Consider the following 72,089-nt stretch of genomic DNA (forward strand, 5'->3'; position numbering starts at 1 on the left):
TAAAATCATACAGAAAGGACTATCACTTCCTGCATATAAATGATGTAATTATTCACGTGTGGAAATGTTTTGGTTTGGTTTGTAGCACATTAAAAAAATTTAATTAATTACTGAGATCTTAGTAACCTATCAAATCAAGTATTTTATAATAATACTAGTTATTAGAGACGGAATCAAGAAATATATATTGAGAGGAGGCTGAATAAGAAAATGTTATGTAATTTAATTTTTGAAGGAAGCTAATAGTATTAATTATTTCTTGAAGAAATTAGAATTTTTAAAGGATAAAAAAAAATCATATATAAGGGTATACTCCTCACCCCTTTGTTCATATATCCCTTCGTCCTTGATATTTATTAGCACTAACTTAATAATATAATTATGAGAGAGTTTTTGTTGTTCAAATCGTAGGCCTGAGTTAGGAACCAGATCTCCTGTCTCCTGGGGTGTAGGAAATTCCTGCCCCCAGAGTCACTGCGGGGTGGGCCCGGTTACTGTTAAAGGATTTAGGGTTATATGGGGACCCACTCTGCAGTGACTCTGGGGGCAAGAATTTCCTGCCCCCAGGGGGCAAACGATTCGGTTCCCTGAGTTATCATCATTAATGTTGTCACTGATTATGTTGTTAGATATCCGTATAAAAATTGCATATTTTATTTTTGTCATTAGATATTCATTGCTAGATTAAGCATGCATATAAAAAAAAAGAAAAAAAAAATATATTTATCAAACACGTCCTAACGTAAATACGGACCACAAAACAAAACATAACAAATATGCTCACCAGTCACCCCGAGTATATATGGGCATCACACAGGACCACAAACATAACGCAACAGACAATCCAGACCACCTCAGCAGCAAAATGTCCTGAAAAAAGATATAACGACAATGAAGTTATGAAGCACAATATCCATAAAATGTAGCTCATAAATCATTCCTTTTCTGATGCAGACTTCACTGTGGCGTTTTACCAAAACAAACAACAAGTATGAAGAGGAGAAAAGGGCAACCAACTGAATTACTTTTTTGTTTTTGGATCTTCTCTGTGTTTCTTTCTATCCTTTTGCCTACTTGAATGAAGGATGTGGATTTTGAGTCACTGTAGCTAGAGTGTTAGACAAGTGAAATCTTGCAGTCACTCAAAGGAGAAACCAAGATATAATAATAATAATAATAATAATAATAATAATAATAATGAATTGTTATTATGATGGAGAAAAGTATGGAAAAACAAACTGGACTAGAGATTTGAAACTCAGTTTTGTATTCATTATTAAGAGTAAAGGTATCGACAAAGTTATTTTGACTTCCCGCAACACATTAGTCATATTTTTTATTTTTTCACTATTAGTTTTATATTGCGTAAAATCAAATAGCTCTACCAATGTTTTTACCCAATATTAACCAAACCAACTTGTGTAATAATTTAAATTGGACATACCAGGTTAAAGCTAATCTACTTGTGTACGTGCAGGGACAGAACTAAAAGTTCGTGATAAGGAGTGTTAAAATTAAAATAAACAATATGTTGTTAGTAAAAATTGAATATGAAGCTCTTCACAACTACAAAGTAAGCTCGCGCTATTGATCATTTATGTAGCATGATGGTTGAATTCAAAGTTACGGCTATTTGTCTCAACAGAATATATTAGGATGTAGATAGGTAACTCCTCTTTAAAATGATATAAATTAATGTGATTAATTTTTAGTTATTTAATTACCGTTATATATCAAAGAAGTCAAAATTTACAATATCGTCTAATTTGTATTTTTTTTTATATAATATTGAATAATACCTACAATGAAGGTTCAGCGGTCTTAATAAGTTCCTTGAGATTTTATATATCCTGGAGACGCCAATAAAATCCTAAAACGAAAACCCATGTTTAATGCAGTGATTGTTAGAAGCTTTGATGTATTAAACTCCTCTCATACCAAAGAAAAGTGAATTGATCATTTCACCTAAGGTAACTGGATATTTCTGTTTAGATCCGGACCATCCAATCAGAATTCGTACGAATATTATATGGACATCGTATATTCCATTTCAAATTGAATTGGTCTGAATTCTAATTGAACGGTATGATCTAAACAAAAATATTTTGTCACGTCAGAGGTTATGACTCAAGAAAAAGGGACGGAGTCACAGAGATAGGGTTGTAAATGAGCCGAGTTCGAGCGAGTTACCCTAATTCGTGCTTAGCTCATTTAGTAAATGAGCGAGTCAACTCGAGTTGGGATATCAATAACGAGTTGTAAAACCAACTCGAGTTGGCTCACAACTCATTTATAACTCGTTTGACTAGTTAATTTTCATAGTTATAGTTATATACTAGTAAGAGTTTATCTAAGCACAAATAATTTGAATGATTTAATAAGAATTTATCTAAACACAAATAATTCAAACATAAATAATAAGACAACTAACAAAAAAAAAAAAATTCAAACAACAACTTATGAGTAATTTAGAAGGGCATGGGATTTATTGTGATGAATTTTGTGTAACTCGAGCTGTTAATGAGCGAGTTGGGGTATGCTCAAACTAAACTCATTTATTAAACGAGTCAGCCAACTCGAGTTTTGAGTGAAATTTTTAAATTTTTTGAGTGAAAAGCCAACTCGAGTTGAAACTGACTCGAGTTGTAAATGAGCAAGTTAAAATAAGCAGTTAGCGAGCGAGTTACGAGTTTGAGCAATTTTGTACATCCCTACATGGAGTGCAATAAATTTGGAAAAATAAAATTTAAAACAATGCTTATATACTCCAATTGTAAATTTGTAATTTGTGCCTTAACCGACGCACACATGATTCGACACACAAAAGATGCCGCAGCAGAACGAGTATAATTTCTCCGGATTTACCAGTTACAAATTACAACTTTACTAGCCTAGGAGAAGTAGGATGTGCAAATGATTTTTTGGAATGAAAGGGAAAGGAACAGTGTTCGTGATGGCTGCTACATAATCTTGCTTAGTTAAAACAAATCTTAAAAAGTGTCACCTTGGATGTAGGCTGGTTGTGTGCTCAGATCATAGGCCCCAGAGACTTTTAAACTAAATTAAATTCTGGAGTGCTTGCTTTCATTTTCTTGACAAACTTGTGAGGAGTGTTCTAAATAACTAGCTATAGTACACCTATAGCGGTTTTGAATTTAAAAAACTAAGTTACAGAGTAAAATTGCGCTAATCGAGCTACAGCTGCTATAGCGGTAATAGCGGTCCGCTATGTTACATGGACTTATTATTATTATTTTACAATTTAAATGAGCTTTAAAGTCCAAATCAAAATTAAAGTACATGTTTTTTTTTTAATTTAAAAAGCTATATCAATAAATTTGAACATTGTGCGTTGGGCTATATCAATTAAGTTATTTGTATCATTCATTTTGTATTGAGCTCTCCAGAAATTAAAACAAAATCTAGTCCCTGAGATAATATTAGAACTTCTTAATCAATTTAGTATTTTTTATGGGGTTTTAGATAATGTTTATTATTAGTAGAAATATAAAATATAATTTTTGAAAAGAAAAAAACGTTATGTATGATAGCTTTTGCTATAACTATGTTATTCGCTAAAGTTTTTTTTGGTCTCCGCGCTATGCCGCTATAAACGTTATTTAAAATTTTGCTTGTGAGACAAGCTGTCAAGAATGTTTTACCATCCACTAAAAAAAACAGGAATGTTTTATCATATTCATATATAATTTATGAAAAGGATAAATTTTATATATAGTTTTGCAACTATAGCTGTGCTCTAACTATTTTTTTTTATTTGCTTTATCAGCTGATTCAATTTTTTTTTTATTTTTTTTGGGTTGAAAGTCAGTATTCGATTGCATTAATTTAAATAAAGAAAAGTTACAAGTTAGTTGTTACATGATATTAGACAATAAGTATTTTTGAAAATATTTAGTTGTAAACAAATAAATACACACAATATGTGTAATTTGTGGACACAAATTGATCATCCTTGCTTGATTGTAATAATATGAGCCTATTGATTATTTCCACTGTGCACAAATTTGTCGTGTTCCTTCTAGCAGACAACACTATATCGAACACTTCTTTGTGTATGACCAAGAAGGTACTGAATCAAACCGGACCGGAACAGTCACCGCTCAGAGAAGTGTGCTTTTGAAAAGGTACTGAATGAAACTGGGTTAAAAATTGAATTAACCAAACTATGACAGTCACTTCTTAGAGGGAGAGCCGCCAGGGTTGGAGCCAAAAGAGTTTATTAGAGCAAAAGGGGGAGAGAAGAAGAGGCGGGACACAAGCAAACAACCAACACAACAACAACAGATATATAATATAAGTAACTATATGTGCAACTCGTTCCAAATACTATTCCATTGCCAAAGAGCAGAAGAAAAGCACAGTAGAAGAGAAGAAAAAATAAACTGCTTATCTTGGAGAAGAAAAAAACCCCAAAATGGTAAGAGAGACAAGATGGTGTCGAAGTAAAGAGCGGTAGCCAGATCCACACAAAGAATAGTGATCAAATCCAGAAAGAAAAGCAACGACTGGAGTAGGAGAGTTAGAGTCGAAAAAAAGATTCCTCACTTCTTTCTCTCATTCAAAATCGTGCATGAGACTTTCATCTCGCACGACTCCTAAGTGGTAAAAGAAGAACTGAAGATAGAAGCACCTGCTGGGACATATTGAAAGAGTGGAGTGCAGAGGAAGAGGTGAGGAGGTGGGGAGGCTAAATCGCCATGGACGATTGACCTTATCCTAAGCGGGTTGACAATTAGAGAAGAAAACCCTCAAGAATGGTAAGAGATACGAGACGGTGCCAAAGTGTTGATTCGGACACAGTGTCTTCGCTACGTGCCTTGTCTCTGTCTCATCTCTGGGCCTTTGGCTTAGTCACCATAGGTCATCCACAAAGAGAGGCCAGGTCTGTAAGCCGGCCCCCTTTCAAAGCCATTCCTTCTGGGATAAAAAGACGAAAGTTTAATCTAAATACTAATTTTTCAGTGGATAGACTAGATGGATTCTCTTTGATTCTTTCAGCAGCTCTAGGAATAGAGTTAGAGAGATAGAAAACCTGGGCCTTACTAATGCAAATATCATAGGAAAGTAGAGCGAGGATAGGTGATATCAGTGACTAGGGAGTACGAGCTCCTTTTGAGCAGCGGGAAAGAAAACCTTCCATTCCCTGTATGGATAGCTAACTTGATTGAGAAAAGCGTTGTCAAATATATGAGAACGGTGATCAAATCCACTAAATAGAAGCACCTGCTCGGAAAAATTGAAAGAGTGAAACAAAAAAAAAAGATGAGGTGGGGGAGGCTCAATCGCCATGGGTGATTGGCCTTACCAATCTGGAATTCAAATATTTTCTCAAATGATCATTAAAGTAATATTATTAAAATCAGATCGGACTAGATAGTTGGATTGAAAAAAAATGGAGATAGGAACCAAATCTGATTAGGATCAGATAAAAGGGAAAATACTAATATACTATGCGTAGCAAAGAGGGTTTGTACAACGGCTCAATATTTGAATTTTCAAAATCCTAATGGTCAATCTGAACCGTTCAACATGATCTCCATATGAATATGTACTTGAAAACTAAATTTTATATTTTTTAGAATTTTGTTTACTATTTTTTTAGATAGGTAGAAAATCACTTGATCTGAAAATTATATACCATTCAGATCAAGTAACTTTCTACCTATCCAAAAAATAGTAAAATAATTCTAAAAAATGTAAAAATTTGGTTTACAAGTACATATTCATATGGAGATCATGTTGAACGGTTCGGATCGACCGTTAGGATTTTGAAAACTCAAATATTGAGCCGTTGTACGAAGGTCCTCCATGCTACGCGTAGCACCGTAGCCAACTCCCACATAAAAGATCGAATATGCATAAAAACCTGAGAAATGCAAAAAAACCCGATCATTTTTTTTTTACTCTTTTCAGATTTTGGAGAATTATATCCCTGATTTTTTTATCGTTACATGTTGTTGAAAATAAAAGGTATATATTGAAATTGACAGCTCATTAACAGAAAAATAATAGAAAAACTATCATGCATTATTATTTTTTATATAATTTCGTTATCTGAGAACATGTCATAAAATCATTAAATTCTTTCACGGAAAAAATATTCTTATTCTACATATGAATTACAAAATCTAATGAGAGAATAATTTGGTAGGATAACAAATGATTCTCTAATTAAAAAAAATGTACTACAATCTCTAACATATTCTTATAACTTTGATAATTTTCATTAAAAATGATTTATAATATATAGTTTTTTAGTATGTTCCATATACAATCTTTTATATTTATTAAATGAGAAGGGTTCAAATGCTTTCAATTTTGTGCCTGTACATGCCTTCATTTTTAAAAACTCAAAATTTAAGAATTAAAAGTCAATATAAAACCGTTGGATATGATCTACATCAATTTAGCTATTCACATGTAAAAAATTATGACATTTCAATTTTGTTTTGGTTCTTATCAAGAGCTTGTAAAAAACATACTAATATATATAATTTCTAGATATTGATTTTTCAACTTATTGATTCACATAAAAACAAAATTGAAATGTGATACATAGAGAAAATAACATAGATCACATCCAGCGGTTTTATTTTGACTCTTAAGTCTAAAATTTTGAGTTATTAAAGTTTTAAAAAATAGATGTATAATGGAGGCACAAAAAATAGAGGCATTTGAACACTCCTCTTATTAAATATAATATTGCTAATACTCTAACAGCTATACCACTTGACTCAGGGGTTCGGCTGATGAACCAATTGAGGGTAGTTCAAAAAATGAGGAGTTCGGGCCAATTGATCCTCATTTATTTATAATATTTTTATAGTTGTGCACAATTATATATATATATATATATATATATATATATATATATAGAGGTTGGCTAAGATCAAATTGGTAGTTCCTGAGCTTTGGTGCTACCAATTCGTTTTTTTAAATTTTAAAGTTCAAAACGTCGATCCGAACTGTTCAAGTTGTTCTCCATATTAAATTGTGCTTGGAGACCAAATTTTATATTTTTCTGAATTTTTTTACTATTTATTAAGCCACTTTGAAAACAGCTGATCCAACGGTGGCTTCTGATTTTACTGTTTTGTTAAGCCACCGTTGGATCAGCGATTTTCAAAGTGGCTTAATAAATAGTAAAAAAATTCAGAAAAATGTAAAATTTGGTCTCCAAGCACAATTTAATATGGAGAACAACTTGAACGGTTCGGATCGACGTTTTGAACTTTAAAAATTGAAAAACGAATTGGTAGCACCAAAGCTTGGGAACTACCACTTTGATCTTAGCCAACCTCTATATATATATATATATTTAGAGTAAAATATCATTGATACTACAAAATTGATATCCATTTGTAGTATGAAAATTTTATATAATTGATTTTCATTCGATCAATATAAATTGGAAGTCTGACTATGTCACTGAAACAAATAATATGATATTTTGTGCGGTCGATCGTAGTTATCGATGTTGTATTTTATGATAAACTATTTCAAATCTTACAAACATATTTATTTTCTCATCTAAATTTAAATTAATTTACATGGAATTCTTATCGAATGAGATTTTTAATTAAGTTCATCATAATTTTGTGGTCGTTTGAACAGTTGGTTGCTGTACAAACGACTACATAGGAAAAAAACGTAGTATCTTGGAATGTTTTCTCGTAGAATTTGTACAGTGACATTGTTGCGTCTTGTTTTGCTTTTTCGCACAGAAAATGAGTGAAGATCCGTAAGGCTCTTTTTTTAAAAAAAAAATCCCGTCAGTCACAAACTTATCGCTAAAGAGACAGGAAAAATTATGTAGGAAGATACACCAGCTTCTTGTGTAAGTATGAACTTCAAACAATTAAAGAGGTTTCATAACCTATATTTGCAGAGTGAGACTATGGTAATATGCATATTATGCATCAACTATTCAACCCGTCCTATTGATCTATATTTTTATTTTAAAATTCAAACAATCAATCTGAACCATTAAATATAATTTTCATATAAATGTACTTGTAGAGTGCAGACCAATTTTACATTTTTTACAATCTTTTTGCTATTTTAATCAGTACAAATCAGTGTTTTTGGATGTTTTTGGATAGTCTAGAATTTTCAAATCAAGTGATATTCTACTTATCTAAAAAATAGTTTTTTTTTTTTTGAAAAATATAAAATTTGATCTGTAAGTACAGTTTTATAGGAAGATCATGTCGAACAGTTCAGATCGACTGTTTGAATCTTGAAATAGAAATACGAGTCCATAGTGCGGGTCACAAGTAATATGAATATTACCATAGCATCATTCTTATTTGCAATATTTAATTTTGAAAATGATGTTTTTTTTTGTTTGTTTACAGAAGATCATCGTCTATGGCAATCACATTATTTAAAAGCGATTCAATCATGCAACTTTGTAAAAAAATAATTGGGGCCAAATTCTGGGCAGGGGATTTACGACAAACGGATATGTGTATGTGAATGTTGCCTTACATAAATTAATTGTTTTACAGAAAGAAAAGTTTCAAAATAGACACTGAGCGTAGCATTTTATAAATGGAATGTATTTCGATGCATTGTGCAGTCTAGAAAGATTATCCCTTGAAATTTAATCCAAATTTTCAAGATGCATTTTTTGTTGGGGGATAATTGACAATGATGTTGCATTTTTTTTTGTTGAGGGATAATTTTCAAAATGCAATGATGGGTCCGAATAAAATAAATTGGCAATAATAATGGACAAAATAAACTTCATAATTAAGAAAAAGTCTTTGAAAATATTTTAAACATCTTTTGTGACCTTTAATTTATGATTTTAATCTTTCAAGGGGTGCATTTTTATGCACTTAACAAAAGCAGTGATCTACAGGAGTCTTGTCTTCAATTCAAACTTATGATAGTTTTTGAAGTGCCAATTTTGATATATTATAGATAATTTATCATTTAACTAAACTTTTTAACATTCTCCATTTTGTTGTTGCACTCAATTCATCATACCAAAATACTTAATATCTCTATTTTTTTAAAAGTAAAAACTAGAGCTCAAATCACCTAACTATTTAACTCTTGTTATCACAATAAAGATTTTTTTCATATCGGTTTCGAAACCATGACCTCCCATATCAGAGATTGTATTTTTGCCACTACACCAAAAATTGATTCTTAAATACCTAATACCCCAATTTTTTTTAGTAAAGGTTGAAGATTAAGTCACCAAACTATTTAATACATTTGTAATTACAACAAAAGATTAATTTCATTCAGATTTTGAACTCATGACCTCTCATATCAAAAATCATGTATCTTTGTCACTAGATCAAAAACTAATTCGTAGGTACTTAAATATTCCTGTTAAAGTCCCAATCCCCTCCCAACAAAAAATGAAAAAGATAAAATTCCATAACAAATATTTTGATGGCATGCAGATTTGCCAATTCAGAAGTAATTTCCATGTGCACAGTGCATCCCTAGCCTTCTAAATTTATATGTTGACCTCCTTTCCATTTTAAGCTCTTATCAGTCTATCAACTTCAGTCCTTTTCTTCCACAAAGATATCACTAAGATATGATCCTTTCCTTCTGTCACCATAACTCTATTACATCATTTCTCTCTAGGACCCCCTTCATGGTCCACCTCGCATCATTAACCTACACTCAGTGTCCTATAGAATTAACACAACGAAAGAAAAATAAACATATAAATAAATTCTAACACAACTTTTAGAGTCGCCCTATTTTTAAAATTACATGCACCAGTTGGGCTAAGATTGTTAAAAGCTAAATAGAGCAAAAAAACATTTACTAGGGTCTGGCACAAAAAAAAAATGATCCAAGAACAAATTTGATCCAGATCTCTCTTAGAAGACTTGAGAGTAGGTTCGATCCCAATTGGACCTACTTTGGTTCGACGGGTTCAAACACTATCTGATTTGCTTTAAGATTTGTACACTCCACTTCAAAGTTCGTGCATTTCTACTTCAATTTCTGTGCACACATATTTAAGACGGATTGAACAATCATGAAGCTCATTGGACCCAAAAATGAATCCGATGGACATCGGACCTACTCCGTTCTCCTCTTAGAGGTATTAACTGTTTGCAACCTACTGGTCACTGGTACTTTGTCTTATTTATTTATTTATTTTTGAGAGATAAGCCTGTAGGCTATAGTAAAGCTAGTCTTTTTAAACAACCAATAAAATATCAAAAAAAAAAAAAAAAGAATGAGAGGAGCTAGAGAATTAGAAAGTTGGATGGAGGTATAGCACGGATCTCGATGCACGCTTGACAGTGGCAAGCATATATGGTGAGGAGGTCAGCAACTTTTCTTGTACCGGGATTACTTCACTGTTTATTAAGCCATTTAATACTTTATAGCAATTTAGCAACATTTTTATGCTTCATGATGCATAATATTTTTCAACTAGCAACAACCTGAGAATTCAGACTGAAGAAATTCAGCTGAAAACTAGCAAAGGAAAGAGAAAAAAATACAAGTCGATAAAGTATATATCACAAATGAAGTCTACATGAGCAGTGAGCTCAACTGTTACCTTGTGGATGCTGCATTAGCAGATCTTTTATTGCCTTTTGGATCTCAGTGATATCAGCACAGGCTTCTGAATCTGAATTGTACAAAACTTGATGCACCAAACTGTCAAAATTGTTGGCTGAAAGCTACTCAGTCCCTATGCGCGTGAGACAACACATGTTTATTGATTGACAAGCTTGTAAAAATGAACCTGTCTTTTTTTCTTTTCTTTTTTTGAAAACTTAGCTGAGGCTGTAATAAAAATAAAGGACAGAAATTCATTTATATAGAACAACAATTCTTATTCTGGTTTCCTCAAAACAGCAACTCGGTGATGAATGAGGATTCTAAATTATCGAAGTTAAAATACAAACGGCCAAAAACTGTTGCCTCTTTCATAGTTCACAATCCAAATACAAACAAAACTAACAATATCAGTAGAACTCCAAAACACGAAGACCTCCTTTGTCTTAATTCTAGCTTTAATTTTATAAAATGGTCCTCTTCACTTAAATCCAGCTTTGATTTCATAAAAAGGCCATTAGTCTACCTACAAGCGAACTTTCTTTTTCTTCAATTTTTCTTTTGCCGTTCCCATTCCATCATGGGGAACATCTTTTTCATTGACTTCATTTTCAAGTACTTTTATTGCTTCTTCACGGGGAAGCAAGCCCCACTCAATCATCCTAAATAGAAGGCACGATAATTTTTGGTGTTTTAAAAATGTATTACAGAAATATTAACATTCCACCTGGTTTTTAACCATTAGAAATATTCAGTTAAATAATTTCTTTGATACCGGCAATAAAAATAATGCTGGAGAAAATTGTTTTGGTACCAGTTGGGTTACTTGCTGGTTTTAATGCTGACCAGTGTACTTGTGACCAAATCTGAGAACTGTTTTCAAGTAAAAAGGGGAAAACTCACCACTGTCTAGCGAGTTCATTGTCAGGCAGTTGCTGGTAAAGCGACTCCAAGAATACCCTAAGTGGGTCCCTCTGCATTCAAACAATATATACTTCAGGTATATCAATCTCCAAATACTAAAACTGAAGTACAATTGTACCTTGACGCTAGTCAAATTAGTGGAAAATATAAAGTTTCTTTTTGTCAGTAATTTGACAGAATTTACATTTTTTTAGTAAAGGTTGGAGGTCAAGCCACCGAACTATTTAATATTTGATGGAATTTAATATTTACTGAAACCAGAATTTGTTAAAAAACATTGTGGATATGGTACCAGTTTTTCGACTTAAATTAAGCTCCAGTTAAATTACCATTTATTCAGTCCAGTTCTAACCCCATAGAACCCAAACACTTACTTTTGCATCAATCATTACTCAATCTATGATCTAGCTACCCTCAGTTGTGCAATCAAAGCAAGACAAAAAAAAAAATCAATCTCAAGCAGGAAAACAAACTGTAGTAACGTGGTACTGATTTACAGCATCAAAATCTCAACACAGGTTATACTTGATCAACTGACATACTTCATTAGGAGTTTCATGGATTCGTCCAGGTAAGTAATCACATGTTCTTCCATCATTGTTTGATTTGTCCTGCTTTTTTCTCTTCTTCTCTCTCTTTGATTCTCCTATAGTATCCATGGAAAGCAATTCCAATTAATTAAATTGCCAAAAAAGTAAAAGGAGGAGGGGGGATGTTAATTGTCTCATGCAAAAAAATAAGGTTTTTGCTATAGAACTTCAGTTGTTTCATAATTTATCAGCAAGTTCAATTTATGCCTAGAGATTAAAAAAGAAGAAGAAGAAGATAAGAACAAAACAAAGGCACCTACCTCTCCAATGGGTTGAAGGCTGAAGCTTATAAAAGCAACAATTATACCCAACATAAAGACAGGAGGAGAAAAATAAAATGAACAAATCTAGAGAGAAATGGAATATAATTACGTGATCCTTCGGTTGTTCTCTCTCCTGTAAAGACTCCAACTGTCGGTCTCTCTTCCTCTTTTGCTTTTTTCTGAAATAAGACCTCAAATTTTCATCAAAGTTAATTATCGGACTACTGCAAGTGTGCCATATACCAATTAACATTCATTGTCAATACCACAAAATCCCATTTTATTTTCTATTACGTATATATTTATGTTTGTTTAAACCATAAACCGTCCCATAATGACAAATAAGATGGCAAAAGCAGTTAGTAGTACAAACGGAAAAGGTAGTTTCTTTATTTATTTTCTTTGTAAACCACAAAAGAGGTGAAGTAAGTCAGTAACACCTTATCGGGTTTATCCTCCTCTGACCTGAGCTGTTCTAGCTCCTCCCGTTCGCTGCTTTCTCCTGCTTTCCTCTTCTTCCCCATTGATTAATCGATAGGAAGGGAGTGAAAATGTTTTTCGAACTCTCTAAAAGAAATAAAACTTAGGCTCATGTGGACCAATCTGATCTGGGCCATAACTATAACTTCTAATCTACTTTGAACGGTCCAGATCTGCTTGCACAAAGAGAAACAGGCTTTATGGAAAAAAAAACATCACGGCCCATATTTAATTGATATATGGGGGGGCCTTTCTAAAACCCCCTTTGAGGGAAGTAACAAAAAGAACATCCGCAAAAAAAGGAACCCTCTCTTTTCCAATGGCGGATCCATCTCCGGCTCCGCAACAGCCTCTGTCCGCTTCAACTCCTCCCCCCGTGCACCCTCCGTTACAAACCCTGCAACAACTTCCGACACAAACGGAGTTACAAAAGCCGTCAGTCGGTCCTTCATTAATCAAAGCCGAGAAGCCTGGTCCCACCGCCGCCACGCCGGAGCTCTCCACCACAGACATGCCGGAGTTCCCCGCCACCGCCTCCACCGTCTCTTACACCATCATCATACCAAGCTGCTCAGGTGAGTAATGTTTTTCTTTCATGTTTCAATCAAGGATAAGAGAAGTAATTGATTGAATTTGCATATAAATAAAAAGTTGTTTTCGTAGTCTTGAGATTTTTTTTTTTTTTTTGCATCGCTTGTAATTTTAATAGCGTGGTTCTCATGGGATGAAATTCATGACACTGAGAGGAGGCTTCTGCCAGAATTCTTTGATGGGAAGTCGACTTCCCGCAACCTTACTTCCTACAAGTACCTCAGAGATGCTATAATCTCGAGGTTCAGAAGTCAACCTACACGTAAGCTCACTTACACCGAGGCCAGGCGGGGACTGGTGGGAGATGTAGGGTCTGTCAGAAAGGTGTTTGATTTCTTGGAGGAGTGGGGGTTGATTAATTATACTCCCCCGCCGAAAAAGGGAAAGGAGGAACCTGAGGCGAGAGGTGGGGAAAGGAAGAATGGAAGTTATGGTAAGAGAACATGCACAAGCTGTGGCGCTCTATGTAGCCTTCAGTGCTTCACCACTGCCAAGGTATCTACTTGCCTCCTACTGTAAGCTATTATTATTTTTAAATCTCCAATTAAGCATTGGGTAAAATAATCCATGATTAAGGTTTCAAATATGAAAATTTTACTGGTTATTGTGCACGGCCATTGTAGATGCCAGTGAAATAACAGTACCTAGCGGATACTTTTTTTAAACCTGTTTTTTTTTTTAATCTAGATTCTGATATGTTGTTTGATGCACTAATAATTTTTTTTTTTTTGTAAAGGCAAATATGACTCTTTGTGCAAAGTGCTTTGTGAAAAGCAACTACCAAAGGCCTGGGCTTAGCTCGGCAGACTTCAAACGGGTGGATTTGCTTGAAGACCCAAGACCGGACTGGACGGATAAGGAAACCCTGCACTTGCTTGAGGCCATATTGCATTCTGGCGAAGACTGGAAAAAAGTAGCTGAATATGTGGCGAGTCGCCCAGCAAAAGACTGCATTGCCAGGTTTCTTATCTTATCTCATCTTATGTAAACTTACACAAACTATGTTTTTGCTGAAAATTAAGAACAATTTTTGTTTAAAAAAAAGGGTAGCTTAAAATAGCTACATGTTTCATTAAATTGTGAAACAAAGACTACTACAAACTTGTTCTGTATCAACCCAAATATGCTAGCTAAAACCCACGACAAACCCAATGGGATAATGGTCTCAGCCTTACCTATCATGTACATTATAATGTGCAAAGTTACAAATTGGAAACTGCTTAGCCTATACTTTTTTGTGCCTAAAAAAGTCATCATAGACTCCCCATATTAACAAAATTTCCTCAGCCCACCAGTGTGACCAGCAACACACATAGCTGGTACCAAAGAAAATTTAGAACTTGAATGTTCACTTTTCAGGTTTGTGAAATTATCTTTTGGGGAGCAGTTCATTGGGCCCAAAGAAGGGGACAACGGTTCTCCAGAGCATGATGGAGATGAGGCTGGTGAAAGTGAGAGCGTGAAGAGGCGGCGTCTGAGTCCATTGGTTGATGCTAGTAATCCTATCATGGCACAGGTACTTCTTTGATCTGTTTGAGATGAAGTATCTATTTTATAATTGAAGTACTTGTGATCAAGATTTTCAATATTGGTGGATCAAGGCAATTAAAATGTTTTTTCAGGTTGCTTTCTTATCTGCAATTGTGGGGCCACATGTCGCTGAGAACGCAGCTCAAGCAGCCATCTCTGCACTATCCAATTTGGATGCAAATGAGGCAACAGATGTAACTGAGCCTTCTGTTACAGAAACAAAAGAAGGTAGGAGTTATTGTGTTACTAAATGAGTCTTTTGCATATAGTATGTTATTCTCATTTTGAGAGATTTGCGATATATTACATAACAAGGTACATTCCATTAATATGTTACAAGTTACAAACAACAACAACAACCACCAAGCCTTTAGTCCCAAACTAGTTGGGGTAGGCTAGAAAACAAGGTACAATCCATTAAATATTAAAACATTTGTCCTGTTGTTTAGCTTTTTTATCCGTGGCCCTGGATTGAACTGAAATCAACTTAAGCTGGCTCAGATGTTGGTATCAAGTTAATTTAAGTAAAAGAATTTGTATTAGTACGGTATATTATCTTGTTTTGCCGCTTGGGTTATATTCGCAAATAAATTAGAAAATATTGGGTGTCTAATTCTAATACAGGAAATGATTGTTGTTATTGAATTTTTCTATTTAATTTTCAAATGATTGTTGTTATTGAATTGCTGTCTAAGAAGGCCTCCTTGTGCATACCCTCTAGAAAACAATAAAACAATTTTTTAGTTGTTTTTCTTTAATTCCATGTACTTTAGAGGTGTAGTTGACCCCTTAAAAAGGAAATACTTGTGCACCGTGAGTAGAGATAACTAAATTAGACAATATGCTTTCCCAAAGTTATCTGAAGGAAAAAGTAGAAATTAGGAATACAAGTATGTCTTGAATGTGCATGTAGTAAAAATGTAATGATATATTAAACATATTAGATAATTTCTTTATTTTCAAAATGAATACAAGTAGATATCAGATGCAGTGTTATGGCACAGATTATGAGATTATGTTTAGGGTAAAGGTAAGACAGATAAAGGAGGATTAGGGGTGAATAGCTTTCAAATTTTGATTGACAATTCTCCTTGCAACAATCAGTATTTGCCCTTTTATAGAACTACTAGAATTTCCTAAGGAAATCATAAACATGGAATAGAAGAAACAATAAACTTGTTGCAAAACAAATCTTAAAATAATATAAAATCTTAAAAAAAAACTTGAGACAAAAGAGACATGGCCTGCATATAATAAAAAAAAATTGGGCCTTGAAATATGTTGGACCTACGTGGGTAGGTGAAGAATGAAAATTGAAGTAAAATAGTAGAGAGAGAGAGAGATCTGATCTCTTTGAACAATGAGACTTGATTTAGTTGTTTCTTAGTGATTTAGGCAGGATGTTGAAGTATAACGACCAAGTACTCTGGCATTATGGGGGTGATTGCTCCTAATTAATATCCATCTTTCTTTTTTTTTGGTAGTATTCTAACTAGGTTTTATTTATTTTTAGATTCAGCAGTAAATGATCCCATTGCAACAGCACAGTTGGAGATTGAGAAGGAACAGCAAGATCTGGAGCAATCTGTATCTGATATTATAGAAGTGCAGGTATACTGTCCGTTTGCAGTCTCTGACTCCACATACAAATTGGATCTGGCATGTACCTGTACATTTAGTAAAAAAAATACTTGAATATGGCTTTGTGTGTGTGTTTATAATCTAACTGGACTTCAACTTCTACAGATGAAGGAAATGCAAGAAAAGATTGTACGGTTCGAGGAGATGGAGTCGATAATGGAGAGGGAAAGGTTGCAAGTACAGTACTTGAAAGATTTGCTATTGGCCGACCAGCTAGCAGTTGCACAGCATCAGCACAGAGGGGCTATGATGGCTCGAGACAATGTGAATACTTGGGAGAAATTGAGATCCATCAATGAGGTCATTGATAGAGGCACCACAATTCTTCTGTAGTAATTTATGTACTTCAATATGTTGTTAAGCCTGTTTTTAAATGTTTCATTAGCTTTGTTTAGGTATTAGTGTGAGCCCTGCACATATATGTGTTTTCATTTATGTTATCAGATCTTGCTATTACTGTGACTTTTGATTAAATTGTTTACCATTGATCTAGGTATAGTTGGTATGGCATAAGAGAGGTTAACCTAGATTCCTTACTGTGTTTCAGTTCTTTCCTATGGTTATAAACTTGCATCTCATAGGCCTCCTAGTTGTAACTCGATTTACAAAACATATAAAGACGGTGCTTGCAATTTGTTGCGTTAAATGATGAATTAAATATCATAAGCTGCATCTATTAAGGTTTTTTTTTTTAAAAAAAAAAAATCAAACTAAATTGGGCTCTTGCAATTTTCCGGGGTGCCAGGTTTTTTATCTTGTCTTTCGTACAAGATGACTAAAATATAAGAAGTCCCTTTGATTTTTCTCGATGTTATTTTATTTATTTTATATAATGTTGTTTTTGTAACAATAAGAAATGTAAATAATAATTAAATTTCTTATCACAAATTTTCAATGGTTCTCAAAAAATGAATGTTTTATATATTTCAGATAAATGAAGTATAGACTATCACATGAAAGCAGTGCATCCGTTGCGTGGAAGTTTTGTCTTTTGTAAACACAATTAACGTTACACAATTAGAAATAAAAACTGAAGGTCAAGGCTATTTTAGTCCATTCGTACAAAAAAAATTAAGTTCAAGGTTATTTTCGTCTATTTGTACAAACATTTTGATGGTTTTAAATTTTCAAATGAAACTGAACAGAAATTTGATTGGACCGCTCGGTTTGATGACCGTCTCAGAAAATATGTAATGGTAATATCAAGATTAAAATTATAGACATTATTGGCACAATCTTTTTGAAGGTTGTAGACTTGTATAGTGATGTTTATAATGTTTTCAGAGGTGGACGGATGTAGTTATTATTCTGCTAATGCGTGTGAAGGTAGACCTGCTATTTGTAAAGATAGTATCGACCAATTGTAGATCATCAAAACTGCGTGAAATAATGAAATTATACTATTTTTATAGATAATTTCATATTAGAGCTCCGAACTTTGTCATAAATTACAAATTGGCCGATTAACATTTTTATTTTATTTTTGCAAACATCTAAGCTTTTAATTAATTTGTATCAAATTGCTACATTAAAAAATATTAACATTTTTTTAAGATGGGAACAACTTTTACTGCGGTTGATAACCTTTTACCGAAATTTTTATTAATAGGAAATATAATAAATAAATATCCAAATTGAAGAACGCTTTTGGATTTTTTCGAGATATAGGGAAAACGTGATGATTGATCACGGCCTCTGGTCGTTATGATCTATCACAGACAGGATTAGCGATGCTAATCACCGTACTTATTAATTAACTAAAAAAAAAAAAAAAAAAAAATCCTGCCCGTGATTGATAATCACGGACAGAAATTGCCTATGCATTTGCCTATAGTTTGCTTGGCCGTGATTGATAGTCACGGACATAATTTTTTTTTTTTTTTTTTTTTTAAGTTAATATGTGTGATTAGTATCGCTAATTCTGGCCGTGATAAACCATAACGGCCAGAGGCCGTGATTAATCATCGCGTTTTCCCTATATCTCGAAAAAATCCAAAAGCGTTCTTCAATTTGGATATTTATTTATTATATTTCCTATTAATAAAAATTTCGGTAACCTTTTATCTAGACCAACAACTTATTTACTGACATCAGGCTAATTGTTCCTTATGTGTACCTTCATTGAAAAAAAGAAAAATCTTGATGTGGCATACTTTCAAGTGAATAAGCAATAATAACCTCACTCAAGGGCTGGTTCTTTTTTGAACAATATTTATCACCTCTCTTTCCATTTTTGCTCGTGAACAAATCAACAATGTGACTTTTATTAGCCTTTCCCAATAAATGACAAAGAAAATAGAATCCCCAGTCCGGTCCCACTTCCTTTTCAGGCGACCACTTGACCTGCGGATATTGATCCGACTCTTTCCAGTTGACCACTTAAACTGCACGAAGAAGTTACAACATTGTAAAATTGTTAAGAGGTCCCTTCCAGTATTAGAAATTGAAAGGAAGTGTTTTTATTATTATAAAATCATTCAAGCAGCGGACGGTAGCAGTAGTCAACATAGCAACATCTTGTCGATATTGTGGAGGAATACATGAGACAGGAGAGTGTATGAATGCAGTAAAAGCTGAGGAAGGAACCGAGCAAGTGAATGCCATCAACAACAGCTTTCAATCTCAACCATCCTACAATACATACCCAAACAACCGAAACCATTCAAATCTCTCATATGCCAACAATCCAAGACCTGCCGCACCTCAACAGAACTACCAACCACAATCCAATTACCTACCAAGGTACAATAATTCACAACCGAACTACCAACCAAGGCTGTACAACCAATTGCAGAGACCTAATCTCATAGAATTGATGGAAAGGTTCCTAGAGAAGCAAGATAAAGTGAATACCGACATCACGCAAAGGATTTGGAGAATCACATCTCCAAAATAGCAAGAGAACTATAGAGTATCACACGCGGAAAAGACAAATTTCAGGGCCAACTGAAAGAAAACCCAAAAAAGGCTTGTAAGTGTATCACACACACGCTAAGGAGCAGCACAGCTTACGAAGGAACTCGAATGCCAAATCTTACTCCCGATAAGACGCATGCATAACCACTGCATTCTGACGAATATAAGCAACACCAATCAGAGCCGCCCATAATTGGAGCATCGATAGACCCAATTGAGGAGCAGAATGACACCGTAGGTGGAGACGAACAACCAACCGAACCTGAATACATTGCACTACCAGCCTACAAGCCACCTATGTCATTCCCTTATAGGCAAGTCAAGCATAAGATGAAGAAACAGTTTGCAAGATTCTTGGAGACACTCAAGCTGATGCAAATCATCATCCTCTTCACTGAAGCAATTGCGAGCATACCCTCATATGTCAAATTCCTGAAGGAGATCCTTGTAAACCGCATCAAACTCCAATAGTGTTCAACAGTTCCCCTCAACATGGAGTGTAGTGCGCTCGTCCAAAGCAAATTACCTTCCAAGTTATAAGATTCGAAAAGTTTCCCAATTCTATGCACAATTGGCACGACAAATTTCAAGAAAGCATTGTGTGATTTAGGATCAAGCGTGAGTCTAATACCAAAGGCGGTCTACGAAAAATTGGGATGTGGAGAACTCTCACCAATTCGAATCTCTTTGCAACTTGCAGACCGATCAATCTGATACCTTGAAGGAGTGTTGCTAGATGTCTTGATCAAAGTTGGAGAACTTTGGATTCCCGGAGATTTTGTTATGATCGACCTAGAAGAAGATGAGCACATACATGTCATCCCTAGGAGATCATTCCTCACCACATGTGGAGCTATGATTGATGTCAAGAATGAAAAAATCTCATTGAATGTCAGAGAAGACAAAGTGGTCTATAACATGAGCAAATCTTTGAATTACTCTTCTAACATTAATCTTGTGTAAATCATAGAAGCCATGAAGGAACCCCAACCAGATAAAGAACAACCATCTCAACCAAATGAAGAACCACCACCTCAACCAAGTGAGACACAATCACTACAAATAGAAGAGCCCATGACAAAAGATGACAAGCAACTCAAGATTGAAATATGAAAATTCTTCAAAGAACAAGAAAATGCAAAAAATAGAAAGAAACCAACAATTCTCGACTACCTCGTGGCCAGAGTGAAAGAGAAGAAAGAATGCAAATTCATGGAATCCCAAGCCGCCCTTTCACGAGATGTCTGGTCAACCTGGCTGCCTATACTTTAAAGGAATGAAGAAACACTTGCTTAACAGCTTAGACATATATGAGTCTAGCTCCCAGGAGACCGAACCCCAATACTCGCTATCCGGCATCCACTACATGCCTAAAGATGTCAACCACATTCCCGTTGGCTGCTTCTATCCAGGTTACAAAGTCCAATTGGCAAGCGAGATCAATGAAAGGTTTTGGAGGGAGTTACAGGACCTGATAAGGAAGATGGAAGAAATAGATGAAACATTCAACCCAGAACACCTCGATCACATATCAGTAACATTTCATCCGAGACACGTCATAATCCACAAATCGAAGGAACCAAATCCTATTCAAGCCACCATGGGTAAAGAAGATGAGGATGAAGAAAAAAAAAGAAACTCACGCTACCATCATAACCACTAAGAACTCTGTGATCACACTAGACAGTAACACCGCTGAATCACTGTAAGGGCACCCCGAAGAAAACTAACAAGAGAAAGTCAAGCTAAAGACTATAAACAAGCGCTCCTTGGGAGGCAACCCAAGACCTCTTTACTTATGTCTTTATCATTTTTCTTTCTAAAAATTCAAAAACATATCATTTCATCTTAAACTAAGATTTTAATCACATGGCTACTAATCTTACATACATGAGGAGTTTCTGGAAAAGTTTCATCAGAAAATTCGAAGCCCGTCATGGAAATTTGGGCTCTGTTATGGACCGTATGGCCCAATACACACAACCAGCACAGAAAACCAAGTTCAAGTACCGGTTTTGGACTGTATGACCTTATACGGACTGTAAACAAGCTATGAAAATAACCAAGCTATGATCGCGCACAAAGAATGATTGATCGAACTCTCACTAACAACAAGGCCATGTGCGTGAACACCATGAAAGTGCTCGGTTGTTCTGATTATGTGAGAGCATCCTTCAATAACATCAACCTGTGGGACTTAGCATCCAACCTCAGGAACGTGAGATCATTCGACAGACCAATAATTGAGTTTCTCTCAACCTTACAATTCAATGATGACATAATCAAGTACCGCATCTACAATCACCAATACAAGATAACTATGGAGTAGTTTTGCACCACTCTATCAATCCCTCATAATGGTGAGAATGAGATCGGCACGAGATCCAAACATATGAGTTACTGAGAAAATATTGCAATAGATGAGAGGAAGGTCTACAGGAAAGACTCATGCCTCATCACAAGCATTGAATTAAGGTTTATCCACATCATACTTTCAAATTCAATCTTTCCTACAAGTGAAGAGAACACAGAAGTCAAAGAGAGGGATATCTACATCATGAGATGCATGAAGAGCCACAAACACCAACCATACCTTGGTTATCACATCCTCCACCACCTTAAGAACGTGGCAGATGATGAGAAGAACAACCATGTGATCATAGTTGACAGTTTTGTTTTCATGATAGCACGCTATCACAACATGGGCCTATGGAGCGAGAAGGAAGTGTTCGGATTACCTCGCCTCAACATGAACTTCCTTGTGAACAACAGACACGTTTTGGCCACATTCAACACTTTGACGGGAGATATCAACTACATGCTAAAAATTGGTGAGGGCATGTCCTTGCACTCGGGCACCGACAAAGGCTCATTCAAATTCGAGTACAAATCCAAAGATGAAGAACCAACAAAAAGCGATGAGGAGGCACCACCTAAAGAGGAACCAACCGAGGAAGAATCGATGGAAAAAGGAAGCAACGAACCAATCCACAAATTAATGGATTTTACAAGGCACTTAATTCCACCAAACAACAATAGTGATGGGGCTTTCATAATCAACACGAACCACATCACACCCATCGACTGGGAACCTGAGGCAACCACAGAAGTCAATCAATCAAGGCAACCCGGCCCAAGCACGAGCTATCCCACCAACATGATTAAAAATCTGAAGAAGCGCATGCAACACTTGGAGGAGTACATGGAAAGGATGAACAATACACACAAAAATTTTTATGACTACTGCTTCTCAAAGAGAATTCCATACATCGCACCAATTCCATTCACACCACTATCCCACCACCTCACCATCCTGATGAGTAATCTGTGAGATCTTTCTTATATTTACCTCTTCTTGTTTTATTTAAAGCATTGGGGACAATGCTTGATTTTATCGTGGGGGGGGGGGGGGGTAGAGGTAAGAAAACAGTTTAGGATTGTATTGTATCTAGGACCATGGCATGTAGGACCCTTATTTTTCATTTTCTGCTAGCAGTTTTACTTAGTCACGATTATTCCTCAAGGCTTAACCTTGAGGAATGAGATGAATGGCTAAGGTTTTTATCTAGCATGCATGTAGACTTGCATAATGCATTTAGAAGCATATGATTTAATTTAGGAGTAGTATGCATGTAGGTAATCAAATAATGAATTGCTTGAATTAATTTAGGTTAAGGTTTAGACAATTGAACATGGCACAAAAATTCTGAATCTTAAAATAATTAGTGTCCTCAAAGTGAACAATTGATTGCTTATCATGAAAGTTGATTGAAAATTAATAACCTTAGAAAATATATTTTGAGGCGATTTATTTTTGCAAAGTCTTCTAAGTTTGAGAGTGTTGTAGAATAATCATTTATTACGAATAAACCTCTAACGAAACTATACGATAATTCCTTGTATGAATGAATACTTGGAATTGTGCGTAATCATAGTACTTGTGACAAATCAAAAATATTTATTTCTTGCAATATTAAATTTCTAGAAAAATAAAAAAATAAAAAAAATAAAAAAAGTAAGAAAAGACTAGCTACCAATAGAAAAAATAAAAATAATAAAAAATATAAATAATAGAAAAATAAAAATAAAAGAAAATAAAAGATGTTGGTTAGAATAATGAGTACGGGTGCCTACACAAGACTGGCTACCAATAGACTCGACAAAGCCTCTCAAATTTTAAATTTATGTACATAGTTAAATTACTGAAAAATTGTTACATGTACCAACACACTTAGTTGTCATACTTTGCTCCAATCAATTGGGAAGGAAAATAAAAAATTATATCATTAAAATTCCTATTTGATTAGAAGCTATCGATTTATAATCGAAGAAGAAATTAACACTCTCGGATTTATGGATATTTGCGAGATAGATTATTCTAAGGGATGCATAATAAGGTCAATCATGGGGTGAATAAAATTATTCACGGGAGGGCATGAATATTTTAAAATTTGAAAAAAAAATTGCATGACCATTTCATTTTGTACCATATCAAAGTTCTAATTTAATTTTTAGTAAGTTCTTGAGATTACACAGTTTACCCTTAGGCCAGACCTTTGACCACTGGGCTGTTGCTCAAGGACGAGCAACAATTCAAGTTGGGAAGCGTGATCAAGACACATTTGTAACGAAATTACATAGAATTTTGCCTTGGGTTTTGCATTGTTTTCTCGCTTTTATGCTTTATTTATTATTGAATTCACTTACTATTGCTCAAGTTTATGTTTTAATGCAGAAATCATGTTTTGGGGCTATTTTACATCAAATGGAGCAAGAATCGGGTTGATCAGAAAAGCGTAACATCGGTTCTAGAACTCTGTTATGGACCAGGAGATAGCCAAATCCAGCAGCGACACTATATGGTTACGGACTACATCAGCCAATACGACCCGTAATCAGAGGCGCCCTTTGGAGAATAATTGCTCCAGTTGTATCCAGATCGGATCTATTGGACTCCAACTCATTTCCAACGCCCTTGCCTCCTATAAATAGACTTCTGGACTAAAGAACAAGATATCTTAGATCTACTTTGTATTTTTCTTATATAGTTTAGTTGAGAGGAGTGTAAACATGTTGTTTTGCAGCTAAGCATATTTTCTTAGGGCTAGGCAATAAACCTTGTTACTCATTATGCTTTGATATATATTTTGTGTAAATATGTTCTTTTGTCGTTTGATTGCTTTTGTGCTTTATGTTCAATTTCTCTCAGTTTTGCTTGTTATTCTAGACCGTCACTTTGATGGCCACACATGAAAGTTAGTCACTATTAGATTAATCAGATCGGGAAAGGGAGAATAAAAATACTAGACTATTGGGGGAGATCTTAACCGAAAAAGCCAATAGTTGGATCCACAAAAGTATACATGGGATTCTCGGCATTCACAGATGAATGTCACATTCTTGTGCCTTACCAAGGGAACACCCCATAGGATTAATTGAGGGACCTAGTCAAGTGAAGGTCGTGAATTTGGGATAATCACATATCTCCTTACACTTTTCAAGTCAAGCCTTAATGGGAAGGCTTGATTAGTGTGTGGTTGTAGCAACGAAAGTGGCAGTCATTGTGTTAGGATTACAAACTCTCTTACAACAACTGAAAACTAACATCAAACCAAAGTAAGAATCAAAGAAGATTGAAGTAACAATGGTGTGCACCTTAGGAATTAACATGTTTTGTTCTATTATTTCTATTTTTCTTTCTATTTGAAAATATGAAGTTTGCACCTTTGATCACCAACAACTCTCAAGATCTGATTTTGTTTAGCCCTTCGACGGGTTGAGATTTAATTGTTCAAGACCATAAATCTTATTCTCTGCGGATCAACACTCGATTATACTACTGATAGAGTGGAGATCAGTGCTAATAATATTTATAACCCTAATGTCTACTCTACTGTCGATCCATAAGCGTATGAAAGATTAGGGTGTCAATCGGCAGGGATGGTGTATTAAGAGATCTAATATGTAAACTAAGGTCTAGGTTATTGGTTTCTTTAGGTGGGTTGAGTGTGTTTGCTTGATTGATTGTTGGTTGTTCAGTTGTAATTATTGAATTACAACAATGGAGTAGTAGTAGTTTAAGTGTTTAGAAGATGAACTTCTATGGAATCAGACATTCTATCATTCAAACTTGTTTAATTTAGGTTCTGGTTGTCATAACAATAGCGCACGGTCTGTCACCAACCGCATGCTACTGCTAATACCTGTCAGTTGTAGAGTTACTCAGTAGCATGCTGCTCTGTCACCATCCGCAAACGTTGTGGATAAACCGTACAAAGTCTGGTTTCAACTCTAGTCGAAATCGTACACGATTTGGCCAGAACAGTACATGGCCTGTACTGGTATCTCTGCTATCTGAGAGCTGCTAATCCTATTTTAGTGTTGATCTCCGGTCAGTCTCACAACACCCTAACTGAGTAAGTACCTGTCGGGTACTTAGCACAATTGCATGTAGATTAATGATAAGTCCTAATTACTAATATTACAAAAGGGTCAAGTTCACTTGGTTTCCTCTAACCTTTTGTAATAACAATAATTAGGATTACCCCACTATTAGTAATGGAATGCGACATTTGTCTGCTAAACCACGTCCTAATAGGTCCTTTAACTGTTGTTTGAATATAAGCGGTCAACTGGTCAGTCTATTATACTTGTATCTAGGGTAACTTATATTCTTCGGATATTGGTTAACCACAATTAGGTGTGAATGGATTGTCACTCCATTCATAAGAGATCACTTTAAACACACCATAAACAAGAATACAAGGCATAAAATCTCAGTAAGAATTCAGATCATAGTGCAAAGATAATATAAATGAAAACTAGATTAAACTCATAATAATTCAATATTACATGTCTTCACCCTAGAATAGGGTTGCTTTGCCGCTCATGGCGGGTTCAATAACAAAAGAAACAAAAGACATAAAGAAAGAGAGCAATGAAGAGAGATGGAGGGAGAACACCTATGTTGCCCCTTATCTCATGCACACCGTCTTTACGCCTTCTTCCTTCCTCCTCTTCTAGTAGATACCTTGCTATTCCTTAGTGATTTCTCCTTTGCATAGCCTCCACTAGAGTGAAACCCTAGTTCTAAGTGTTCTCAGATGTGTATACTCTTCTGTGATTCCAGAGATTCGAGAGAGATATCTTTCCTAGGCGTCCATTTGCTTAAATAGGCCTTGGTTGGGAAGTTAGATATGTAACTGCTGTTCTGGCAGTTTTTGCATGCGGAAGCCAGAATAGCATGTGATTTGGTTGAGATCCACACAGGCGGTTATAACCGTCTGCAATAGCTCTTCCGAGTAGCATGCGGATGAAGACATCTGTTCGCCTGAGGCTGAGATGTCAGAATTGCGTGTTTTATGCCTGTTTTTGCTCCAATATCATTGAAAATCTGTAATTCTCTAAAATTAAGTGAAATAACAAAAAGAAATCTGATTCTCTTTAAAATGAGCAATTGTAACTCGATAAATAGCAATAATATATGCTAAGTGATAGGGAAAATAGTAACTTATTTGACCTCTATCACACTCCAAAGCTTAAACCTTTGTTCGTCCCGAACAAACAATCTGAAGATTTTGTTTGTCCCCAAATAAAATACAAAGATTACGAATGTTAAAGATTTGATTGTCCCCAACCAAATCTTAAACAATTCGTTCCCGGGTCATATTACCTTGGTTTGAACCTTTAATCATTGCTTCTAAACCGAATTACAAGACTTGTTAAATTATTTCAGATTTGGATTTGCCATGAAATTGCTTGCTCAAACTCCAGTTTTGTAATTGAATGAAGATCTTTTATTAATAGAAACATTTGCATTCACAACACCATTCTCGACTTTAATCGAAATCTTTCAATTAACGTTTGTGAAAAAGTTATAATGTTTGTGAAAAAGTTATAACGTTTTAATTAAATTTCTAAACTTCAGAAATTCTTTTTTTGATCAAGTTTTTACAGTGCAAAACGTTACATAACGTTTTACAATCATTGGTAACGTTTTACTGGGCTCACAGAAAATTGAAAACCCTAAATCGTATTTTGAACTAAAACGTTGTAACATTTTAACAAACGTCTGTAACGTTTTAAGTCAAATTGCTCTTTCTAGAGCTGTCTCTATAAATAGAGCTGTGGGGTCTCTTCCCCACTTGAACTCAGCCACCCCAAATTTCAAAAAGCCAGATCTCTGTGAGCTTGAGTTCCTCCATTGTTGTGAGAGCTTAAAACTTCAATATCTCTTAAACAACCTCAAATCCACTTCACTAATCTTGAGTTAGATTAGGTTAGAGTGAGCTTTTGAGTGTTTCTTTTGCGAACATTGATTTAGAGACTTCGTTCTCTTCTTGAGATGTCCGTGTGACTTCCCTTGGTTGTAAGGGTTCATCGGTTCACAAGTTGTAAACCTTTCTCGTTGGGTATAGAAAGGCTCACCTAGCAGAGGTTGCGATGCCCCGGAGACGTAGGCCTTTATTTTGCCAAACTCCGTTATCACCCCCGAGTGTTAAATTTCTCTAAACTCATCTATTTACTTTTAATCGCAATTATTTTTCAATTTTAAGCGATTAGCGGTGCATTTAGTATAATATCTTTTTCTTTTACTTTTTCCATCACTATAGGAACAAGCTGGAATTCGTACCATCACCGAAGAGCCACTACAATATGAGGAGCAAATGACAAACTTCCAACTCGAAAACTCCTCCAGATCCTACTCAGACCCAAAACACTACTGTTCCTACACAACCACCTCTGCACATGACCCGTGTACCTGACACACGATCTGTGCACTCAAACAGCCTAAGCAGATGAGAGACAGATCCCGGCAGAGACTCAATGAGTAACACCGGAGAAGACAGTGAAGAGGACCTGAACGATATCCACAACTCTGATGATGACATGGATGACTTTATCCCAAGGACATTATAAGAGTTCAATGTGCGAAAGCTGGAGATGTGAGGGGAGCAATCAGACTGTCAAAGATAGTAAAAAAACAACCGAACTTCAATCCCAGTGTTGTCAACATCATGCAACAAAATACGTTCCACGGATTGGATCATGAGGATCCACATGCTCACTTGCCGACATTCCTCGAATGTTGCACCATCATTAAAACAAATGACACAACAACATATTACATTAGTCTTGCATTGTTTCCATTCACTCTTAAGGATAAGGCCAAGAAATGGTTGGGGTCATTATCAAGGGATTCAATTAACACTTGGAGGGAATTATCAAAACTATTTTTGACAAGATTTTTCCTACACAAAAGAACTACCAATGTTAGGACCCAATTGACCAGTTTTAGGCAAAGACCTGATGAACCACTGAATGAGATGTGAGAAAGGTTTAGGGAATTGCAATACTCTTGTCCACACCATGGTATACCTGATTGGTTGCTTAGACACCTTAATGGCAATGTAAAAATTCATGAAAATTTTTACACCATCCCCGGCAACTGCGCCAAAAATCTTGATAAGGTGGAAATCAATGCTAATAATATTTATAACCCTAATTTATACTTACTGTCAATTCACAAGCGTATGAATCTACCCTGTAGTATAGATTGGGGTGTCAATCCGTAGGGATGGTATATTTAGAGATCTAAGATGTAAACTAAGGTCTAGGTTATCGGTCCTTTTTGGTTGGTTGGTTGTCTTCAGTTGTTTGATTGTTGGTTTCTCAGTTGTAATGTTGGATTACAACAAAGAAATAGTAGTAGATTAAGTGTTTAGAAGATGGGCTTCTAGGGAATCAGACATTCTATCATTCAAACTTGTATAATCTAGGTTCTGGTTGTCATAACAATAACGCACGGTTCTATCACCATCCGCATGCTATTGCTAATACCTGTCAGTTGCAAAGTTACTCAATAGCATGCGGCTCTGTAACCATCTGCATACGTTTGGGTAAACCGTACAAACTATGGTTTCAACTCCAGTCGGAATCGCACACGATTTGGCCAAAACCGTACACGGCCTGTATTGGTATCAATGCGATTTGAGAGCTGCTAATCCTATTATAGTGTTGACCGTCTATCGGTCTGACCAACACCCTAACTGAGTAAGCCCCTGTCGGTGTACTTAGTTCAGTTGCATGAAGATCTATGATAAGTCCTAATTACCAATATTTCACAATACTAATAATCAAGATTACTCCACTATTAGTCATAGAATGCGACATTCGTCTGCTAAACCATATCCTAATAAGTTCCTTAACTGTAATTCGAATACAATCAGTCACCTCTTGGTTGTTCCACTTTGTATTTAAGATACTTATATTCTTTGGATATTGGTTAACCCCAATTAGGCATGAGTGGATTACGTACTCCAAACACACGAAGTCACTATAAGCACACAATAAACAATAACATAGAGATCTCAGTAAGAATTCAGATCATAGTGCAAAGATAATATAAATGAACAACTAGATTAAACTCATAAGAATTCAAGATTTCATGTCTTCCCCCTAGAATAGGGTTGCTTAGCCGCTCATGGCGGGTTCAACAACAAAAGAAATAAAGTACATAAAGAAAGAGAGCAATAAAGAGAGATAGAGGGAGAACACCTATACTGCCCCTTATCTTATGCACGCCGTCTTTACGCCTTGTTCCTTCCTCCCTTCTAGTAGAGACTTTGATATTCCTTAGTGATTTCCTTTTGCATAGCCTCCACTAGAGTGAAACCCTAGTTCTAAGTGCTCTCATATGTGTATATTCTTCTGTGGTTTGAGAGACTGAGAGAGATTTGTTTTCTGGGTGTCCATATGCTTATAGGCCTGGTGGTGCTTGGCTGCCAAATTAGGGTTGTAACTGTTGTTCTGGCAGTTATGGCATGCGGATGTCCCAATAGAACACGGTTTGGGTCCAAAACACACGCTATTGCAGAACCGTTGTTTTGGCAGTTATGCCCAAACTGCGCAAACTCGTCAACCTTTCATATTTTTGCTGCAGAATCATCATCCGAGCACCGATTGAGTTGATTCAAGTTGGGTTGGACACTACTAGACAACAAGATCTACAACTTTAATGAAGGCTTCGAGTTCAGATTCGGAATGTACAGGTCTCGGGAAGCAATCCAAATCAGTGAACTGTTGTATTTCTATGCAGATGGCTTCTTCAATAGCGCGCGGTTTGGGTCATCCGTGTGCTACTAAGAATCTTTGGATTCTTGCTCCAATTCCTTGCCTCTCTTGCATACAATTTGCGTCCAAATTGTACGGCAAATACTTCTTGTCCAGAATACTCCGTTTTACCCCTGTTTTAGACCTGAAAGTAATAGAAATATGTAATTCTCCAGAATTAGGGTAAAATGACAAAAGTAATCTAATTCTATAGAAAATGAGTAATTGTAATACGATAAATGACAATAATTTAGGCTAAGTGATATTAGGGTTGTAAATGCCCTATTATCTTGCTATCTGGTGTGTTGTATTAGGGTTGTGAAGGCCCTATTATCTTGTCATATGGAGACACTACTAGAGTCCTCCAAACACCTTCAATTAAAGTGTTGTATTAGGGTTGCAAATGCCCTATTATCTTGTAATCTTGAGAAACTACTAGAGTGCTCCAAACACATTCCATTGGACTGTTGTATTAGAGTTTTAAATGCCCTATTATCTTGCCATCTGGAGACACTACTAGAGTGATCCAAACAACATCAATTGGAGTGTTGTATTAGGCTTGTAAATGCCCAGTTATCTTGCCATATGGAGACACCACTAGGGTGCTCCAAACATCATCAATTGGAGTGTTTTAGTAGGGTTACAACAACCATGTTATCTTGTCATATAGAGACACTACTAGAGTGCTATAAACACCTTCAATTGGAGTATTGTCTTAGGGTTGTAAATGCCATATTATCTTTCCATATAAAGACACCACTGGAGTACACCAAACACCTTCAATAGAAGTATTTTATTAGGGTTACAGCAACCCTCTTGTCTTTCCAAACACCTTCAACTAGAGTGTTGTATTAGGGTTGTAGATGCCCTATTATCTTGTTATATAGAGACACTCCTAGAGTGCTCGAAACACCTTCTATTGGAGAGTTGTATTAGGGTTGTAAATTCTTGATTATCTTCCAGTCTGGAGACACTACTAGAGTGCTCCACACACCTTCAATTAAGTGCTGTATTAGGGTTGTAAATGCCCTATTATCTTGCAATCTGGAGACACTACTAGAGTGCTCCAAACACCTCCCATTGGAGTGTTGTATTAGGGTAGTAAATACCCCGTTATCTTGCCATCTGGACACACTACTAGACTGCTCCAAACACCTTCCATTGGAGTGTTGTATTAGGGTTGTAAATGTCCTATTATCTTGTAATCTTGAGACACTACAATAGTGCTCCAAAGACCTTCAATTAGAGTGTTTTATTACGGTTGTAAATGGCCTATTATCTTGCAATCAGGAAACACTTCTACAGTGCTACAAACACCGTCCATTAGAGTGTTGTATTAGGGTAGTAAATGTCCTATTATCTTGCCATATAAACTACTAGAGTGCTCCAAACACCTTCAGTTAGAGTGTTGTGTTAGGGTTGTAAATGCCTTATTATCTTGCCATCTGGAGACACTACTAGAGTGCTCGAAACACCTTCAATTAGAGTGTTGTATTAGGGTTGTAAATGCCCTATTATCTTGCCATCTGGAGACCCTACTAGAGTGCTACAAACACCTTCAATTGGAGTATGGTATTAGGGTTGTAAATGCCCTATTATCTAGCCATATAAAGACACTTTGGAGTGCTCCAAACACCTTCAATTGGAGTATTGTATTAGGGTTGTAAATACCCTATTATCTAGCCATATCAGTGTTTTAATATTCAGTCTATTCGGCCGAATATTCGTATTCGGTTGGAAACCGAATAGGAAATGAGTATTCGGTCCAATATTCGGCCAAATATATTTTTCCGCATATTATCTATTCGTCCGAATATTTCCGAATAGAGAATAAGAATCCGAATAAGAACCGAATATTTTCGAATATGAACCGAATATTTCCGAATATGAACCGAATATTTCCGAATAGAGAATAAGAATCCGAATATGAACCGAATAGAGAATAAGAATCTGAATAAGAACCGAATAAGTTATAATTTTATTTATTTCAGTTTGAATTTATGTTTTATTTATGCTTATTTGTAGTTTTGTAATTTGTACTGTGGGTTGTTAACTTGTTCTAACTTGTGTTATGTTTTATGAGGAGGGTTCAAATGCCTCCATGTTTTTGTGCCTCCATCATGCCTCCATCTCTCTCTATCATTTTCAAAGTTCAAATAGTCGATCCGAACCGCTCAATCTAACCTTCATACTAAAATATGTTTGGAGACCAAATTTTATATTTTTATGAATTTTTTTACTATTTTTTTAGATAGGTACAAAAATACTGTTTTTAGATGGTTCAGATTTACTGATTTTGTACCTATCTAAAAAAATAGTAAAAAAATTTCTAAAAATATAAAATTTGGTCTCCAAACATATTTTAGTATGAAGGTTAGATTGAGCGGTTCGGATCGACTATTTGAACTTTGAAAATGATAGAGAGAGATGGAGGCATGATGGAGGCACAAAAACATGGAGGCATTTGAACCCTCCTCATGTTTTATTTATATTTATTTGTAATATTTATCTATGTTTATTAGAGTTAATGTCTATGAATTTTCATTTGAAAATCCGAATATATAAATCCGAATAAAAATCCGAATATTCGAATGCATACTGTATATTCAGTATTCGGTCGCTTTCCGAATACCGAATAAGAACCGAATATTAAAACACTGAGCCATATAGAGACCCTACTAGAGCTACAAACACCTTCAATTGGAGTATGGTATTAGGGGTGTAAATGCCCTACTATCTAGCCATATAAAGACACTATTGGAGTGCTCGAAACACCTTCAATTTAAGTATTTTAGTAGGGTTACAACAACCCTCTTACCTTGCCATATAGATACACTACTAGGGTGCTCCAAACACCTTCAACAGGAGTGTTGTACTAGGGTTGTAAATGCCCTATTATCTTGCTATATAGAGACACTACTAGAGTGCTCGAAACACCTTCCATTGAAGAGTTGTATTAGGGTTGTCAATGCCACGTTATGTTGCCATCTGTAGACACTCCTAGAGTGCTCCAAACACCTTCAATTGGAGTATTGTATTAGGGTTGTAAATGCCCTATTAACTTGCTATATAGAGACACTACTAGAGTGCTCGAAACACCTTCAATTGGAGAGTTGTATTAGGGTTGTAAATGCCAAATTATCTTGCAATCTAGAGACACTACTAGAGTGCTCGAAACACCTTCCATTGGAGAGTTGTATTATGGTTGTAAATGCCAGGTTATCTTGCCATCTGTAGACACTACTAGAATGCTCCAAACACCTTCCATCGGAGTGTTGTATTAGAGTTGTAAATGATATATTATCTTGCCATCGGGAGACACTACTAGAGTGCTCAAAATAAACATCAATTGGAATGTTGTATTAGGCTTGTAAATGCCCTGTTATCTTGCCATCTAGAGACACTACAAGAGTGCTCCAAACATCTTCAATTGTAGTGTTTTGTTAGGAGTATTTTATTAGGGTTACAACAACCATATTATCTTGCCATATAGAGAAACTACTAGGGTGCTCCAAATACCTTCAATTGGAGTGTTGTTTTAGAGTTGTAAATGCCCTATTATCTTGCCATATAGAGACACGACTAGAGTGCTCCAAACACCTTCAATTGGAGAGTTATATTAGGGTTGTTAATATCATATTATCTTAGAATCTAGAGACACTACTAAAGTGCTCCCAACACCTTTAATTTGAGTATTGTATGAGGGTTGTAAATGCCCTATTATATTGTCATCTGGTGACACTACTAGAGTGCCCCAAAAACATTCAATTGGAGTATTGGAGTTGTAAATGCCCTGTTATCTTGCCATCTGGAGACACTACTAAACTGCTCCAAATACCTTCAATTGGAGTATTGTATTAGGATTGTAAATGCTCAATTATCTTGCCATATAGAGACACTACTAGAGTCCTATAAACACCTTCTATTGGAGTATTGTATTAGGGTTATAAAAGCCATATTATCTTTCCATATGAAGACTTCACTGGAGTGCTTCAAACACCTTCAATTGTAGTATTTTATTATGGTTACAGCAACCCTCTTATCTTGCTATATATATACAATACTAGGGTGCTCCAATCACCTTCAACTAGAGTGTTGTATTAGGGTTGCAAATGCCCTATTATCTTGCTATATTGAGACACTACAACAGTGCTTGAAACACCTTCCATTGGAGAGTTGTATTAAGGTTGTAAATTCCCGATTATCCTGCAATCTTGAGACACTACTAGAGTGTTCCACACACCTTCAATTAGAGTGATGTATTAGGGTTGTAAATGTCCTATTATCTTGTCATTTGGAGACACTACTAAAGTGCTCCAAACACCTTCAATTAGAGTGTTGTATTAAGGTTGTCAATGCCCTGCTATCTTGCCATCTTGAGACACTACTAGAGTGCTACAGACACCTTCAATTGGAGTATTGCATTAGGGTTGTAAATGTGATATTATCTTTCCATATAAAGACACTACTGCAGTTCTCCAAACACCTTGAATTGGAGTATTTTATTAGAGTTACAACAGCCCTCATATCTTGCCATATAGATACAATACTAGAGTGCTCCAAACACCTTCAATTAGAGTGTTGTATTAGGGTTGTAAATGTCCTATTGTCTTGCAATCTGGAGACACTACTAGAGTGCTCCAAACACCTTCAGTTGGAGTGTTGTCTTAGGGTTGTAAATGCCCTACTCTCTTGCAATCTGGAGGCACTACAAGAGTGCTCCAAACAAATTCAATTAGGGTGTGGTATTAGGGTTGTAAATACCCTATTATCTTGCCATCTAGAGACACTACTGGAGTGCTTCAAACACCTTCAATTAGAGTGTTGTATTAGGGTTGTAAATGCCCTATTTATCTTGCCATCTGGAGACACTCCTAAAGAACTCAAAACACTATCAACTAGAGTGTTGTATTAGGGTTGTAAATGCCCAGTTATCTTACCATATGGAGATACTACTAGAGTTCTCCAAACACCTTCAATTAGAGTATTGTATTAGGGTTGTAAATGCTCTATTATCTAGCCATATAGAAACCCTACTAGAGTGCTACAAACACATTCAATTAGTGTGTGGTATTAGGGTTGTAAATACCCTATTATCTTGCCATCTGGAGACACTACTAGAGTGCTCAAAACACCATCGACTGGAGTGTTGTATAAGGGTTGTAAATGCCATGTTATCTTGCCATCTGAAGATACTACTAGAGTCCTCCAAACAACTTCAATTGGAATGTTGTATTGGGGATGTAAATGCCCTCTTATCTTGCCATATCGAGACACTACTAGAGTGCAACACCTTCACCTGGAGGGTTGTATTAGGGTTGTAAATGCCCAATTATCGTGCTATATTGAGACACTACTATGGTGCTCCAAACACTTTCAATTGGAGTGTTGTCTTAGGGTTGTAAATGTCATGTTATCTTGTCATCTGGAGACACAACTAGAGTCCTCAAAACTCCATCAACTGGAGTGTTGTATTAGGTTTGTAAATGTCATGTTATCTTGCCATCTGGAGACACTACTAGACTGCTCGAAACACCTTCAATTGGAGAGTTGTATTAAGGTTGTAAATGCCCTATTATCTTGCAATCTGGAGACACCACTAGAGGGCTCGAAACACCTTCCATTAGAGAGTTGTATTAGGGTTGTAAATATCAGGTTATCTTGCCATCTGTAGACACTATTATAGTGCACCAAACGCCTTCAATTGGAATATTTTATTAGGGTTACAACAGCCCTCTTATCTTACCATATAGATACACTACTTGGGTGCTCCAAACGCCTTCAACTGGAGTATTGTATAAAGGTTGTAAATGCCCTATTATCATGCCATATAAAGACACTACTGCAGTGCTCCAAGCACCTTCAATTGGAGTATGTTAGTTGGGTGACAATAGCCCTCTTATCTCGCCATATAGATACACTACTAGGGTGCTCCAAACACCTTCAAGTGGAGTGTTGTATTAGGGTTGTAAATGCCCTATTAATTTGCTATATAGAGACACTACTAGAGTGCTCCAAACACCTTCAATTGGAGAGTTGTATTAGGGTTGTAAATGCCCTATTATCTTGCAATCTACACTACTAGAGTGCTCGAAACACCTTCCATTGGAGAGTTGTATTAGGGTTGTAAATGCCAGGTTATCTTGCCATCTGTAGACACTACTAGAGTCCTCCAAACACCTTCAATCGGAGTGATGTATTAGAGTTGTAAATGACCTATTATCTTGCCATCGGGAGACACTACTAGAGTGCTCAAAATAAACATCAATTGGAGTATTAGGCTTGTAAATGCCTTGTTATATTCATCTGGAGACTACTAGAGTGCTCCAAACATCTTCAATTGGAGCGTTTTGTTAGGAGTATTTTATTAGGGCTAAAACAACCATATTATCTTGCCAAATAGAGACACTACTAGGGTGCTCCAAATACCTTCAATTGGAGTGTTGTATTAGGGTTGTAAATGCCCTATTATCATGCCTTAAAGAGACACTACTAGAGTGCTACAAGCTCCTTCAATTGGAGTATTGTATTAGGATTGTAAATGTCTTATTGTCTTGCCATATAAAGACACTACTGGAGTGCTCCAAACACCTTCAATTGGAGTATTTTATTACGGTTTCAATAGCCCTCTTATCTTGCCAAATAGATACACTACTAGACTGCTCCAAACACATTCAATTAGAGTGTTCTATTAGTGTTGTAAATGCTCTATTATCTTGTAATCTAGAGACCCAACTAGAGTGCTACGAACACCTTCAATTGGACTATTGTATTAGGGTTGTCAATGCCCTGTTATCTTGCCATCTGGAGACACTACTAGAGTGCTTAAAACACCATTAACTGTAGTGTTCTATTAGGGTTGTAAATGTCCTATTATCTTGCCATATGGAGACACTACTAGAGCGCTCCAAACACCTTCGATTGGAGTGTTGTATTAGTGTTGTAAATGCCCTATTATCTTGTCATTTGGAGACACTACTAAAGTGCTCCAAACACCTTCAATTTGAGTGTTGTATTAAAGTTGTAAATGTCATATTATCTTGCAATCTGGAGACACTACTAGAGTGCTCCAAACACCTTCAGTTGGAGTGTTGTGTTAGGGTTGTAAATGCCCTACTATCTTGACATCTGGAGACACTACAAGAGTGCTCCAAAGACATTCAATTAGGGTGTGGTATTAGGGTTGTAAATCCCCTATTATCTTGTAATCTGGAGACACTACTATGGTGCACCAAACACCTTCAATTGGAGTATTGTATTAGGGTCGTAAATGTCCTATTGTCTTTCATATAAGGACACTACTGGAGTGCTCCACACACCTTCAATTGGAGTATTTTATTACGGTTTCAATAGCCCTCTTATCTTGCCATATAGATACACTACTAGACTGCTCCAAACACCTTCAATTAGAGTGTTCTATTAGTGTTGTAAATGCTCTATTATCTTATAATCTAGAGACCCAACTAGAGTGCTCCGAACACCTTCAATTGGAGTATTGTATTAGGGTTGTAAATGCCCTATTTTCTAGCCATCTGGAGACACTACTAGAGTGCTTAAAACACCATTAACTGTAGTGTTGTATTTGGGTTGTAAATACCCTGTTATCTTGCCATCTTGAGACACTACAAGAGTGCTCCAAACACCTTCGATTGGAGTGTTGTATTAGGGTTGTGAATGCCCTATTATCTTGTCATTTGGGGACACTACTAAAGTGCTCCCAACACCTTCATTTAGAGTGTTGTATTAAGGTTGTAAATGCCCTGTTATCTTGCCATCTTGAGACGCTACTAGAGTGCTCCAAACACCTTCAATTGGAGTATTATATTAGGGTTGTAAATGTCGTATTGTCTTGCCATATAAAGACACTTCTAGAGTGCTCCAAACACCTTCAATTGAAGTATTTTATTACGGTTTCAATAGCCCTCTTATCTTGCCATATAGATACACTAATAGACTGCTCCAAACACCTTCAATTAGAGTGTTCTATTAGGGTTGTAAATGCTCTATTATCTTGCTATCTAGAGACCCTACTAGAGTGCTCCGAACAACTTCAATTGGAGTATTGTATTAGGGTTGTAAATGCCTTATTTTCTAGCCATTTGGAGACACTACTAGAGTGCTTAAAACACCATTAACTGTAGTGTTGTATTAGGGTTGTAAATTCCCTGTTATCTTGCCATCTGGAGACACTACTAGAGTTCTCCAAACACCTTCGATTGGAGTGTTGTATTAGGGTTGTAAATGCCCTATTATCTTGTCATTTGGAGACCCTACTAAAGTGCTCCAAACACCTTCAATTAGAGTGTTGTATTAAGGTTTTAAATGCCCTGTTATCTTGCCATCTGGAGACACTACTAGAGTTCTCCAAACACCTTCAATTGGAGTATTGTATTAGGGTTGTAAATGTGCTATTATCTTGCAATATAGAGACACTACTAGAGTGCTACAGACACCTTCAATTGGAGTATTGCATTAGGGTTGTAAATGTGCTATTATCTTGCCATATAAAGACACTACTGGAGTTCTCCAAACACCTTCAATTGTAGTATTTTATTAGGGTTACAACAGCCCCCATATCTTTCCATATAGATACAATACTAGAATGCTCCAAACACCTTCAAATTGAGTGTTGTATTAAAGTTGTAAATGTCATATTATCTTGCATTCCGGAGGCACTACTAGAGTGCTCCAAACACCTTCAGTTGGAGTGTTGTGTTAGGGTTGTAAATGGCCTACTATTTTGACATCTGGGGACACTAGAAGAGTGCTCCAAAGACATTCAATTAGGGTGTGGTATTAGGGTTGTAAATGCCCTATTATCTTGTAATATGGAGACACTACTATAGTGCACCAAACACCTTCAATTGGAGTATTGTATTAGGGTTGTAAATGTCCTATTCTCTTGCCATATAATGACACTACTGGAGTGGTCCAAACACCTTCAATTGGAGTATTTTAGCACGGTTTCAATAGCCCTCTTATCTTGCCATATAGATACACTACTAGACTGCTCCAAGTACCTTCAATTAGAGTATTCTATTAGGGTTGTAAATGCTCTATTATCTTGCAATCTAGAGACCCTACTAGAATGCTCTGAACACCTTCAAATGGAGTATTTTATTAGGGTTGTAAATGCCCTATTTTCTAGCCATCTGGAGACACTACTAGAGTGCTTAAAACATCATTAACTGTAGTGTTGTATTTGGGTTGTAAATGCCCTGTTATCTTCCCATCTTGAGACACTACTAGAGTGCTCCAAACACCTTCGATTGGAGTGTTGTATTAGGGTTGTGAATGCCCTATTATCTTGTCATTTGGGGACAGTACTAAAGTGCTCCAAACACCTTCAATTAGAGTGTTGTATTAAGGTTGTAAATGCTCTGTTATCTTGCCATCTTGAGACGCTACTAGAGTGCTTAAAACACCATTAAATGTAGTGTTGTATTAGGGTTGTAAATGCCCTGTTATCTTGCCATCTTGAGAAACTACTAGAGTGCTCCCAACACCTTCGATTGGAGTGTTGTATTAGGGTTGTAAATGCCCTATTATCTTGTCATTTGGAGACACTACTAAAGTGCTTCAAACACCTTCAATTAGAGTGTTGTATTAAGGTTATAAATGTCCTATTGTCTTGCCATCTGGAGACACTACTAAAGTGCTCCCAACACCTTTAATTCGAGTATTGTATGAGGGTTGTAAATACCCTATTATATTGCCATCTGGTAACACTACTAGAGTGCCCCAAAAACATTCAATTGGAGTATTGTATTAGGGTTGTAAATGCCCTATTATCATGCCATAAAGAGACACTACTAGAATGCTACAAGCATCTTCAATTGGAGTATTGTATTAGGGTTGTAAATGTCCTATTGTATTGCCATATAAAGACACTACTGGAGTGCTCCAGACACCTTCAATTGGAGTATTTTATTACGGTTTCAATAGCCCTCTTATCTTGCCATATAGATTCGCTACTATACTGCTCCAAACACCTTCAATTAGAGTGTTCTATTAGGGTTGTAAATGCTCTATTATCTTGCAATCTAGGGACCCTACTAGAGTGCTCCGAACACCTTCAATTGGAGTGTTGTATTATGGTTGTGAATGCCCAATTTTCCAGTCATCTGGAGACACTACTAGAGTGCTTAAAGCATCATTAACTGTAGTGTTGTATTAGGGTTGTAAAAGTCCTGTTATCTTGCCATCTGGAGACACTACTAAAGTGCTCCAAACACCTTTAATTGGAGTATTGTATTAGGGTTGTAAAAGCCATATTATCTTTCCATATGAAGACTTCACTTATGTGCTCCACACACCTTCAATTGAAGTATTTTATTTTGGTTACAGCAACCCTCTTATCTTGCTATATATATACAATACTAGGGTGCTCCAATCACCTTCAACTGGAGTGTTGTATTAGGGTTGAAAATGCCCTATTATCTTGCTATATAGAGACATTACTAGAGTGCTTGAAACACCTTCCTTTGGAGAGTTGTATTAGGGTTGTAAATTCCCGATTATCTTGCAATCTGGAGACACTACTAGAGTGCTCCACACACCTTCAATTAGATTTATGTATTAGGGTTGTAAATGTGCAATTATCTTGCAATCTGGTGACACTACTAGAGTGCTCCAAACACCTTACATTTGAGTGTTGTATTAGGGTTGTAAATACCCTGTTATCTTGCCATCTCGAGACACTACTATAGTGCTCCAAACACCTTCGATGGGAGTGTTGTATTAGGGTTGTAAATGCCCTATTATCTTGTCATTTGGAGACACTACTAAAGTGCTCCAAACGCCTTCAATTAGAGTGTTGTATTAAGGTTGTAAATGCCCTGTTATTTTGCCATCTGGCGACACTACTAGTGTGCTCCAAACACCTTCAATTGGAGTATTGTATTAGGGTTGTAAATGTCATATTATCTTGCCATATAGAAACACTACTAGAGTGCTACAGACACCTTCCATTGCAGTATTGCATTAGGGTTGTAAATGTGCTATTATCTCGACATATAAAGACACTATTGGAGTTCTCCAAACACCTTCAATTGGAGTATTTTATTAGGGTTACAACAGCCCCCCATATCTTGCCATATAGAAATAATCCTAGAGTGCTCCAAACACCTTCAATTAGAGTGTTGTATTAAAGTTATAAATGTCCTATTATCTTGCAATCTGGAGACACTAGAGTGCTCCAAACACCTTCAGTTGGAGTGTTGTGTTAGGGTTGTAAATGCCCTACTATCTTCCCATCTGGAGACACTACAAGAGTGCTCCAAAGACATTCAATTAGGGTGTGGTATTAGGGTTGTAAATACCCTATTATCTTGCCATCTGGAGACACTACTAGAGTGCTCAAAACACCATCGACTGGAGTGTTGTATTTGGGTTGTAAATGCCATGTTATCTTGCCATCTGGAGATACTATTAGAGTCCTCCAAACAACTTCAATTGGAGTGTTGTATTGGGGTTGTAAATGCCCTCTTATCTTGCCATATCGAGACACAACTAGAGGACTACAAACACCTTCAATTGGGGTATTGTATTAGGGTTGTAAATGTCCTATTGTCTTGCTATATAAAGACACCACTGGAGTGCTCGAAACACCTTCAATTGGAGAGTTGTATTAGGATGGTAAATGCCCTATTATCTTGCAATTTGGAGACACTACCGGAGTGCTCCAAACACTTTCAATTGGAGTGTTGTCTTAGGGTTGTAAATGTCATGTTATCTTGTCATCTGGAGACACTACTAGAGTCCTCAAAACTCCATCAACTGGAGTGTTGTATTAGGTTTGTAAATGCCCTGTTATCTTTGCCATCTAGAGACACTACTAGAGTGTCCAAACACCTTCAATTGGAGTATTTTATGGTTATTGTAACTCTACAAACACCTTCAATTGGAGTATTGTATTAGGGATGTAAATGTCATATTATCTTGCCATATAAAGACACTACTGGAGTGCTTCAAACACCTTTAATTGGAGTATTTTAGTAGGGTTACAATAACCATCTTATATTGCCATATAGATACACTACTAGGGTGCTCCAAACACCTTGAATTGGAGTATTGTATTAAGGTTGTAAATGTCCTATTATCTTGCTATATAGAGACACTACGAGAGTGCTCGAAACACTTTCAATTGGAGAGTTGTATTAGGGTTGTAAATGTCATATTATCTTGCAATCTGGAGACACTACTAGGGAGCTCAAAACACCTTCAATTAGAATGTTGTATTAGGGTTGTAAATGCCCTATTATCTTGCAATCTGGAGACACTACTAGAGTGCTCCAAACACATTCAATTGGAGTATAATAACTTTAATAAACCTATTTCTGAAATTTTATTTTCAATCTAGAATATGTTGTTAGCCTTAGTCTTTCTTATTCTAAAAAGATTATTCAAGTGTCTTGGGGGATATGGATGTTCAAGTTTGACTTAGCAATTGTCATCGAAATCTTTCTCTTCCACAATTCAATAAGTGTAAACTCCCTAAACCTAAATGCAATTTGCTGAAATCAAACATGCACAACAAAGACTAGGTAAACATCCTAATAACAAGAGACCCTATTCATGGTTAGGTAAAACTCTAGTTTTCACAAGTACAAAAAGTAAACATGTAATGCAAAGATACCTGGTTCCTACACCTTCTCCCCCAAGCTTAAATCTTTACATCATGGTGATGTTAATCAATTCAGAAACTTAAAGGAGAAGGGTCAGAACCAGTGAACTTACAGACTTTAGAAGGGATGACGCGCACCGGCAAAGGTGACTCCTTCTCGTGCGCAATATCGTTGGAACTCCGCGAAGGCCTCACTCATGAGTTTGTTGAAATTCTCCAAGTGATTGAGCCTCTTCAGTATTTCATCAAAGTCTACTCCTTCTCTGTTCAGGTATGATCTTATGGCTACTGTAGGGGATACAGGCTTATCAGAATATCTCACAATGTGGTAGGAGCGAACCGTGAGATTTTGCGTGTGGTTATGGTACATCCGTGTGCTATTGAGCATGCGGTTCAGTTCGTCCATGTGCAACTGAGGGGGGCAGTGGAGAGGGTGTAGTTTTGTTGTGGCTGCAACCTGATTTCTGGGACAACGCATCTTTTGTCCTTCCTAGGCTCTGTGAGGAGATTGTCATCGGTGCGAGGTTGTCCTCTCCTTCTTCATTGGCTTGGTTTCGAGGGTTGCGATCGGTGGGGGTATAATGGTCGGTTTGGATGAGGGTGAAGTATTTGTTGACCAAGAAGAGATAGTATAGAAGATTGCCCGTGTTTTGATCAAAGGCCATCTTGACATGCCTAGTCCTGTTCAAGAAGGTTATGTTGAGGCAATTTTATCCCGCGGCCTCTTGTTTGTGACTCACATGGATGTTGAGGTACTTGCATAGTAAGGTGACGATCCTTTCTACGACAATAACCCTATCCATGCACAAATCGGTGGCCACCACGCATAGATGTTCCCGGACAAAGTATCCGATGTTTGGCTGCCACGTCTATGAGTCGTTCTTCCTTTGTTGAAGGAAGAAGATGTCACGTTCGGTCACCTCATCATTGGCCTCCCCCGTGGCGAATATGGAGTTGGCAAGTATGATTTGGACATATCGCAAGGGTGCCTCTAAGATATGGCGCGCATCCTTAGGGTGTTATTTCTCCAACTCCATTGAGACTTCCTCCCAAAAGCTTTGCCTCACCATACAAGGCCCTAGGTCGGTATGACTAGATTTGGGGGTCCCCAAAGCCTCGTTAATCTCGTGATCCAACATATGATACCCCTTGTTGTAGATTGCGAAAGATGTGACTCCTCCGTCTACATGAATGATTGATAGAAGCTCCAAGCTGAGGTGTATGTATGACTTCTTTGTCCTCAATTTGCTGGCCAGTCCCCAAACATGGATGTTTGACAACAAGGTTCTTACTTCTCCAAAGATGTTCATGGCTCTCATGGAGTTGTAACACATAGCCTTGGTATTCACCACTTGGCGCTCCTTCAGGGCTTGGTATCGTACTTGGCGGATGTCAGATTTGAAGTTGAGTCACATTTCGGTTGGTGCTTCCCATGGTGGAAGACCTTTGCTCATATCAGAGTTGTCGGCCATCTCCAAAGATTTCGTGCAGTTCGTGAAGGATCCGTGCGGTTTAGTGCTGAACCATGTGCTTCTGGAATGCTGCGACAACCTACATAATTTCTTGAACTTGGATGATTAGAGAGAATTTTGAAAATTGCTAAGTATTGTGAGAGAAAATGACATATAATTAAGTCAGGATTTATAGGGAGAGTAGTAATCAAGATATTGGAGTAGTGGAGTGTTACTTATTTTGGATTATGGGTGGTTATTTTGCTTAATGCATAAAAACCTCCAAATTAATCGAATTATGGTTATTCTCTTGTTTGATCATGTCTCCAAATTCTTCTAAGTCCCTGTGATCATAGAATGCAGTTAGTATACGAATCATAGCTGCCAGAAAATCTAGAACTTTTAGAAAATTTTCCTGAATTTTCTTCAATCCGCACAAGTACCAGAATCGCGTGCAATTTGCTGCCAAACCATGTGCTTGTTGGTATTACCTTATTCAGAGCCAGCGGCGATTCGTGTGCGACTGGTTTTACCTTATTCAGAGCCAGCATGCGATATGAAGCCAGAATACTTAGAACTTCTTCCATTTTGACAACTGATGGGGCATTTCGGTCGTGTGCGGTTCTCCGGTGATCCGCACGTCCGCGAGATATAAGATTTTTCTTTAGCCATGGTTGCTTCTGCTGGAGCTCCATCTGTGTGCGATTCTAGCTTGAACCGTGTGCTACTGAGATTGCTATTTATAGGGAGATATGAATTTTGGCATTCTCTCAATTGCATGCGGTTCAGTGTTGAAATAGTGTGATAGGCGAAAAGTTCCAAACTGATGTATTTGCTCAGACTTTTAACAGAAGCATTCAGGTTAAGTACTTATTGTACCCATTAGTTGTAACTCTCTATGTAGGCTTTAAGTGTTAAGTTATCCCTCTTAAGTGTGCAAGTCCTAACCATGACCTAACTATAGTTATGCTAAGAAAAGAGAATGCAAAAAGTAAAAACAAATGTAAAGGAAGTTCTTGGGTTCCTCCCAAGCAGCGCTTGTTTATGGTCTAAAGCTCGACCATGCTGCACCTAGTTTTAGTGGTTGGGTGGTGGCAAGAAGGTTCCCCTTTCACTAGTTGGTATCCTTCATATCCACATTCTTTTCGGTGGTTGATGCACTTGCAACTCTCCTTAGGAATTCACCTCCGGCTGACCCGGTAGGTTGGATCTTCCTCTTGAGAAATTGGCAAAATCATTTGCTAGATGAGCAACCTGATTTTCGACATTCTTCGTTCTGTCGGTTAGTGCAGCCACTCTTGCAACCATGTCATCACTTGCCTTCTTTTGAGATCTAACGAATTCATCCATCCTCCACTCTAAATAAGGCTTGCGAGGTGGTTGAGCATCTAATTGTCGCTACGAATATGGTATAGTTAGAATTGTAGTTGTTAGATTGAGGATTCCCTACCATGGCAATTTGCTCGGCCTCGATCTCGGTCATGAGAGGACAAGGGTCCTTAGGATTGTGAGGCTCTCCACAGTCATCGCATGTTACAATGTTTGTCATTGTTGCTTTTTCGGTTGTCAACTTGGATACAGCATTAGTTAATGCGTCCATTTTGGCAGAGAGGAGGGTGAAGTCATTGACATTGTGCTTGCCCGGAGTGGTGGCCCTATTCGGAGAACGGACTGAGGTTGAGTAATTTTAGCTTTGGCACAAGTCATTTATGATTCGGTTAGCATCCTTGACACTTTGACTAATTAATGCTCCTCCAGCGAATGAGTCTAGTATTTGCTTCAGATGAGGGAAGAGACCATCATAGAAAGATTGTAGAACTAGCCATTTACCAAGTCCATGGTGGGGACACTCTCATAAGAGGTCCTTGTGGCGCTCTCATGCATCATTTAGAGATTCTCTATCTTGTTGTTGAAAACCGGTGATTCTCGATCAATAGTCAGCTGTCATCTTCAGTGGAAAGTACTTGGCAAGGAAGGCGGTGGCGAGTGTGATCTCGCTCTACTCCTTCTTGTCGAATGGAATCACTGTGATGGTGAGGAAGTTAGAGATGTGGATATGGGGGTTATCTCCCGGTCGGCCTTCAAATCGGTTTCTTTGTACTTCATGGATGTATGAAGTCTTGAGTTCGATTTGAGCATTGGCGGTTGGTATACGAATGCTACTTCGGTTGTGCTCCACAGTTGGCATGGAATCGTCATTGATAGGTCTAGTCTCTTCTTCATTAGCTTCCACTCGGTTGGGTGGAGCTTGGTGGTTGTGTTGTAGTGTCGGGTCCGGTAGAACTCCATCATTGGAAGACATCTCGTAAGGTTTGGACGGAATTCTCTTGGAGGTCTTGCTTTCTTACGTACTTCCTCTTGACTGAAGTTGAGAGAGAAGGGGTTAACTTCTTGTTTGAGTTGAGAGCTAGACTGGATCTCGTGTATCTAGCCAGTGTATGCACCTACAAGAAGAAAATAAGAGATTAAGAAAGATTGAGAAAAGAGATTAAGAAAAGAAACTAAAAGACCTAGATTCAGTTTAGTAACTTAGACACCTTAATGACAATGTAAAGATTCGTGAGAATTTTTACACCATCCCCGGCAACGGTGCCAAAAAGTTTGATAGGGTGGAAATCAATGCTAATAATATCCATAACCCTAATGTCTACTATACTGTCGATCCACAAACATATGAATCTATCGTATAGTATAGATTGGGGTGTCGATCCGCATGGATGGTGTATTAAGAGATTTAAGTAAACTAAGGTCTAGGTTATCGGTTCCTTTAGGTGGGTTGAGTGTGTTTGGTTGATTGATTGTTGGTTGCTTGGTTGTAATTATTGAATTACAATAGAGGAGTAGTAGTAGATTAAGTATTTAGAAGATGGACTTCTATGGAATCAGACATTCTATCATTCAAACTTGTTTAATCTAGGTTCTGTTTGTCGTAACAATAGCGCACGGTCTGTCACCAACCGCATGCTATTGCTAATACCTATCAGTTGCAAAGTTACTCAATAGCATGCGGCTCTATCACCATCCGCACACATTTGGGTAAACCGGACAAAGTCTGGTTTCAACTCTAGTCGGAATCGCATACGGTTTAGCCTGAACCATACACGCCCTGTATTGGTATCTCTGCGATTTGAGAGCTGTTAATCATATTCTAGTGTTGATCTCCGGTCAGTCTCACAACACCCTAATTGAGTAATGATAAGTACTTGTCGGGTACTTAGCACAATTGCATGTAGATTAATGATAAGTCCTAATTACTAATATTACAAAAGGGTCAAGTTCACTTGGTCGGTCCTTCCTCTAACCTTTGGTAATAGCAACAATTAAGAAACCCCACTATTAGTGATGGAATGCGACATTCGTCTGCTAAACCACTTCATAATAGGTTCCTTAACTGTGGTTCGAATGCAAGCGGTCAACTGGTCAGTCTATTCTACTTGTATCTATGATAACTTATATTCTTCGGATATTGGTTAACCCCAATTAGGTATGAGTGGATTGCGCACTCCACACATACGAGATCACTTTAAGCACACAATAAACAAGAGCATAAGGCATAAAATCTCAGTAAGAATTCAGATCATAGTGCAAAGATAATAATAAATGAACAACTAGATTAAACTCATAAGAATTCAAGATTACATGTCTTCACCCTAGAATAAAGTTGTTTAGCCCCTCATGGCGGGTAACAATATGCAAAACACATATATAAAATTAATCTTTGAAAATAATATGCTAAAGTCTTAGAGAATTTTTTTTTTATGAAATTAAAATAATGAGCTTTCAAGGAATAAACCAGCTTGTATTCTATATAGATCGTTAATTTAATCAATTTAAATTAATTATAGTTAATTAGATCATCTAATTATTTATTTTATTAAAATAAATTATATATATATAAATTAATCTGAAACTTTTGGTGAGATATCAGAAATTATAGATCCCGAAAATAAATATAAAAAAATGAAATTAATACAATGTGCTTCTAAGAATTTGTGAATTAGAAATTAAACGAATTAAATAAACTAGAATGACACGTGGGGCACATGTATAGTCCATTCTCTCTAAACCTCATCTTGCTTCCTATCTCTCTCTTCATCTTGATTTTCACCTGATCTCTCTCTAATTGTTTACTCTCTCCTTGTGTGGTAATTTCTCAGCATGCCAGCGTTTGCTAAAGATCATTTGATCATTGAGCTGCTTACTTTCCTTACCGAGCCTAATTGCTCTCTTACATATTGCAACATGAATAATATTCGCAGTGTTATATTCTATTCTTTCTCTGTTTTATGTTGGTGTTCCTCTTGAACCGGATTTAGGGTTTTAGACAGTTTGAAAATTAAGCTTTGTAGAGTAATATGGATGTCGATATATGACTGGAGTGATGGCTGATGGCATAGACGTATACATGCCAAGCCCTCTATTTCTCTTCTCTCCTCTCTCTTGATTACACCGAGGCTCAAGGTATGAAACATCTTTATTTCACTTAAGTTTCTTTAATTAATAGGAAGAAGTTATAAATAATTTTGTTCCTATGTTCCCCTTAATTTAGTTAAATATTTGGTGTGCGTGAATGTATATGTGCATGTCTTTTACATGATTATAGATAATTAGAAAAAGACTAAAGGCATATATTTACAAAATCATACATAGTAGATCTTTTACTCATATTTATGCTTAATTAATGGCTGCGTTGATATATATTATGGATATTGTCTACAATTATTTCATATATACTAATCATGTGGGTTAAAGTGTAATATGTTTACTAGTATGATTATGTTAGAATCTGAATATCATTTCCAATAATGAATTGATAAACTTAACATAAGCTTTCAATGAATTTGTTAATTAAGTCATTCTCTTGTGCTAAGTACATACTAGTAAATATATATGTATATATAATTAAGATCTTAGTTTTTAAGAGGACTTAATTAGAGATAAAGTTAAAGGGATGTGTGGGCCAGATTTAGAGTTTTGCTCTAAATCTGTACATGGGCATGATTCAAAGATATATTTCTATTTGGAAAATGAGTATGAACTTTAGTATATATATCCTAGAAATGTTGTATTGCATATGCATGAATAATTAAAGACTTGGTACTGGGAAATAATGTTTTCAAGGGGGATTAAGGAAAGTTATCTTATTTGATTTGGATTATTATAGTTTTGGTCGAAACATGAAATCTTTTATTTATGAAATATTTTATTTTGTAAATTCTTGGATAACTAGAATTTTGGGTTAACTAATTTTACATGAATTGGAAGATATTGGTTCAAATGAGTATCAACATTATATGCATTTTTAAATTTATTATTAAAAAGAGGAAAGTATGTGTTAAAAGGTACTGTATAATTTGTTTCTAATATAAATCCTTTGGTTGAATGGTTAATTGTGAAAATATATATGTAGTGGGTTCCAATATATATATATATATATATAGAGGTTGGCTAAGATCAAAGTGGTAGTTCCTGAGCTTTGGTGCTACCAATTTGTTTTTCAATTTTCAAAGTTTAAAACGTCGATCCGAACCGTTCAAGTTGTTCTCCATATTAAATTGTGATTGGAGACCAAATTTTATATTTTTATGAATTTTTTTACTATTTATTAAGCCACTTTGAAAACAGCTGATCCAACGGTGGCTTCTGATTTTACTGTTTTGTTAAGCCACCGTTGGATCAGCGATTTTCCAAGTGGCTTAATAAATAGTAAAAAAATTCAGAAAATGTAAAATTTGGTCTCCAAGCACAATTTAATATAAAGAACAACTTGAACGGTTCGGATCGACGTTTTAAACTTTGAAAATTGAAAAACGAATTGGTAGCACCAAAGCTCACGAACTACCACTTTGATCTTAGGCAACCTATATATATATATATATATCTTGTACTATGAGTACAATTTAAGTTATTAATTTCAAATTGCAAAACTATTTTAGACTGAGATATGAATTCGATCATTCAAACCGAACTGGATTATCGGATGCACTTACAGAATGGCAGCTTGGCATCGAATCATGTCATACCCTACGATATCAGGTGCGAGGTTATTGGATTAGTCTGAGATTCATGACTAGGAATTAAATCGTAACTCGTTATGCATTTTGAATATTTGATTGACTGCATTGATTAAACTGTTGCATCATATGCATAGTCCAATACAACTGAAACTGAATTACAGGTAAGTTTGTTGACTGTCATATTGATATGGTTTATCGATTTGTTGATTCTTATTGTAAATGATTGATTGAGACCACAGTGACTGAATTAATTGAATATGAAATACTGTAATCCTTGAACCTCCATATAGTGGAGAGAAAAAATTAATATATCGTAGAGTCTAGCTAGCTACTAGACCTTACTCTAGGACCCTTATGCGCATATGGTGAATGGCCCCAACTGAATCCAGTACCGGTTAGATAGGGGATATTGAATAAATGTGAATTGTGACTGTAAGACTATTGAACTGCGGTAACTGTCTTATCATTGATTTTCTTTCCAATAATGACATATTGTGATATTGATTTCGTATTGTTTCTGTTAATCAGGTGTCAGGATAGTTAGAACAGTATAAGCCCTGACACGACAGATACATGTTATAGTATCTATCAGTGTTACCAGACTAGAAATTGTAAAGTTAAGAAACCAAACGTTACCAGACTTAAAGTATTAAAAGATTTTGACTAAAACCATTTATTCTAATAAGATTCTTAGAGTTCTAATTTATTTATGTAATTTTTGTTGTTCAATTGGATACTGTTATTGAGCATTTTCATTCATCATTATGAAATGAATGTTTGTTTCTCGTGTAGTGATTTCATTCTGAATATGGATTTTCTTCGAATCCAATAATCTGAGTGGCAATCAGCACTAAGAAATAATTTATTATTTCTCACTCGTTTCTCCTTGTGAGTTACAGGTTTATTATACAAAGATAAAGAGCACTTCTGGATTATAATTGACAGGAGGGCCACCTAAAGATATGAGATTTGGGGTTATTTTATCTGACAGGATGCAGGGACTATTTCTCTAGCATCATCCACTATAAATGTCAGGTAATTCTTATTAATTATTTGGGATGTGGCAAAAATATAATGAATGTTATTGGCAATGCATAAAAAGATCCATGTCATGTGTTACGTAAATTGAATGGTAAAGTCGTGCCTCCGAATCGGAGGTGTGACATGGCGGGTTCAACAACAAAAGAAACAAAAGACATAAAGAAAGAGAGCAATAAAGAGAGATGGAGGGAGAACATCTATGCTGCCCCTTATCTCATACGCCGTCTTTATTCCTTCTTCCTCTTCTAGTAGAGACCTTGTTATTCCTTAATGTTTTCTCCTTTGCATAGCCTTCACTAGAGTGAAACCCTAATTCTAAGTGCTCTCAGATGTGTATGTTCTTCTGTGGTTCCAGAGATTCGAGAGAGAGATCTTTCCCAGGCGTCCATTTGCTTAAATAGGCCTTGGTTGGGAAGTTAGATCTGTAACTGCTGTTCTGGCAGTTTCTGCGTGCGGATGCCGGAATAGCATGCGGTTTGGCTGAGATTCGCACGGGCGGGTATAACTGTATGCGATAGATCTTCTAAGTAGCATGCGGATGAAGGCATCCGTGCGCCTGAGGCTGAGATGTCAGAATTGCATGTTTTATGCCTATTTTTGCTCCAATATCATTGAAAATCTGCAATTCTCTAAAATCAAGTGAAATAACAAAAAGGAATCTGATTCTCTATAAAATGAGCAATTGTAACTCGATAAATGACAATAATATAGGCTAAGTGATAGGAAAAATAATGACTTATTTGACCTATGGCCACATCTAGATGGTAGTTATAAGACCTTGATATTCACTTGACCAAACTACGTATTTGAGATAGGTTTATGAACCGAAAGGTGAAATCAAGTGGTAACCGAGAGGTGAAGCTTTCCTCACGTTGAAAGATCAAGGATATCTTTAGTAAACCAACAGTTGACTTAGGTTAATTAAGCCAACAAACGACGGTTGAGGTTTAAGAACCCTAAAAGGGAAGAGATTGAGTTTTGTACCAAGTAATTAAGCCAACAAACGAAAGTTGAGGATTAGGGACTCAGGTACAGCCAACATAAACCCTGCACAAAGGAACAACACGAAAACCAGTAGTTGTTGTATTAACTTGAGGGTCACACGGACTGTGTATGAAAGTACACAATCCGTGCACATTACACACAGTCAGTAAAGGAAAGTGCATGGACCGAACACTTTGAGGCTAAGCTGAGATGAAGTCAGAAACCCTAGGAACCCCCTTTTATTCATATTAAAACAAAACCAAAAGCTTTATTGTTTTGAATATTGCTATCAAACTATTTAGAATACAAAATACCCCCAATTCACCATTGCAAACTTCTAGAATTTCCGTAAATTGAGTAGAGTCCGGAAATATTCAAACCGTCCATGTGGATTCGACACCCAGCTATACCCAACTTCTATTGTAAACTTGCAACTGGATTGAGTAGAACTAAGTATTAAAAGCCTATGTGTTTCATAACGAACAAAGATTTTACCTTATTCCTTGCTCACTCGTTCAAGTTACAGTTCATCCCACCACGAGAGTTTAGAATAAATCATACATTGTGATATGAAACCCATAACAATATACACGTTTTCTAGTGTACTGCATCAAACATTGCATAAAAAATTGAACGGTTAGATGAAGAAAAAAAGTTCCTCTTTTTTTTTTGGAGTAAAATGACATATTCAGACCCCTTTTTAGTTACGAATATTTGCAAAATTTAAAAAAAAAAATACAATTGACAAATATATTTATTCAATTAGCAGCTAGCTATTTGTTGTTAACATTTAATTAGTTTAAATTATAAATTAATTTTAAATTTGCACAATGAGAATGTGGTTTAAATGAATTCGCGCATGTATAAGCTAATTAAGCTAGGAGGGAAGAAGTAATTACGGTTGGATTTACTTTTCCTCTCTCTCCCTGAGTCCCTGTGTAACGTGTGACGTGACTCTGATTTTTAATGAGAGCCTGAGAGGAGATTAGCCCATTTGGCACTTTGGCAGGAAGGTATATATTGGGGCCCCACGATTTGACTGATAATAAAGGATAGGTGAACAAGTAATTATGAAGCCTAAGGGCATTCAAGTCAAAAAAAAAAAAAAAAAAAAAGTTATTATGATTTTATGAGAGGGTATATATTGTCTGGATATCTGCGCAGAGATGTGCTACTGTACGCTGTTAGATTCCAGAAATAGAAACCAGAAAGTATATGACCGTAGAATTATAAAATTGTATCCTCTCTGCAATTATTTGGTAACGCCTCCACTCCGACATTTTTTACCAACGTAAAATAAAAATTAATAAGGGCTTGTTCAATTTTTTTTTTCCACGGACAAATTACAGTCGAACAGGTTCTAATTATGTCCACATTTTTTGAATATTTTTTAAAAATACCTAAACCCTTAATGGCCGGTCCTCAATTTTTATCTCAACCGGTCATTTTCTCAAAAAATAATTTAAGGCATCATGAAGAGCAAGATGCTCGAATCTAAGATTAAAAATTCAAACTTTTTTTAAATATTTTTTAGATTACTTCTTTTGATGTATAATTAGCATAATTATACTAAAATACGTTAAATTACGCTAATTACGCTGAAATACACTAAATTATGCTAAATTTGTGTCATCTTTCATAAATTATAAAAATAGTAAAAAAGTTCCAAAAATAGTAAAAATTGGTATTCTACAATTTCATTATATAACTAATTTAATGAACTACCTAGATCGAAAAATAGAAATCAAAATCTTAATCGAAAACTTCAACTCAAGTTTTGAGGCTCTTCTCTTTTTTTTTGGCAATTCTAAATTTCAAAATACAGCAAAGCAGTCACCGACGCATGCATCTTTTTGCAAGCTTTCTGAAAAGTGGTCATTTGCTGAAATCGAACACTCAAGCGCCGTTTTGTGGCTGTTTAAAGTTTTGTCGTCGTTTTTCGCCTTTCTCAGTTAAGATATCGTTTCTCTTAGCGTAATTTAACATAAATTCAAGTAATTTAGCATATTTTAGTATAATTATGCTAATTATTAATTAAAAGAAGTAATCTAATAAGTATTAAAAAAATCAAATTTTTAATCTTAAATTTCAGCATCTTGCTCTTCATAACGTATACAAAAAAAATTGAGGACCGTTGAGGAAAATTGAGGATCAGCTATTAAATAGCCGGTTTGGACATTTTTAAAAGTATTCAGAAAACATAGATATAATTATTAATTTTTATTTTGCGTTGGATATTAATAAAATAAAAATATCGGGCCTCCGCTTAGCTGAAATATTTTTCAAGATTCATATGCAGATTTTATAAACTATTGGATATATTTTTTAGATCCACACCCGTACGAATTCATTCATGTGAATTCAAATCAGATGATGTTAGTCCTATATGCACATAAACATCTCCAATTTATTTGGATAAATTTGTGCAAACTCGGCTATTTAGCACTCTATTATCAAAATCATAAAAAAAAAAAATTGAATTATAAAGTTTGCTTTTTAAATCTAACATATTTCCAAAATCCAGCCTTAACCTTTTGTTTTAAAATTTAAATAGATCTTTCGAAATTCTACGTTTTCAAGTACAAAATTTAAATAGATCTCTGCATTTGTTTTCAAGTACAGAATGTTTATCTTTATTTTCTTGTATTATCTTCAAAGAGTTTTCAGTAAAAAAACTTTTTTTTACCGGTATTTGGAGAACATTCAATTTGTTTGAGAACCTCTTGTTAAGATTTTAGATCTGTCAATTGACGCATATGCAATGTCTATTATCATGTTTCCTCATTTGACACATACGATGTGATAGTGACACTTGATGAAGAAAAATATAAAACATCACCGAAATTTTTATTAATATCTAAAAATAAATATTAAATTTCAAAATCTACATTCCATGCTCGGAAATTTCAAAATTTGTCTAAACTGCAAAAAAAAAAATTTGTGAAAATTCAGCCTAAACCTGCAAAATTATTTTGCTGTTTTAGGTTTTGGAATTTCCAAAACCTCTTTTTTTAAGTTTTTTCTTATTATCTTTTTTAATTAAACATAAATATTTATAATTTTTTTTATTTTTTTATTGAAATATTAGAAATATTTTATATATTTCTTTAAAAATAAATGGAATACTGTATAATTTGATTTATTAGAAAGACTGCAATAAATAACCTGTATCAACATTTTTCAGGTCGGGTTATTTGTCACAGTCTCTCTAGTAAATCAAATTACACAGTATTCCATCTATTTTCAAATAAATGTATAAAATATTTCTAATATTTCAATACAAAAATAAACAAATTATAAACATTTATATTTAATTAAAAAAAATAAGAAAAACTTAAACAAAGAGGTTTCGAAATAACAAAACATAAAAACACAAACTTATTTTGTGGTTTTGGAATTCCAAAACCGCAAAATAATTTTGTTGTTTTAGACTGAATTTCTGTAAAAAAAATTTTGCGGTTTGGACAGATTTCGAAATTTCTCAGCAAAGATGTAGATTTTGAAATTTAATATTTTTTTTTGGATATTAATAAAAATTTCGGACAACACCATCTCTTTTTTTCCTACTTTAATACAATCTTCTAATGATAAACTCATGCTAATTTAAGGATCTAAATTTTTTTTACCAATTATCAAACAAATAAACTTTTGAATTGTTATATTCTTCCTGCTTAAAGAAAAACATTGAATCTTTTTTAATGAAATCAATATTAAATTTCGGCTCCAAAAGTTGAAGTTGATTTTTTTTTTTTGGATTTATCTATGTAGTCGAAAATCCCATTCACTGTTTTTTATATTATTAATAATAATTTCTATTAATAAAGAATTCTCAAGGCAGAGAAATGCTAGTGCCAGATCACTTTTCAAACATACAGAATTCTAAAACTCTCTGCCTATTAATTAATGGAATTTTAATATTTTATGCTTCCATTCATCCATTGACATATATGGCTGATTAATAACTGGAAATCTTGGCATCATTTGGAAAGCAAAAGAAAATTGGTCTGAAGTTATTGGTAGAATAAGAAGAAGACCATCAAAGTATCGTGACTGTTATGTGCGTGAGATTTTGGTGCAATATATGTTAGTTGTCTCCATAATTTTTACTCTAAATATTTGTAATTTCTCGTGTAATCTTTAAAAATTCCCTCATTTGCAATACGTTTTAGCTGGTCATGTATGAGTTGATTTGGATCCAAATTTAAACATTTTCTTGAAGAAAAAGGAAGACACTCCTTTTAGAGAGAAAAAGGAAAACAAAAAAGGGGAGAGATAGAAGGGAGTTGAGATGGAACCGTGATTTTTATTTTTACTCAAAAGAAAAAATAATTTAATATAAATAACCACGGTTTAGCAAGATTTTTATTTTTGTCCAAACCATACAGAATATATACGGTCCGGAATTAAAATTCCGAACCGTATATAATATTTACGGCTCGAGTTCTAAAAATCACAGCGAGGAAAAGAATAGGAAGATGGGTTTAATTAGGAGTGGGGCCCGATTGTAGGTGAAATAGGAGGAAAAAGGTTTTGAGTGGGGATGGGGTCCACTTATCACAAAATTCAAAAGAGAGGGAGAGTGCGCATGCATCTCATTGGTTGGAAATTTGGAAATTTATTTCCTTCTCCATGAAGCAATGTTATCAGAACCAGATCGGACGTCGACCCGGTAAAGCTCCAGTTTGACGGTCCACTGGTCGGACCAATGGTTCAACCGGTTTGACTGCTGATTTTTTAAATACTTACATATTTATTTATAAGATATAATTATTATTATAAATAATTATGTTTTATGTAATAAAATTTCCAATATACATATTAACAATGTACTATAAAAGTAAATTTATATATTAGAAAATAATATATCTATTGTAGCTCAATTGTAGAATTTATTGTTAGAATTAGTAAAATAATTAAATAAAATATTATGAAATATTTTTTTCAATGAAGAAATTTTATAGTTTTATACTTCATAAATAAATTGAATAACTACATAGAAATTCTTTAATTTTTGTTATCAAAGTGAACCCCTAATGATCCATACGAGAATTAATATTAAGTTTATAAAAAAAAAAATATTGCAACAAATGTTGGATTATTCTTAAACACATAATTGTTTACAAAAGTATGTTATAAAACATAAATGACTACACAAAATTAGCCAAAAAATAATACACATTAGATTCCACTTTTTCTCCTAAAAAGTTGCTCCATTTTCTTCTCAAAAGTTGTTCATTTTCATTCAAAATTAAAAATAGTCAGATGACAACAATGGATAAAAAACCAATATAAAACCGGTTTTTTTTGCTTTACTCCAGTTTTTTATATAAAACCGACCGGTTTAATTGAATATATCCGGTCCAAATAGCGAACCAAACTGTAAACCTGTCTTGTTTCGGTTTATTTCGACCGGTCCGGTCCGATTTTGATAACAGTGCCAGGAAGGAATAACAAAAGGAGAGAAAAAAAGGGATTTTAATGGGGTGGGGTCCACAAATAAAAGAAAGGATGAGGAGTTTGAGGTGGGATCTGTGTGGCTTTTTATGGTGCTGGATTTTGATAAGAGGTTCCCACGATTTAGTGAAACAATTATTTGTGCTATTTTTCTTATTTATTTAATTATATTGAATTATTATTCTTTCTTGCTAACTCTTAGATTTAAAGTTTCATAATAACATTTTATGTAGTGTCCTATACTCGTTTAAAAGTTTATGATTTTCTACACCTGGTTGTACATTTAAGAAAATCCAAATTTGTCTTGGTAGATTTGTTGCATATTTTATTTTTTTAAATAAAATCCAAATCTAGTCATACAAATCTGCCAAGACAAATTTGGATTTTCTTAAATGTGCAAACAGGTGTAGAAAATCATAAACTTTTAAACGAGTATAGGACACTACATAAAATGTTATTATGAAACTTTAAATCTAAGAGTTAGCAAGAAAGAATAATAATTCAATATATTTAAATAAATAAGAAAAATAGCACAAATAATTGTTTCACTAAACCGTGGGAACTTTTTATCAAGATCCAGTATCATAAAAAACCACACAGATCCCACCTCAAACTCCTCATCCTTTCTTTTATTTGTGGACCTCACCCCATTAAAATCCCTTCTCTCTCTCCTTTTGTTATTCCTTCCTGGGGAAGGAAATAAATTTCCAAATTTTCAACCAATGAGATGCATGGGCACTCTCCCTCTCTTTTGAATTTTGTGATAAGTGGACCCCATCCCCACTCAAAACCTTTTTCCTCCTTTTTCACCTACAATCGGGCCCCACCCCTAATTAAACCCATCTTCCTCTTCTTTTCCTCGCCGTGATTTTTAGAACTCGGGCCGTAAATATTACTAGTGTCATACCCGTGCGTTGCAACGGGAACATATTATAAGAAATAAATATATCAATGAAAATAATAATTATCTAAAAATTAAAACACATGTTAATAGAAAATTTATATGATTTTGTATTTTTAATTAACTTTAATCGTGATCTCTGATAACAATTTGATGATGTGATGATTTTTTATTTTTAAGTACCAATAATATCAAATAATAACTCGATTCGAATCTAATATCACATATCATACAACAATTCAATATCAATATATAATATGATATCAAAAAACATAAATAAAAAGTGTTATCGTGTGTATGTATAGGATACACACACACACATAATATATTATAAGAAAAATATATATTCACACACACGTTCCAATTTATATTCTTCTTTGTTTCCAATTTAGAATACACAGACACACACATTGATATATTCTGTATCGGAAATATATTCTAAATTGCCTACACCAATATGTATAGAAACAAAGAAAGAGAAATAAGGAAATAAAAAAAAAATGATTTCCATTGTGATCCGTATAGAAACGAAGAAGTAAGGAAACGATAAATAAGAAAATGGAAGATGGAGTCTTCTCAATTGAAGATGAGAAATATGGAAACAAAAAAAATAAGGAAACAGATAAATATATCGCTAAATTTTAGAATTTATTCAATTTTAATTGTAACGTATCGTGTGGCAGCATATGTGGTGGGTATGTTTTTAACTAAATTTAGACTTCTATACATAAAACAAATGCATTTAATCAAAAGAAGACAAATTATGTAATTGGAGAGCTGAGATCAAATCCGAAGTTTCATCTCTCAATCGTAGCTGTTGGCGGATCGGACACCCAACGTGCTTAATAATAGAATAGAGAAATAGAGATATACGGTTTGGATAAAAATAAAAATCTTGCTAAACCGTGATTATTTATATTAAATTATTTTTTCTTTTGAGTAAAATTAAAAATCACGGAGATGGAATGGCAGTATAGTTGAATAGAAAAATAAAAAATAAAAATAAATTAGAACTGTAGTTACTCAAAGATCAAGAGTTCAAATCCCTCTCATAACTACACAACTTTTGCGAAATATTTATAAAAGAGAGAGAAGGGAGTCTTTTTTTTCAAGAAAAAAAAAAGCAGATTTGATTCTAGTTGATTTATTGAATTATTGTTACATAACATCACAATGATAATTAGGACCATGACATTAATTAGGGTCTGAGTTGGTGGAATTTTGGATTTTGATATCAAACAACAAGGAACAGGTATGTGGTGGTGATTGTTATTTTATTTTTCTTTGTATACGGGAGATACAAGAAAGAACTGGGATTAAAAAAAAAAGACGTACATGATCTAAAAAAAGGTTAGAAATTAGAGATGATAAACAAAAAGAGTATATAATTTTTTTTTTTTTGTAATTCTTTTTAACTGAGGTTACGAAATCGTGAGAAGATTTTTTAATTGATCTAAACCATAATTGTGAACATGAACCAATTCAGTACGAGGTGGAGGAGGCGCTTTCTTGGTTTTTAAAATCTTGATAATAAATATTAAAGTTTAATCGGCTGTTTTTTTTTATGTGTATTAGACTTTCGATCACTGTTATCAGAATCGGATCGGATCAGCTAGTTTGATTAGAATAAATCGGAATTAAATAGTTTTACGGTTTGGTTCGCTATTAAGATCAGACATGCAATAGAATTTGATATATTTAATTAAACCAGCCTGTTTTATCAAACAAACCGGAGTACTAAAGAGATAAATTGGTTTTGTGTCTAACTCATTTATTTTCAATTTTGAAAAAGAAAGGTGCGGCTTTTAAGGAAAATATAGTAATTTTTTAGGAAAAAAAGTGAAATTGAATATGTATTATTCTGTGACTAATTTTGCATAGTTATTTATGTTTTGTAATATATTTTGGTAAACAGTTATGTGTTTGAGAATAATCTAATATTTATTATAATATTATTTTCTAAAAATAAAATACAAAATATTAAAGTTCTAATATAGATTATTAGAGGCTGGTTTGATCACAAAAAAATAAATAATATCTATGTAGTTATTCAATTTTAATATGAAGTATAAAACTAAAAAACTTCTCTGATGAAACAAAAGTGTTGCATGATATTTTATTTTAATAATTCTAAGAATGAGTTCTACATTGAGCTATAATAAATATATTATTTTCTAATAAAAATATTATTTTTAATATATAAATTTATTTCTATAGTATATTAATTAATATGTATATCGAAATTTTTATTACATAAACCATAATTATAATAATATTTATATCTTATAAATATGCAAGTATTTAAAAAACTAGCAGTCAAACCAGTTAATCTATCGGTCTGACCAGTGAACTTTTAAACTGAAGATTATCGGACCCATGTCCAGTCCGATTCTCATAATATTACTTTCAATTCATTACGCATAATTTATAAACATAAAGAAATCTATATTATCATGGCTGAAACGTCTTTTTTATATGTATTAGATTTTTAGATTCATCACGCGTAGTTTATAAACATAAATAAATCTCTATTATTGTGGTCGAAACATTATTTTTAGATGCATTAAACTTTTCGATTCATCACGCGTAGTTTACAAAAAGAAAGAAATCTCTATTATTGTGGCCGAAACATTTTTATATATGTATTAGACTTTTCGATTCATCACGCCTAATTTATAAACAGAAAGAAATCTATATTATTGTGGCCGAATATTATTTTCTTAATTTAATTTGAACGATAAAAGAAACCACGGTAGAAAAAGAAGGAAATAATATAGCATAAGGGTTCAAATGCACTCAAATTTTTGTGCACCCAAATGCACTCTATCTTTCAAATTTCTTTTCTCCGTTTTCAAAGTCCGAATAGTCAATCCGAACTGTTAGATGCGATCTATACATTAAGATGTGCTTGGAGACCAAATTTTACATTGTTTGGAATTTTTTTACTATTTATTAAGCCACTTTGAAAATCGCTGATTTTACATTTTCTGGGCCATTGGATCAGCAATTTTCAAAGTGGTTTAATAAATAGTAAAAAAATTTCAAAAAATATAAAATTTGGTCTCCAAGCACATCTTAATATATAGATCACATCTAACAGTTCGGATTGACTATTTGGACTTTGAAAACAGAAAAAAAAAGATTTGAAAGATAAAGTGCATTTGAGTGCATTTGAACCCTCCTCATAGCATACAATATTTTTTACGAATAATATTTGGTTCCGCAAATATCAGGATAAAGTTTTAATATCGTACCAGGATAAAGTTCAAATGCTTATGCTTTTTTTGGCGTTCGTTATGCTTTTATTTTAAAAATTTATTAAACTTATTATTACAAACTAAAATATTAAAATAAAACTTTGAGCCATGATATATGCTATGTCCACTATGTAAACATAAAAATAATGACATTTTAATTTTATTTTTATTGTCATCAAGAACATGTAAAAATATATAAAGGTAAATAATTTGTAGTCGTTGATTTTTTAATTTATTTATTCATATAGAAATAAAATAGAGAAATAATAATATATTTTTATGTGAATGCAAAAAAAATATACTACAAGTTACAATTATGCAACTAGTGTCAATTGTCAAATGAGAAATAAATTTTAATTATTATATATCTTATTAATGATAAACTAGTATCATACCCGTGCTTTGCAACGGGGACATATTATAAGAAACAAATATATCAATGAAAATAATAATTATCTAAAAATTAAAACACATGTTAATAGAAAATTTATATGATTATGTATTTTTAATTAACTTTAATCGTGATCTCTGATAACAATTTGATGATGTGATGATTCTTTATTTTTAAGTACCAATGATATCAAATAATAGCTCGATTCGAATCTAATATCAAATATCATATAACAATTCAATATCAACATATAATATGATATCAAAAAACATAAATAAAAAGTGTTATCATTTGTATGTATATGATACACACACACACACATATTATAAGAAAAATATATATTCACACACACGTTCTAATTTATATTTTTCTTTGTTTCCAATTTAGAATACACACACACACACACATTGATATATTATATATTGGAAATATATTCTAAATTGCCCACACCAATATGTATAGAAATAAAGAAAGAAAAATAAGGAAATTAAAAAAAAATAATTTCCATTGTGATTCGTATAGAAACAAAGAAGTAAGGAAACAATTAATAAGAAAATGGAATGTGGAGTCTTCTCAATTGAAGAGGAGAAATATGGAAATAAAGGAATAAGAAAACAAATAAATATATCGCTACATTTCAGAATCTATTCATTTTAAATTGTAAGGCATCGTGTAGCAACACATGTGGTAGGTATGTTTTTAACTAAATCTAGACTTCTATACATAAAAGAGATGCATTTAATCAAAAAAAAGACAAATTATGTAATTGGAGAGCTGAGATCAAATCCGAAGTTTCATCTCTCAATCGTAGCCGTTGGCGGATCGGACACCCAACGTGCTTAATAATAGAATGGAGATAGTTTTATGATATTTATAAAAAAGTTACTGAGATCTAATTTCCACTTGCATCAGAAATTCTAAGAGTCTGTTCGACTGCAGCAACGAAATTACTGTTTATGTGAAAAAAAAAAATTCACTCGGACTAAATTTTTTTTTTTTTACATAAACAGTCATTTTCATTTCAAATTTTTCCTGTACTATTTCCATTCCATCCGTTCGCCGAACAGGACCTAAAATCAAAATTTGAAATCCAAATACACACCTGGAAAGAGAGACATCCCATTCATTCGGCAACAAAACAAATCTTTATGGCAATTCCGTGGTTTAACGATATACCAGGGGCAGTGATATCTGCATCGATGGTCTTTCCGTCATTAAAGGAGAGTCCAGGGGCAAAATTGTCTTCAGCTCATAAACCCACTACAGGGTTTAACCTCTAGTACTGACCGTCTCCCCTGCATAATAGGTGTGGGTAGTAGCTTCGTCTCTTCATCTCCCTCCGAGTGTCTCCATTGTCTCTTCGTCTTCTCTCTCTATCCTTTTCTCGCTTTCGCTACGCCAGACGCAGTCGAGCAGGTAAAATCATTTTCTTCTTTTTAGTTCTATCTTTTCTCTCTGTCGTTGATCGACGGAGCGGTTATAAGTCCTAACCACGGCGATCACCTCAGTCGATGACGTGGCATTATCCGTACAAACTGAGAACTGAAACCTTTCTTTCACCAGTCCCCTTTGCTGTGAAACTTACTATTCCGTATAAGGAGGCGTTGTGTATTTTTGAAAAAAAACTGCAGAGCTAAAGGATGTTGTCCCGTGTTAATTTTCTATCTTCTCAACTCTCGCTTCAATTATAGACAGATTTAGTATCTTTTGCAAAACGAGCGGTTTATTTCTTGTGAGTTACATTCACTAGATTCCGTCATTAATTACGGCTCAAAAATCTGGTTAAATGCATCTAAGCCATCCAAATTGTTATTTTGTCTTCCAATTTCATAGGTAGAATATAGGAAAGGTTAGAGCAGGTAACCGAAATGCAGATTAAAAGTTTCTGCATTTGGTAAAAGTTCTTCTTATAGGGTATAAATGCAAATAGATGCCCATTTTCCTACATGTTTATATTTAGTAATTTGAACGGAGAAGTGATGAAACAGAGCATGAAATCACTAATTTTAGACTGAAGAAAATGTGTGCGAACCTACCAGTGTTATATTGTGTAGAAAGAGATTACCTGTTTGCCAATTAAAATTGGGGTTTACAAACATTGTCTACGAACTCTCCGCTTCTAAAAGTATGGGTTTGGGTTCCTCTCTGATTTTTCTCGGTTTCATATTTCCAATAAAGGTGAAATTCCTTTCTGATGGTATTTTGACTTGGTGTTTTACCAATTTCATCTATTTCCAAGGAATTGTGTCTTTGTATGATCTGTAAAGTTCCTATTTTGTCTATAAATGGCCCAATCTGTCTATAATGTCCCATTTCATATCCTGTTTGTCTTTTTTTTCTTTAAATTTCTAAATTTTTCACATTTGGTAATTACTACATTGTTCTTCAATCAATGCTTGTGTATACTTATTTCGTTACTGTTCTCTGTAATCCAATCTCACTTTTGAATCCTTCTAGAGTGCTTAGTGTTAAGCCAACCTTCCACATCTACAGTATATTTCAGTTTCTGGAATAGTCTGAATAGTATGTGAATAGAATTTTTCTTCCCATTTTATCTTTTACATTTATTACATCCATATCAAATGTCTGTCTAACCTCTATAAAATGTTGAAACATCACGTGGACCTCATCAACTGAGAAATAGCATGTATGCTCATACGAAACTTAGGAAAATGCTCAAACAACACTACTTTTATTTATCTGTCTTACCGTTGATAACTGAAAGGTGGTGCTAAAATTTGGACAACAATATTGTTTCCCTCTGTTATATTCTCTTACATCCTTTTCTTTCTTCTCATTGTTATGAATCTTCCCTTAGATACTTGAATTGAATAAAGCAAGAAAAAATAGTCCATTGAATGTTTTAACTAGCCTTTCTTCATATTTCAGCTACTAATTATGGGAATGACTGAAAAGTAAAGATTTTTGTGTAGCGTGCACGATATTTTTGACTTTTGTTGCGAGTGACTAGCAAGTAGAGGTAAAAATAACTAAAGTGAAGTGAACTTGGCCATGAATTGAGAAATCTTTGATGGCTTTGTTTGATTTCGAATGATTGCTTTATGCACACCAGCTCTTTTAGCCAAGCGAAACCTATTGTCCAGGTATTGATGAATCAATTCAAGCCATATAACCTATATAAGTTACATAATATTAGTAGGCAAAGGTCCCCTCCCCCTCCCCTCTGTACATTTTGCTGGGAACTGTAGCTGAAACAAGCTATTGCTATTGCAGGGATGTCTCAAATTTATGTTACTTTACAAAAGGACAACAAGACAATATGCCGAACAAAGCCTACCGAGCTTCCTTTTCATCTGTATGTGCCTCCTTTATAGCTAATATCATGCCGATATAACTACTAATAATTCATTGTAAAACAACATGAGCGATCTTAAATTTTCAAAATTCTGCTTGAGCAATGTAATTTGCTATTTTTAAATTATGAGATTATGAAAATATTTTTTCTTTCAGAGAAATAAACTGCCTGCACATCTATTTTAAGAAATTGCTCATTTTTGGTACTAAGGAACTCTTTTGTCCATTTTCTTTTGGAAATTTCACAGGCAAACATCAATGTGGCAGATTACAAAGTACCTTCCAGTAGAACACTACAGAAAATCTGATTTCCCTCAGTTCCAATTGGTCCCAGAACCAGAGAATTCTTACCAACACAAAGAGTGGCCCCTTTTCATGAGGTTCCTTCATGCTAATAAAAGGGTATACTGGGTCATAATTGCGGAGCTATTTTTTAACATACTAATGAAAAAAACTTGTATGTGGCCATTGATATCCCTAGAAACAATCTTTTAACTTTTTATTGTTATAATTGATATTTCCTGCGGTGACAAATTTGGGCTCTGCTGGAACTAAAACTGCAGGACTGGTTGCAGTTTTATTCTACTTCTAGCATTTATAATTTAGTAATTGGTTAAGCATACTTTTTCAGCATTCTGTTTTTAGTTTAATTTTTCCACCATAGATTATATATTGGACCCAAATAATGGGAGTTGGTTCGAGCTTTTGTCTTAATTTACATTTTAGACAAGCTTTTTTATATACTTTCTATTTACTTCTTTGTAAGGTGGCATTGGTGAGTTTGGCGGGATACGAGTTGTATATACAAGCTCCTGATGCCAAGTTTTCACATGCTGTAGTCATGTATCACATTCTGACCCCACCTTATATTCCTAACCCCCCAATCCATATACCAGGTTCGAATTTTGGATTTATCATCTGAGTTTCACATTTTAAATTACAAGCTAAGCTCAGGATAATAGTACACAACTTGATAAACATGATGAAGTATAATTGATCATTAGTCAAATGTACCTAGGGGTGTCAATGGGTCAGATTCTGATTTTGGTCAGGTTTAGGCTCGGGTCGGGTCAGCATTATTTTGTTATTTTCCTCAAAGCCAACCCGACTCGGGTCAAATATTTTGACCCAAGCCCGACCCGACCCATGTAACTTGATTATGTATTTATTAATTTGTGTATGCTACTTAGTCTTAATTCATATATAATTAATCTAATTAATGGTAACAAACCTTAATTAGAGATAAATTTCAAACTAAATCCAACAAAACACAATTAAATGGGTATTGGGTAGCAAATAAAATAAGTAAAATGATAATCAAATAAAAGAAGTAAAATGATAATAGCAGAATGAAGCATCCTTTTAGAAATATTACATCTTTATTTCTAGCTTAATTCACGTTCCTTGGTTTCCAAATACCAGTTAATAGCAGTCCAAGTCATATGCTATGTTGACCAAAAACCTAAAACTGTATGCCTTAAAAATTCTATCAGAGCTGGTGCATAATTTAACAGTGCCGACCCCACCAACATACGATAGAAATGTGACTGGACTTTTGGAGGTTACTGGTGACAATGCAGAGTATATTAAGGGGGAAGTTACTACCTCTGCCCCATTATCTGTTGGTGAGGCTACTAATGTCCCAAAAGTCCCTTTTGTGGAGAAGAATTTCTCAAGCACCCACCCGACCTATCTGAAGACCCTGAGCCAGACTCATGCTGGTTGGATATTTGGTGCACTTGCTGAGCTGGTTGATAATTCTAGGGATGCCAGATCAAAAAGGTAATACACCCTAAGCCTCCTCAGATCCATTATTACTTTATTTGATTTGTTATAGGCCAAACTTCTTTTAGTTACGATTTAAAAAAAAAAAGATATACAGAGTTGACATACCTTTTCTAAAAATTTAATTTTTGCCTGGTACATGGGTATTATCTGCATACCTTTTGTTGGTGTGCATATATTATCTGCGTATCTCTCTTTGATTTTTTTCGTTCAAAAGAGTTTATTCTTTTTGGCTTTGTCAAGAATATTGGCCCCAAAAAAACACATGCCCTGAATTTTTTTTATAAAAAGAGTGGGTCCCACTCTTTTTGGATTTACTCTTTTGAACGATATATTTTTATATCTTATAAAAACACATACCAAGGAAAAGAGTGTGGGTCCCACTAATATAATTAGCAAGTTTCTAAATAGCGTTTATTACGTCATAACGGGAAGCCTACAAAAAAAGCTATAGCAATAGCGTCGCTATAGCGAAAGCTATGCTACATAGCATTTTCTTATTCTTATAAAAAATATATCATATATTTGTAATAAATATCAACATTATCTACGTCTCATAGAACAATAAATAATATCAAATTGATTAAAAAATTATAATATTCATATTGAACCAATACAAAGTCCAAATTGCGACTCAAAATATCCATAGTAATACTATATCATAAACTATCAATCTTTTTCTATTTAAAATATATTCAGCATCATGACATAATCTATCTTTTTTTCTATTTAAATTTCAAAATAACCTAGACATCATGGCATAATTAACTATCTTAATATATTCAAAATATTCAAACTACTGTATAGTAAGTATCATTTTGTTACTTCAAGAAATATCTTAATATATTCAATCTAAGCCTTTATTTAAAACCCATATAAATTGAAAAGAAAAAAAAAACAGCTCATGTTGCATAGCGCGTTGTAGCTTCCTTATTTTGATTTCGTTTGATGGATCTCTCATTAAATATTTAATAGTTTAATATAAAGCTTAGTACGTCAATTGCAAAAAAAAAAATTACGGTTAAAATCCAATCTGAGCCTTTATTTAAAGCTCATATAAATTGAAAAAAAAACAACAAATGTTGCATAGCGGGCGCTATTTGCGCTACACACTATGCGCTATAGTGAACTGCTATTACCGCTATAACGTTCATAGCTCAAATAGTGCGTTATTATGCCATAGCTTAGCGTTTAGGATCCAAAAATGCTATAGCGAACTGCTATTACCGCTATAGCGTCCGTAGCTCAAATAGTGCATTATTATGCCATAGCTTAGCATTTAGGGTCCAAAAACGCTATAGCGCGCTAGGAACACATATCCTGAAAGAAATATTTTTATTAAAAAACTGTGGATCCCATTAATCAAAATCAGTACTCCCAACAAAGATAACGCTATAGCTTTTGAACGAAAAAAAAGCAAAGAGGGGTGCACAGATGCCTGGCGCCTCTTGGGGGTGTGCATGTAACACCTGCGTACGGGTAAAAATGAAAATTCTCAAAAAGATATGTCAACTCTGTATATCTTTTTTTTTTTTATAATTGGTAACTAAAAGAAATGCGGTGTTGTAGGTCCTGCAGGATACTTCTCAAGTATAATTGGACAGTAGTATTTTTTTTCCCCTAATATTATAAACATACGAGAATGCATGAATGATTACTCTTATACCTGGACTAGTGGATGCTTGATATAGACGAAAATGTCAAAAGGGCATGTGACATGAAATGCACTTCAATTTTGCAAACCTTAGACTTCAATTTGCTAGAAACAAATCCTTGCATGGGAAGAACTAATCTGAAGCATCATACACCTAAGCTGAATATTAAATTGTGAGAAATCTTCTGATTCTTGGATTAAGTTTTTCTTATGCAAAGAACTCATGTTCTTTGTATCAATTCTAAAAAAAAAATGATTCAAATAACTCATAAGCTGTTTTCTTTAATAGAAAACAAGTATTACTGTTTTGTACCACTTCAATGAAAATAATTCAAATAACTCCATTTATTGTGCTTCTATCATTCCTTCACTTAAAAGAAATGTAAAAATTGCAATTACAAATAAAAGTATGACATGTGATATATGTTATTTTCTTTACTTGTATGTTATAGACTCCCATGTTTCATTTTAATGGCTACTTGCAAAATGGATTGATGGGACGATTTATGGGGATTGTTTCTTCCTCTTCTTGAAGCTAAGAAATGAAACAAAAATGTTGCAAATTTTTTGCATGCATCCAAGGAAATGATGAAACCATTTCTTTTTAGATCTTTTATTATGTAAAATTTTATATTACTTTTCTTCTTTCTTTCTAAACAAAATGATAAGGAAAAGCATGAGGTTTCTTCTGTAGGCTAAAAAAATAGAGGTACTTGAACAGTCTTTTTCTGTTCCTTGAAATTATAATCATGGAACAAGCCATGTCGGTTTGAAGTTTTGCTTGAGGTCTCTATAGTAATATTCAGCAGTTTACTATTGTGGACTGATCCAAATAGTAATTACAATTTGATCTGTGTTTTGATATACAGTATCAATAAAAACTTTAAATCCTACTATTAAAGTACTGCATTGTTCATAATCTCATCCATAGTTAAAATTAAATGCTAATATATAAAGAAACCTTGACATATCACAGCAAATCTTTCAGACCTTTAATTGTCTACATTTGAAAGTTCTTGACAAAATTAGAGCATTCTACCATTAACAATTTTAAGGATCCGACGATTTGGATCTGGATTGAACTTGTCCTTTATAAGATGAAGCAGGTGCAGTTCAGGTCAATCACATTTCTATACTTGTGTTGGGTTATGCAGATGGGTGGTGATTCTTTTATTGTTTTATCTTGTCATTTACCTACTCTTTCTTCGGTGGAATAGATTGGATATCAATATAGAGAGCCTCTATTCGAAGAAAGAGGGGAGGAAAATTCCTGTGCTGTCTGTAGTGGATGATGGGCAGGGGATGTCACATGATGAGATGATGACCATGATTGCATTTGGACATAGCTTGCCAAAGGGGCAACAACCTGATCATATTGGTAGATTTGGTATTGGGTTTAAGGTGGGTTTGTATAATTATACCTTTATATATTCTGTTTGTGGTTTCGATTAAAGCATTGAAGGGTTGTACTGGTCTATACGTTAGTGGACTGGTCTGGCTTCAAAAATATCTATTTTCTATAATTCCCTTTATTTTTGGGTTAGCAAGCATTATCTTTATTTTTGGAAGATAGCTGTTTTCTATTTTATATTTTACTTCGATCAAGTCATTTAATAGCAATCAATACCACAGACTGGATCTATGCGACTGGGAAAAGATGCTATTGTGCTTACCCAGACATCCAACTCGAGATCTGTGGCTTTGCTATCTCAGTCCTTCAATGAAGGCAAGCCCGTAAGTTTGCTACCTTTCTTTCATAAAAAAATGCTCTTGCCATTTGAACCCAATTATTAATTTTCCTTATTTTCAGAATCTTGAGATACCTGTGGTCAGCTATTGGAAGCATGATAACTACATGGAATTTGATTTGAATATTCAATCAGAGGCCTCTGGAGAATACACTTTGAAGGCTATTAAGGACTTCTCTCCATTTAATGAATACTTTCTTGGTGAAAAACTAGGGCTTTTTGGTGAGGCTGGTGAGTATTGGTGTTATCAGAACTTAGGATTGCTATGCTGACTAATTTAATACCAGCTGGTTTGTTTTTCACGTTTAGAAATTTGGATGAAGCACAAAATAGCCATTTATAAAAAGAAAACTGATCCAATTAGTCAATTCCAAACAATTGCAACTCATGCAGTGTGAGCAAGTAACAACAAAGAACAAAACAATGTTAGGTTATATTTAGTACAATAATACAATCATATCTACATGACTATACTGATATCATCTGGTGATGCATTAGTTTGTATGTATTGGAGTTCTTGTTAGAACTACCGTACATATCTTTTTTGGTTATTTTACCAGATAGGATAGATAATTCAATTCTTACGTCTCTATCCACAATTTTCAATAATAAGAAATATTGAAAATGCTCTGAAAATTGATGCTAATAGGTACAGGGACCCAAATCTATATATGGAACCTTGACAAGTGGGGACAGAATTACACCTTGGATTGGGATAACAAGGAGCATAAAGGAGACATCTTGATTCGCTCTAAAAGAATCAGGAGTCGTCGTGGCCATCTATCTCAGGAGGTTTTGTTTTATTCTATTTTGTTTCCTAATATTATGTCTTTCTTTTTTCTTAACT

The 72,089-nt window shown here is 34.8% G+C and overlaps 3 protein-coding genes and 1 non-coding gene across 8 annotated transcripts in view; 3 read left to right on the forward strand and 1 right to left on the reverse strand.

Annotated features, from left to right (window-relative positions):
• Positions 1 to 10,653: 10,653 nt before the first annotated feature.
• Positions 10,654 to 12,901, reverse strand: LOC144567378 (uncharacterized). Of its 2 annotated transcripts, XM_078317503.1 has the most exons (6): positions 12,790 to 12,901; positions 12,459 to 12,528; positions 12,039 to 12,142; positions 11,476 to 11,546; positions 11,099 to 11,234; positions 10,654 to 10,800 (listed from the first exon to the last, which is right to left on the reverse strand). In XM_078317503.1, the coding sequence occupies exons 1-5, from the start codon at positions 12,871 to 12,873 to the stop codon at positions 11,099 to 11,101; spliced, it is 465 nt and encodes a 154-aa protein (XP_078173629.1). In that variant the 5' UTR covers positions 12,874 to 12,901; the 3' UTR covers positions 10,654 to 10,800. The 2 variants fall into 2 exon arrangements, with proteins under 2 accessions (XP_078173629.1, XP_078173628.1); XM_078317502.1 differs by lacking the exon at positions 10,654 to 10,800 and having other exon boundaries at positions 10,830 to 11,234.
• Positions 12,902 to 13,087: 186 nt separating this feature from the next.
• On the forward strand, positions 13,088 to 17,065 carry SWI3B (switch subunit 3). 2 transcript variants are annotated; one of them, XM_078317417.1, is made up of 7 exons: positions 13,088 to 13,404; positions 13,539 to 13,915; positions 14,157 to 14,380; positions 14,780 to 14,936; positions 15,043 to 15,178; positions 16,464 to 16,561; positions 16,697 to 17,065. In XM_078317417.1, the coding sequence occupies exons 1-7, from the start codon at positions 13,149 to 13,151 to the stop codon at positions 16,922 to 16,924; spliced, it is 1,476 nt and encodes a 491-aa protein (XP_078173543.1). In that variant the 5' UTR covers positions 13,088 to 13,148; the 3' UTR covers positions 16,925 to 17,065. The 2 variants fall into 2 exon arrangements, with proteins under 2 accessions (XP_078173543.1, XP_078173544.1); XM_078317418.1 differs by having other exon boundaries at positions 16,473 to 16,561.
• Positions 17,066 to 46,527: 29,462 nt separating this feature from the next.
• On the forward strand, positions 46,528 to 46,633 carry LOC144567884 (small nucleolar RNA R71). The gene has a single exon (XR_013515533.1). It is a non-coding gene; the product is annotated as a small nucleolar RNA R71 (small nucleolar RNA).
• A 17,408-nt stretch (positions 46,634 to 64,041) lies between these two features.
• The window catches only part of LOC144567845 (uncharacterized), a 10,741-nt gene continuing 2,693 nt past the window's right edge, over positions 64,042 to 72,089 (forward strand). The window contains exons 1-9 of one of the 3 annotated variants that reach the window (XM_078318036.1): positions 64,042 to 64,156; positions 65,975 to 66,056; positions 66,304 to 66,457; positions 66,822 to 66,951; positions 67,549 to 67,837; positions 70,712 to 70,895; positions 71,127 to 71,228; positions 71,305 to 71,473; positions 71,892 to 72,034. In XM_078318036.1, the coding sequence (XP_078174162.1) occupies positions 65,977 to 66,056; positions 66,304 to 66,457; positions 66,822 to 66,951; positions 67,549 to 67,837; positions 70,712 to 70,895; positions 71,127 to 71,228; positions 71,305 to 71,473; positions 71,892 to 72,034 (1,251 nt within the window). In that variant the 5' untranslated portion in view covers positions 64,042 to 64,156; positions 65,975 to 65,976. Of the gene's footprint in view, positions 64,157 to 65,702; positions 65,845 to 65,974; positions 66,057 to 66,303; positions 66,458 to 66,821; positions 66,952 to 67,548; positions 67,838 to 70,711; positions 70,896 to 71,126; positions 71,229 to 71,304; positions 71,474 to 71,891; positions 72,035 to 72,089 lie in introns of those variants that run through there. The other 2 variants (XM_078318035.1, XM_078318037.1) reach the window with 2 other exon arrangements.

The sequence above is a fragment of the Carex rostrata genome, chromosome 16 (genome assembly GCF_964058835.1).
Source record: "Carex rostrata chromosome 16, lpCarRost1.2, whole genome shotgun sequence".
NCBI classification, from domain to species: Eukaryota; Viridiplantae; Streptophyta; class Magnoliopsida; order Poales; family Cyperaceae; genus Carex; species Carex rostrata.

What these genes read in the sequence shown, in the direction of transcription:
- LOC144567378 (XM_078317503.1), bottom strand. Translation starts at nt 12,873, where the DNA reads ATGGGGAAGAAGAGGAAAGCAGGAGAAAGCAGCGAACGGGAGGAGCTA. An exon ending in AGGAGGATAAACCCGATAAG is followed by an intron (nt 12,529 to 12,789) that starts GTGTTACTGACT and finishes GTCTTATTTCAG; the next exon opens with AAAAAAGCAAAAGAGGAAGA. An exon ending in TCCATGAAACTCCTAATGAA is followed by an intron (nt 11,547 to 12,038) that starts GTATGTCAGTTG and finishes GTTTGAATGCAG; the next exon opens with AGGGACCCACTTAGGGTATT.
- SWI3B (XM_078317417.1), top strand. Translation starts at nt 13,149, where the DNA reads ATGGCGGATCCATCTCCGGCTCCGCAACAGCCTCTGTCCGCTTCAACT. An exon ending in AGTGCTTCACCACTGCCAAG is followed by an intron (nt 13,916 to 14,156) that starts GTATCTACTTGC and finishes TTTTTTGTAAAG; the next exon opens with GCAAATATGACTCTTTGTGC. An exon ending in TGTTACAGAAACAAAAGAAG is followed by an intron (nt 15,179 to 16,463) that starts GTAGGAGTTATT and finishes ATTTATTTTTAG; the next exon opens with ATTCAGCAGTAAATGATCCC.